Raw genomic sequence first — 72,089 nt, 5'->3', positions numbered from 1 at the left:
GAGGGAACCATCGAGGAAAGCGTCTGGAATCGGCACCAAAGGTCCTGACACATTTCCGTCCACCCTGTCGCCAAAAGAGGACGAAATGTCCGATAAAACTCCAGTGGAGGGCAGTCAGGGCTAGACGACCTGCTCGTAGAAGCCACCAGGATTGCGTTATAGATGTCGTCCTCCGTGACGTTAGCAATCAGATCCATCGTCGCATCCACAGGAACCGAGCCAAAGGAGAGTCTGTAGACCGCCGTAATGTTGGCAGGGCGGTTACGTTCTTGAGAGTGCAGCACAACATAATGTGCATTGAGGTCAGACCCGACATCCCGTTACCAAGACCATGGGTCTTACTGGAACTTACGTAAGTGAATATAACTATTTCAGCTCATATATATATAAATAAACAGAAGAACTATAACGTGTTTTATTAACGAAACAACTTATAAAGTAGCACTAAGTATTCAATTATTCTTCTGCAGTGCAGGACGAGCCGACGTACTGTTGTTAAAAACATGTACATAACTAATAGTATCAGCCACCTGTACATGCCTGTGGTTGACTGAAACCGGTTAAGGCATTAATATAAAACATTTTAAAAGTATGTGTGGGTGTTCGCATCATTAACCACCTCTAATAAACGCTTGGACCGGTATTTTCTACATACTTTTGAATATAAGTGGCACATATTTTTTCACTATATTCTACTAAACATTTGTATGTATAATGGCTACATAATTTTAATAAACATGATACATAAATATAAATATATGTACTATATAACTGGGAAACGTTGTTATCAAATTTGTCAGAAAGTTCGTAACAGATTTACTTCAAATTTTTACAAGATATATTAATATATGTTCTGACTGCCGTAAGATAAATATTTTTAAATATATATAGTACATAAGTATCCTTCCATGAAATGTCACCTTAACGTTGGTCTTAATGGTCCACTGAGCTGCGCTGTTGGCAACAATACTCCTGGTACGATCAGTTGGTGAAATTCCAGAGAAAGTGAAGTTCCCCTAGGTGACTAGCTTCTTGGGAGCAGCCATATGGGTAGTAGCCATATGTTCCCTTAGTTAAGTCTGACATTACTTCCACTTACTTGTGGCAGGCTTCTGTTTTGTTTCACATATGCCTCTCTTGGCCAACTCTTCGATTTTCGACCCCAATAGTATTAGTTAGACTTAGTGGTCCGATGGTGTCTTTTATTTTCGTCTCCACTATCAACCCTCCCATTAGGGGTACTATAGTTGGCAGCTCGTTTAAAGACTGAGAAGAGGCAGTCCATGGATTAAACTTAGCTGTGACCGACTGGTAACTCATTTGGGGTAAAAGCAAGAAACTAGAATTCTACACAGGAAAAAGCTGGATGGGTAATTTGACAAACGACCTTGGTCATAAATTAATCACGAACGACTGGGAATTCTAGATCGAGCAAAGACAGGAACATGGAACGTGAGAAATCTGGTGGATAAAGTAGTGGACCTGAAGAATATTGTAAAATAATGTTAAGGGAGGCAGTGGTCAAAATATAAACAATGAAGACATTAAAGAGGACAATAGAGTATGAGGATTATATAATTATACATAGTCAAAAAAGAAGGGTCTGTAGTGGTACAGCAATTTCAGTTATTAATTAATGCAAGAATATTATATTTATGTAACTATATATATGAGAGAGTGGTCACATGCAAATACAGAATTGCCAGAGACTCTCTTGCTGTTTTCGGTATATATCACCAGAAGAAGAAAAAGAAGAAGGGAGCTAGAAATTTTATGATAATTTTCAAAAGGAATCAGTTAAGGTAAATAACACAGACCACGTTAACAATGTGTGGTGACAAAAATACAGAAGTGGCAAGTCATCCAACAGCAGAGGTAATTGGCGCTGTCGGAAAGCAAATAATTAATTATAGTGGCAGAGACCTAAGACAGTTAACCACATTCAGTCAACCGTGCGTGTGCGATTATTTTTCAAAAGATCTTCATAAATCTACGCGGAGTGCACAAGGTTTTAAATTAATACGAGATTATCTTATTGTGAACTCAAAAATGAGGAGTCAAATACAAGACAAGATGCAAGGGTGGATAAAGAAAAGATATCCGCCTCGGCAGCTACGGGGTCAGCGTGGCAGACTGCTAACAGAAGGCACTCGGGGTCGATTCCCGGGCAGGTGAGAGGTTTCCTCCGATTGCGTACTGGGTGTAGTGTTGTCTTCGGATAAAAAGGACTTCCACCAGGCGACGTTCCTTCCAAACAAGAGAGAGAGGGAGAGAGAGGGTGGAGGGTGGGAGGGCGGAAGAGGAAAAGATATGCGTTCAGCCCACTCTCTGTAAGATTGAAGAATAACTTTAATAGCAAGGTGGAAAAAATTTGCTAAACGGAGACCAGCTTCTACAGAAGAAAAATTCAAGATATAGCTTTTACTGGAGAAGATTATTAAAAACCTGTACCAACTGAGACTAGAAGAAAACTTAGAAAAATTACAATTTTAGATGATGTGGAGGCAGAGTAGAGCAATTTGAAAGATTGTATACAAAGAGCAGCTTCTAAAGCAGTTGCTAAGAAGAAGAATCGAAGAAAGAGAAGAGGGGTAAAAATATGGAATACTGAAATTAGAGATGCTGCAAAGGAAAAACAAAAGGCATTTCAATGACTGCTACAAAAGACAACACAAGAAACAGAACAGGAGTGTAAGGAGAAGCGGAACCATGATAAGCAAATAATAAGGAAATCACTCTTGGAACAAATTAATTACAAATTTCTAACATGATATAAACAGGTCATTCCCACCTTTTCCAATTATACATAATTTAAAATTTGAGATTGCTGTAGCTAATTTGTGGAATATGATAATTTTTTAGAATATTCTGAGTGTGAATAAGTAGGAGCACCCCGTGCTCGAGGCTGGGAATTCATCTCCTTACGTAATTTCGTGAGTGTTCAATAAATTACCATCAGTGTCAAGTGTCACTTCTTCTTGACACTCCTTCTATCGTAACGGGTATTCTCCATCAGGACGTACAGAGCTCTCGGTTTACGTTTTCAACTGATACTCTTGTCGTCCAAAATAACTCATGTCAAACCAGTATAGTTTATGACGGAACTGTAAAGGAACGGACACTGTTACAGATATGAGCGGACGAGTATAAAAATTCAAGTCAGGACGATGCCTCTGTTATTCTCCAAAAATTTGGACAGGACATAGAAATGTATCTGAACTCTACATGGAAAGTGGAAGGAGATGAATTAGGCAACGTGCAGTGCAACACAAGAGTTATTCCCTCCCCAGCAGTGACGTGATGGAGAACAAAGGACTCTGAAGATTAAAACGCTTCTGCATGTTAGTTCCCTACGGCATTTTTGCAAACTGTGCACAAAAACGGCACAAGAGTAACTAGAAAGCTTGCTGACGCATATGCAAGCACACTTCCTAGCGGACAGGCATCAAAATGACACATCAAAGTTAAAACTGTGCTGTACTCCTTTATACGCCAGAAGACCCTAAAATTGTGCAGTACGCTGAGACAAACGTTAGTAATTACGTCTATTTCAGTCTTATAAAAATATTCCAGACGCTAGATCCCACCGGTCATGATGAGCTCGGGATATTAGCCGAGGCCCACTGAAAAGTAACTCCTATGAAAGAATTTAAGGCACTATGCTCCATTTCTCGACATGAACGAGGTCAAACCTCATGACGCAAGATCTACTGCTGCATCTATATTCCGCAAGCCGTCTCACGGTGTGTGATGGAGGGTGTTTTGTGTACCAGTGTCACTCCGCCCCTTTCCTGTTCCATCAGGAACTGTTCACGGTTTTTCGTGAGACATACACAGGAGGAAACGATATGCACTGACGACAAAAATTGCAAGCCCAAAATATGATTAATGTAGAGTAATGAAATTTTGAGATTACTTTTGCGTTAGTAATATATTTAAGGGATAACCATTGCAAGATCACAGGTTTATGTAATCACGAGATAAACCATTGCAATTGTGAAACATTAATAGCCGGTGTAAGCGCCAGAATGTTGAATGGAAGCATGGAAACGTGCATGCATTGTGTTGTATTGTACCGGATTTCAGTTTGGGGGATTTGTTCTATGACTGCTTGCACTTAGTCTGTCACTACAGGGACAGTTACTGCTTTTTGTTGATGACGCTGGAGTTGTCGTCCGATGATGTTCCATATGTGCTCGGCTAGAGACAGATCTAGTGATCGAGTAGGCCAAGGGACATGTCGACACTCTGTGGCGGCTCGGTTACAATAGCTGTGTGTGGGCGAGCACTATCCAAGTGGGATAACGACAACATTGCTCCTGCTGTCACACGAAATCGTACCTCCAGGTTTATCTCCAGTGTGTCTTCCACGCCCAATGGTTTGTTGCAGCTCTCACTTGGCCTCCTAACTACCACACAGCGCTCACCGGCATTCTTGACGAACATTGACGCACTACGTCCAATCTCAATTGTAATTAACGCTCAAGACTGTTACGGTGTGTATTTAAAGCAAACCTGATTATAGCCTGATGGTGGCGCTCTATGCGACTGGCGCGGAATTTGGAAAGACATCGTCTTTCAGATGTAGAAACACGCCTACATTTTGTCGTTAATGTGGCTCCTTCTTGGAGCTGGGAGTTTTTTTTTTTTTTCAGTGTATTTGTTGTTCCGTTATTTGCAGAAATAGAGTGTGCTAATCTTCGTGTCCTCCAACTATTCCACTAAGATTAGCACACTTTATTTGTATATATAACGTCCGCAGCCTAATAGTTTGACAGAAATAAAAGTTGTGATTTCGACACATAGTAGATAAGCTTAAGGAAGATAGCCACTGCTAAATGTGGCGGTTTTTCAAGCAGTATAGCGCCTGTGTTAGGGTCATAGTGACGTGTTCGAACTGCATTTTTTGCATTATGTTTTGCTCGTTAGAAAGCGATTGAAATCTGTCGCGAAGTACACGGACGAAAATGGTGTTACACCACGGAGAACCAGTGCGTATTAAGTACTTTCGTTCCATTTAGTGTTGACGCCGATCCCCGCATCGGTATGAGGACACTTGTATATTCTTCTTTTCGTTTCGGTAAGGAAGAAAACAAAAATGGTTCCAATGGCTCTGAGCACTATGGGACTTAGAACTACTTAAACCTAACTAACCTAGGGACATCACACACATCCATGCCCGAGGCAGGATTCGAACCTGCGACCGCAGCGGTCAGGAAGAAAACAACCTGTGCATGTCGTATAGGAGAATTTCTTAGCATGCCTGAAACATATGAAGTGTCAGCTCATTAAAATTGCCGACTGGTTGGTGATATTGAAGCACAGATTGATTGCAATTAAAGTTCCAGTTACAGAACCCTGTGAAAAAAGAACCAGCGCTGAGAATGACGTCAAATTTGAATGGACATTATCGAAGAAGTTGGATACATTACGAAAACAAAAAACAAAAAATTAACGAAAATTTTCCCACTTTATAGCGTCATAACGTAAATGGGGCCCCGCGGAGTGGCTGCACGGTTTGAGGCGCCGTTTCACGGATTGCACGGCCGGAGGTTCTAGTCCTCCCTCGGGCATCGGTGTGTGTCTTGTTCTTAGCGTAGGTTAGTTTAAGTATAGCGTAAGTCTAGGGACCGATGACCTCAGCAGTTTGAACATTGTTTGTAAATGGGTTCGGATACATACTGCAGATGAATCGCTGTACGGTGGCTTAAGGAATGAGTTAAACATCAAATAACAGATGAATCACAATACGACAGCTATGGGGTGAGCTATTCATTAAACCAACCGTACTGCACATTGCGCATCACAGCACAAGTTTTGCATTGTTAGTTACGTAAGCCCAGACATCACGGCAAGGAAGCAGCACATCGGATACGTAAAAACTGTTTTTAACAGTCCCGAGGCAAAAAAAAGCACAAAAAGCAAAAATTAAATCGGTTTCGAACTGTCGGGAAACTGGAGCAAGACATGTTCAGTATGCCGTCCGCCGCTTTCTGCCAGAAGTTGAAATCGGGAAACAGCATATTCCAAAAAGCGTCGGAGTGTCTCAGGAGTCACGTCCACAATGTGTTACGGAATTTGTGCCTTCAGTTCAGCTACATTTGTAAATGGGGCACTGAACACAGCCTCTCTCAGATAATTCCACAGCCAGAATTACGCGGATTAAGATCAGGTGATCTGGAAGACCACTCTGTAAGGAAATAATGGCTGATAATTCTAGAATTTCCAAAATGCCTCTACAGCAGCTGTCTTACTTGTTGTGCAATGTGCAGAGGAGATCCACCTTCAAAAGATTCCATCCACACATCCATGCTTTTGGAGGTTTGAAATTCCGAGCAGTGGCCAGGGTCATTCGCTACTCAATGATTAGATCATCGTTCACTTCCACTATCGAGGGCGGCACACACAACTTAGCTGTCCGGCGCATGCGCCGATAAACGCTAGCACATTTCAAATGCGCGAGATTCAGCATGAATACCGTGATTGTATCAGGACTCTTTAGTAGTTGTCTATTCGCTGAAGATGGCCGGAAGTCTCTATGTCGAAATATCGTGGCAGAATGTCGACGGAAGTCGGCTACATCCCCGAAAATTTTTTGAAGGGGAAAAATGCCTTTTGGCAGAACACTGATGATAATGATATTGCATTTGTATAACCGGCAACGGGCGACGCAGCCCTATGGGATTCGCGCACAGGATTGCCCCTCTGCGATGTCTATGGCTGGTCTTTATGTTTTACGTCGCGGTTGGAGCAGATTGCCACCTTGGCTCCTCCGGAGACCCAGACTTATTTTTAATTTGACTAATTTTAAGAAAGGTAGCATACCAGATTTCACATTCCAATATCTGTTCTTTAATATTTTAGATGTGCATCACGGTTTCACCGTCTTTTAAACTGATGGCTCCAAACAGGAGAATTTCCTTGGCTGTTCTGTAATGTTCCTTGATCATGTTACCCAGCTTCGCCTCCCTGATGAATATACCGTTTTCGCAACGGAGCTTCACGCGATCCTGAAGGCACTGGAGCAGATGAATCGTGTTCGGGGCAATCGATTTCTTCTCTGCCCCGATTCTCTTAGTGACTTACAATCACTGCAGAATCTGTACCCAACTGAGGAGTTGGTCCAGCTGATATATGACCAACTGTACTTGCTCCAACGGCGGGTTAGGTATCCTTCTGCTGGGTGCCTGGTCATGGAGGAATATGCGGCAATGAACAGACCGATCGGGCTGCCAAGGAGGCCTGCAGAGAACAGGATGTGGTCCTGTGTCCTATTCCCTTGCAGTCTGTAATCACTGCACTCCACAGGAAGTGCATGGAGTTACGGGAGAAAGAATGACTGGCGGTGACGGCCAATAAACTGCTGTTGGTGAAGTCAACAACTTGGCCGTGGCGTTCCTCCTGCCTGTTGCTCAGGCGAGAAGAAGTTACCCTCACACGTCTTCGCATCGGGCACTGTCCTCTCACACATAGCTCCTCCGTTTTGTGATGCTTGTGGTATGCACATCTCTGTACGGACATTTTAACAGACTGCATTTTATACCGTGATGCAAGGGCAGAAGCACAAGTTGATGGGGATCTGCCCTGTGTTTTAGGTAATGATGAGACGTGTATGTCTATCGTTTTAAAGTTTTGTGATGTGTCTGGACTCTGGCCTAAACTTCTAGGCTGGAGGTTATAGTGTATTGCAGAGTGGCTGACTCCTCGTTTTTTCCTTGCGCTCAGGCAACCACTGCCATCTGCTATATTGTGTTAGCTTCCTTTTCCACTTTCTTCCTGTGTGGTCCACGCTTTACTCCTGACGACAAGCTTCGTCCCTCGCTTCAGTGTTGGTAGGCACATATTTTTCAAAGCTTGTTACCTGTGTTTTATGTTCTGTTTTATCTTACTGCTCTGAGTATTTTCTTGACATGCGTCTCACCATGTTACTGAGCGGGCGCTGAGACCTTGCTGTAGTGCGCTCCAAAAACCATCTACTACTACTACTGCATTTGTATTCCGTTCCTGCTTCAGCGACCATGCTTATTAACCTATATTAAAGTAAGTACTAAATAATTAAATTTGACTTACACATTAAGTAGTTTCCCCAGCGAAGTACATGTTGTTGTTGTGGTCTTCAGTCCTGAGACTGGTTTGATGCAGCTCTCCAAGCTACTCTATCCTGTACAAGCTTCTTCATCTCCCAGTACCTACAGCAACCTACATCCTTCTGAATCTGCTTAGTGTATTTATTTATTTATTTATGCATTTATTTTACCTGGCAAGATTAGGGCCTTCAGGCCCTCTCTTACACCTAACCAGGCATACTCAGATTGAACGAGTTACAGTTTCTACATAACATTAAGGACATATAACGTATTATGCAGTATTGATGTTAAAGAAAAAAATAGATATTATAACAGTAGTACAATGATAATTATGACAAAAAAATAATTATAACAATCAAGAATAATAATGATAATAATAATAATAATAAAGACTATGTATATGAAAGTAAACATACTTTTCCAATGTGAATGTCAGTCCCATTGTTAGTTGGGAATTTTCTCGTTATGTTCTTTCAGCTTGTGAGTTATTCTCATCGAGCAGAGACATAAGACGATACAATGGGGTGAAAGAGATATACACTCCTGGAAATTGAAATAAGAACACCGTGAATTCATTGTCCCAGGAAGGGGAAACTTTATTGACACATTCCTGGGGTCAGATACATCACATGATCACACTGACAGAACCACAGGCACATAGACACAGGCAACAGAGCATGCACAATGTCGGCACTAGTACAGTGTATATCCACCTTTCGCAGCAATGCAGGCTGCTCTTCTCCCATGGAGACGATCGTAGAGATGCTGGATGTAGTCCTGTGGAACGGCTTGCCATGCCATTTCCACCTCGCGCCTCAGTTGGACCAGCGTTCGTGCTGGACGTGCAGACCGCGTGAGACGACGCTTCATCCAGTCCCAAACATGCTCAATGGGGGACAGATCCGGAGATCTTGCTGGCCAGGGTAGTTGACTTACACCTTCTAGAGCACGTTGGGTGGCACGGGATACATGCGGACGTGCATTGTCCTGTTGGAACAGCAAGTTCCCTTGCCGGTCTAGGAATGGTAGAACGGTGGGTTTGATGACGGTTTGGATGTACCGTGCACTATTCAGTGTCCCCTCGACGATCACCAGAAGTGTACGGCCAGTGTAGGAGATCGCTCCCCACAACATGATGCCGGGTGTTGGCCCTGTGTGCCTCGGTCGTATGCAGTCCTGATTGTGGCGCCAAACACGCATACGACCATCATTGGCACCAAGGCAGAAGCGACTCTCATCGTCCCTCCATTCACGCCTGTCACGACACCACTGGAGGCGGGCTGCACGATGTTGGGGCGTGAGCGGAAGACGGCCTAACGGTGTGCGGGACCGTAGCCCAGCTTCATGGAGACGGTTGCGAATGGTCCTCGCCGATACCCCAGGAGCAACAGTGTCCCTAATTTGCTGGGAAGTGGCGGTGCGGTCCCCTACGGCACTGCATAGGATCCTACGGTCTTGGCGTGCATCCGTGCGTCGCTGCGGTCCGGTCCCAGGTAGACGGGCACGTGCACCTTCCGCCGACCACTGGCGACAACATCGATGTACTGTGGAGACCTCACGCCCCACGTGTTGAGCAATTCGGCGGTACGTCCACCCGGCCTCCCGCATGCCCACTATACGCCCTCGCTCAAAGTCCGTCAACTGCACATACGGTTCACGTCCACGCTGTCGCGGAATGCTACCAGTGTTAAAGACTGCGATGGAGCTCCGTATGCCACGGCAAACTGGCTGACACTGACGGCGGCGGTGCACAAATGCTGCGCAGCTAGCGCCATTCGACGGCCAACACCGCGGTTCCTGGTGTGTCCGCTGTGCCGTGCGTGTGATCATTGCTTGCACAGCCCTCTCGCAGTGTCCGGAGCAATTATGGTGGGTCTGACACACCGGTGTCAATGTGTTCTTTTTTCCATTTCCAGGAGTGTATAAGAGGTAGACCGGTTAGAGGAAGAGAAATAGAATGGTAAAATTCGAAGCTGTGATGGAGAGGAGAAAGAAAGAGATGGGAGGGGCACAACAATGGTGGCTATACCGTCCCTAATATGTAAGTTTTGAGTTCGCTCTTGAATGTTGAGTAATTCTGGATAAGACGCAGATCACAGGGGAGCGCGTTCCGTAGTCGTTTGGCTGAGATGGAGAATGACACGGAGAAAGATTTTGTGTTATGTAAAGGTACAGCCAAGATGATAGACGTATCCGATCTGGTATTGCGATTGTGGAATGATGATAGGTGTTTAATGTGAGAATATAAGTATTGGGGGCAACAGTGGCTGCGAAATCGATGAAGTAAGCACATCGTGTGGAGATCGCGTGCCTTATGTGGGCGTATCCAACCTAGCTGGGAGTATGAAGGACTGATATGATCATACAACCGAATATTGCACACATATCTAACGCAAGCATTCATCACTAGCTCGAGGCATCTAGAATTTTTACTATTTGTGCCGTGTTAAACTACATCGCAGTAGTAAAGATTAGGCAAGACCAGTGTTTGGACTAATTTTTGTTTAACATGGATTGGAAATATTTTTCTAAATTTTTGAATTGCATGTAGGGAGGAGAGCGATTTCCAGCAAGCTGTGACTGCTTGTTCTTCCCAGTTTAGGTGATCATCCAAGATTATATCAAGGTCTTTTACTGTTTTTTGGTATGGTAGTTGGGTACCATTGAGGAGTTGTATTCATCTCTTGGTCTCCCTCTACGATGTTTACCCTCCACGCTGCTAAATTTTTGATTCCCTGATGCCTCGGAACATGTCCTACCAACCGGTCCCTTCTTCTTATCAAGTTTTGCCACAAACTCCTCTTCTCCCCAATTCTATTCAATACTTCCTCATTAGTTATGTGATCTACCCATCTAATCTTCAGCATTCTTCTGTAGCACCACATTTCGAAAGCTTCTATTCTCTTCTTGTCCAAACTATTTATCGTCCATGTTTCACTTCCATACATAGCTACACTCCATACAAATACTTTCATAAATGACATTCTGACACTTAATTCTATACTCGATGTTAACAAATTTCTCTTCTTCAGAAACGCTTTCCTTGCCATAGCCAGTCTACATTTGATATCCTCTCTACTTCGACCATCATCAGTTAATTGCTCTCCATATAGCAAAACTCCTTTACTACTTTAAGTGTCTCATTTCCTAATCTAATTCCCTCAGCATCACCCGACTTAATTCGTTAACGTTCCATTATCCTAGTTTTGCTTTTGTTGATGTTCATCTTATATCCTCCTTTCAAGACATTGACCATTCCGTTCAACTGATCTTCCAAGTCCTTTGCTGTCTCTGACAGAATTACAATGTCATCGGCGAACCTCAAAGTTTTTATCTCTTCTCCATGGATTTTTATACCTACTCCGAATTTTTCTTTTGTTTCCTTTACTGCTTGCTAAATATACAGATTGAATAACATCGGGGAGAGGCAACAACCCTGTCTTACTCCCTTCCCAACCACTGCTTTCCTTTCAAGTCCCTTGACTCTTATAACTGCGATCTTGTTTCTGTACAAATTGTAAATAGCCTTTCGCTCCTTGTATTTTACCCCTGCCACCTTTAAATTTTGAAAGAGAGCTATCCAGTCAACATTATCAAACGTTTTCTCTAAGTCTACAAATGCTAGAAACGTAGTTTTGCCTTTCCTTATTCTTTCTTCTAAGATAAGTCGTAAGGTCAGTATTGCCTCACGTGTTCCATTGTTTCTACAGAATCCAAACTGATCTTCCCCGAGGTCGGCTTCTATTAGTTTTTCCATTCGTCTGTAAAGAATTCGTGTTAGTATTTTGCAGCTGTGGCTTATTAAACTGATTGTTCGGTTATTTTCACATCTGTCAACACCTGCTTTCTTTGGGATTGGAATTATTATATTCTTCTTGAAGTCTGAGGGTATTTCGCCTGTTTCATACATCTTGCTCACCAGATGATAGAGTTTTATCAGGACTGGATCTCCCAAGGCCGTCATCAGTTCCAATGGAATGTTGTCTACTCCTGGGGGCCTTGTTTCGACTCAGGACTTTCAGTGCTCTGTCAAACTCTTATCTCCCATTCCATCTTCATCTACATCCTCTTCCATTCCATAATATTGTCCTCAAGTACATCGCCCTTGTATAGGCCCTCTATATACTCCTTCCACCTTTCTGCTTTCCCTTCTTTGCTTAGAAGTGGGTTTCCATCTGAGCTCTTGATGTTTATACAAGTGGTTCTCTTATCTCCAAAGGTCTCTTTAATTTTTCTGTAGGCAGTATCTATCTTACCCCTAGTGAGATAAGCCTCTATATCCTTACATTTGTCCTCTAGCCATCCCTGCTTAGCCATTTAGCACTTCCTGTCGATCTCATTTTTGAGACGTCTGTATTCCTTTTTGCCTACTGCATCTCCTTAATGTCCCACCTTTTTGCAGTTTCTTCAGTTTTAATCTACAGGTCATAACCAATAGATTTTGGTCAGAGTCCACATCTGACCCTGGAAATGTCTTACTATTTAAAACCTGGTTCCTAAATCTCTGTCTTACCATTATATAATCTATCGAATACCTTTTAGTACCTCCAGGGTTCTTCCATGTATACAACCTTCTTTCATGGTTCTTAAACAAAGTGTTAGCTATGATTAAGTTGTGCTATGTGCAAAATTCTACCAGGCAGCTTCCTCTTTCATTTCTTACCCCCAATCCATATTCACCTACTATGTTTCCTTCTCTCCCTTTTCGTACTCTCGAATTCCAGTCACCCATGACTATTAAATTTTCGTCTCCCTTAAATACCTGAATAATTTTTTTTTTTATCTCATCATACTTTCTTCAATTTCTTCGTCATCTGCAGAGCTAGTTGGCATATAAACTTCTACTACTGTAGTAGGTGTGGGCTTCATATTTATCTTAGCCACAATAATGCGTTCACTTTGCTGTTTGTAGTAGCTTACCCGCATTCCCATTTTCCTATTCATTATTAAACTTACTTCTGCATTACCCCTATTTGATTTTGTGTTTATAACCCTGTAGTCACCTGACCAGAAGTCTTGTTTCTCCTGCCACCGAACTTCACTAATTCCCTCTATATCTAACTTTAACCTATCCATATCCCTTTTTAAATTTTCTAGCCTACCTGCCCGATTAAGGGATCTGACATTCCACGCTCCGATCCATAGAACGCCAGTTTTCTTTCTCCTGATAACGACATCCTCTTGAGTAGTCCCCGCCCGGAGATCCGAATGGGGGATTATTTTACCTCCGGAATATTTTACCCAAGAGGACGTCATCATAATTTAATCATACAGTAAAGCTGCATGCCCTCGGGAAAAATTACGGCCGTAGTTTCCCCTAGCTTTCAGCCGTTCGCAGTACCAGCACAGCAAGTCCGTTTTGGTTATTGCTACAAGGCCAGATCAGTCTATCATCCAGACTGTTGCCCTTGCAACTACTCAAAAGGCTGAGATACCCCTCCGTTGTGGTTGTACCTACGGTACGGCTATCTGTATCGCTGAGGCAAGCGAGGCTCCCCACCAACGGCAAGTTCTATGGTTCATGGGGGGCGGGGGAGGGGGGGGGGGGCGAACTACTTAGAAGGTTGGTTAAATCTCGAAGTCTAGCTGGACTGCACTGACGAACTTATCATTCCACGAAGAACAAGTCCTATCCTAGGTTTAGGGTAAAGGATTTTCAGTGAGCTTCAGAGTGCCCTAGCTGCGTTACAGGCGTTACCTTGGGTGAGCAGTTTAGTGGAGTTGTCATTTTGGCTGTTTGTGTGATGTGGAATCATTTGTTAACGGACTTACTGCCACTCTCATTGTTGGCTTCATAATGCATGTAGAGTCCTTCTTACCCCAACGTATGAAAAAAGAGAGGTGCCAGAAACTTCTGTGCTACTCGATATGAGCTAACACTCCAATAGGAGGGGAGTTCAATAAGTAAAGCAACAGGTATTTTTCTGAAAGCAGGTCTGTTTTATTCAGGGCTCCAAAATACCATATTACTCCCAATTCTTTTGGCTTCAAAACACCATTTTTCAATGTAATCTCCGTTCACTGCGATACGTATAGCACCTCACCTATCGCATCTTCGTGAAACTGTAGAGGCAAAGCGGGAATATTCCTAAAATTGCTGCGTTTTCTCAAACGAGGTTGGCTGGAAAGAAAGCGTTGTTTTAGTTATTGAACGTCGTCCCTCGTATTACGAGAGACAACAGAACACGAATAATCGCCGGACAGCGTCGTCTTGATAGTAGCTCAGCTAAATAACGCCAAATAGAAATTAGCTGTTCGGGTTACAATTGCTTCGCTAAGTCAGTGATCCCTAAAACCATAGAACAAAGGACTATAAGTTAATAAAGAATAACATCGGTAAAATAACCCATATGAGTATTTGGAAAATTAATATACACATCAAGCAAGTGAAGAAGGCAGAACTATCAAATTTCGTCAAACTGTTATCAACTACCTTTTGGTGTTGAGAAGCAACTGAAAGATTTGAAAACAACTAAGTTGGCAAGTTTGAATGGAACCACAATTCTGTTTTACAGAGATCGCTTTCGGCATTGGATCCTTGATTAGACTGCATTTATCACAAATCACTCGCCCATCCCAAAGTCCCAAACAAGTGCAAAAAAGCACAGGTCACTCCGGTTATAAAATGCGTAAAAGAACGAAACCGCTAAACTGCAGATGACCATTCTAAACACTGGTTTGTTGCAGAAATCATAAGCATATTCCAATTTCCTATCAAACGAGGATGTGCAGGATGGCAGTTACTGTCCAAGTAGCAGGACATGGCGTTTTGCCAAATGGCTATCTTCAACTTGATACGTCGGCGGGCTGATTGCCTCAATGCTCAAGGCGATTTTTTCTGATTCGCATACCGATTCTGGACTGTACGTTATTGAAAGGAAACATTTTAATCGCCCCTTTATATATAGCTGCAGATGCAGAAAGTGTGTCAAATGGTATCCACAGCGTACGCTTCGAAGTTTCCTGAAGAAGGAGTTTTCGAAACAAATTGGAAGTCATCGGTAGTCACAGGAACTTACGAGTAACACGATGTTTCTCGAATACTGAGATTGGTCGTCCTACGCTTTCCCATAGAGTTTATCGAAGCGGCAACAGCAAATAAGCAAGATTCGTTTACAGCGTGGGCGTTCAATTTCGCATACACTGACAGATAAACAGACACTGCTAAATTTCCTGTGAAGCGTAGACAAAATCACGAACGCTCACTTGCTGGGGCGATTCTGTCACACTGCAACACAGACGTGGGTATCTATTGTGACTGCAGTGGGAATAAATGTTGTCACAGACACTCCTATTCTTGGCACGGTAGGTAAGGCACAAACAATGTGTAAACCTTTTATAGAGACATTGAAGATGATGTAAAACTGAAAAAGAAAATGACACACGTTTTGAAGTTACAGTGAATTAGCGGAACTGCAGTTTCTACTCAGGTGATTCACTCGAAAAGGTATCCGACGTGATTGTGGCCAAAAGACCGGAATTGACAGACTTTGAACGCGGAATGTAGATGGATCAAGTTGCATGGGACAATCCACTTTAGAAATCGTTAGAGAATTCAGTATTCACAATGTCAAGAGTGTGCCGAGAATACCAAATTTCAGACATTACCTCTCACCACGGGCAGCGCAGTGACCGACGGCCTTCTCCTATCGAGCGAGACTGGAAGCGTTTGCTCAGAGTTTTCTGTGCTAACAGACAAGCAAGACTGAGTGAAATAACCGCAGAAATCAGCATGGGACGTACAACGAACGTATCCGTTAGGACAATGCAGCGAAATCCGGCGTTACTTGGGTACATCAGCAGACGAACGATGAGAGTGTGTTTGCTAACAGCACGACATCACCTGCAGAGCCTCTCCTGGGGTCGTGACCTTATCGATTGGTCCTAGACGACTGCAAAACAGTGGCCCGGTCAGATGAGTCCGATTTCAGTTGATAAGACGTGATGATAGGGTTTGAATGTGGCGCTGCCACGGACCTAAGTTGTCAACAGAGCACTATGCAAGCTTGTGGTAGCTCCAGAATGGTGTGGTTTGTGTTCAAACGGAATGGACTGGTTCCTCTGGTCCAAATGAACGGATCATTGATTGGAAATGGTTACGTTTGGCTACTTGTAGACCATTTGCAACTAATCATAGGCTGCCTGTTCCCAACGAACGATGGAATTTTTATGGATGACACTGAACAATGTCACTAGGGGACAATTGTTAGAGATTAGTTTGAAGAACATTCTGAACAGTTGGAGCAAATGGTTTGGCTAGCCAGATCGCCCGACATGAAGCCCATTGAATATTTGTGGGACACAACCAAGGAGTTAGTTCGTGGACAAAATCCTGCACCGGCAACACTTCCGCAATTATGAGCGGCTATAGAAGCAATACAATTCATTACGTTTGCAGCGGACTTCCAACGACTTGAGTCCATACCACGTCGAGCAGCGATAAAGGAGGTCCGACACGTTATGAGGAGCAAAGTGTACACATGTCACATGTGGACCACTGGTAAGGATCGGCACAAATAAAATACCCAAAATGCGTTGCGAATGGAATAACACAGAAAACGATCGTTTTCACACAGAGACTCCATTTCGGTATGGATATTCTCTCAATGCATAAGTAAGCCGTAATGCATTTTATAATGTTCGTGATTGATATAATTAGTACCGTCTTCTTTGGTGCAATGGTGCGAAAATTGTCTTTCATACAAGAGGACAGAGATTCATATACCCGTCCAGCCATCCAGCTTTATGTTCTCTGTGGTTGGTTCGTTTGAAAACACCAAAACCAATGCCCTTCCCCCTCTTTCCACAAGTAGAGATAGAACTTTGTATCTAATCACCTCGTAGCCGACTGGACTGTAAAGCTTAACCGTCGTTCCTTCCCGTTTCAAATGATAACTAACGTACAAGGAGACTGCGTATGCCCCTCATCACCGATGTCGTCCAGATTTATGGTATCTGCAGGGCCTGGCCTGAAATGGAAGTAACAGAAATGAGAGCTCCAGATGGTGAAGCGTTCGGAAGATATATCGTTTTGGTGGTTCTCGGGAGAGGCATGAGCCATTTATGTTACCGTATTTCACACTCAACGGTTGGCGCATCGGAGAGATCCATGGGGCGTGTTGTCGAATATGTGGAAATTTTTTAAAATTTCAATTTTTATTTTCATTACACTGTAAAATAACCGAAGTCAGAACAAGATATAATCATCTTGTGGTGCAGTTCTTCTTGTTGCGTCCGTGCTTGCTAAGAAAATGGGATGAGAAAGTGTGCAAGACACCTTTTTTTTTTATGTTTCATCCGTGCAAGTTACAGCACTTTTGTGCTATCGTCACTGGGTTCAATTTTTATTTTTAACTGCACAATTGTTGTTACACATCAACATTTGTGTTGTTTACAACATTATGTGAAAGTTCCATTTATAGCTTAATTGGTGAAAAGTGTATGTAAGCATTAGTTAACATAACTTACATGATGTTATTTTCCATTTATTTTGGTAGCTATTCTGCTACACAATATACAACTTGTCATCTACAAACAGCAAAACGTAATTTTATTTTTCTGTTTGTTATGCACTTACGAATGGAAGCGAGTCTTTATCACGCTTTTTCTGTGTAACTTACAGTTTTGAAGTTGTTACTTCTTAAACTATGGTCGCTTGGCACTGTACTTTTTTCGATTTCACAAAACATACGAGGAGTTTTCGCTGCGTGTTGTTGTGGCTGTGTGGTGTTCATTTGTTTGGTAGCGTGATTTGGCTTCAGTAGTGTATGGTTTGTGTGGTTGGCGTGTGTGTGTTGAGTAATGGGGCAAAGAGGTAGATAGAGAGATAGAGAAAGAGGCAGAGAGAGAGAGATAGAGGCTGAGAGGGAGGGAGGGAGAGGTAGAAAGATTTTTATTTATTTATTTGTTTATTTTTTATTTTTTCCAATGAGTAGTTTTGGTGAGGGTGTTATTTGCATAGTTCTTCTATTGCGGCGAAGAACAAGATAACCCATTCGGACACAGCGCAATGTGCTGTAATAGTGTCTGCAAAACTATTGCCAACAGTGTACATCCGCCTACATGAGATTACTGACTTTTTTGGACCAAGGATTCAAAAAACGAAGAATGACTACAGGGGAAAATAATAAACGTCTTCAGTACCTCGTCAGAATCTGGGAAATTTACAACAGCCTTATATTTAAAAAAAATTGTCTGCTATGCGATGAAGCCCTAAGTGCAGTAGAACAAGTTTCTTCTCTTAACTGACGTGTGAGAAAGACAATGAAATCTAAAAATCTACGGTTCAGAACAATACTATCGTACCAAAACTGGTAGAAAATAAATTTACAGTGCCATTTCATTGTCCAAGTGAATGTTTTGTCTGTGAAACAAAATCGTAACTGGTTTACTTACCGACTCATCTTACAAAGACGTTTTTTGAACACCGTAACTGAAAACTCCATATATTTTCAGTTTAAAAGCATCGCAGCTGCTGTTACGACGCTTTTCGCACTCATTACTTTGGCAGATTGCGTCAGCTTTCATCGTAACTGCTTTTACAATTTAATTTCACGGAACAAACAAACGATTGAGGAGTGAAAGTAGAGGAGAAACCTTAGAAAAAAAGCTTATCAAAGGGAAAAGTATACGTTAATTCCAGAGGAAAAGGAGTGCAAGGAAAGCTGATGGGCCCAAGGTGTAGAATAACTACAACGTGCAAGAGTAAAAGTAAAGTATCATTAGAAAAAAGACAGAAACAGTTTGCGATATTTTATAATTAGAAAGTGCAGACAGGAGACATGATAACCTGAGCAACCTGATTAGAAAAACTCCCAGACAAAAATCTGTAACAGGTCAGAAGATAGTATTACGTCCACACTTACTTGAAAATAACAGTATACATTTATTCGTGAATATCAAATAGTAAAGGTATTGAAATTTATGTTTTTGCTTCAATTTGATATAACCAATCACTGGGTAAAAGCAATTTCTGGTAAAAGTAGTCCAGAAGGTGTAGTGAGTGTGAGCAATCATCAACGAGCATCAGATGATATTGTGGAAGAGACAAGAAATCTTATAGATCCATTTGTTAAAGTAGTATCACACTACATAAGAAAGGATAGTCTACAGAAGTACCTAGGTAACACCCTCAACAATCGAAACATGTATAGAATTTACATTTAGAAGTACCAAAAGGAGAGGAAGGAATATGAAATCAGTTTGGATGTATAGGTTTTCAATACAGAATACAATCTTAGAATTTCAAGCCTATAAAGGATGCATGTGATGAGTGTGAACTCTACAAGAATGCTGACCCAGAAAATAAGAGTGCTTTAGAATAAAATACACCTGGGAAACAAAAACTCTAGTAGAAATGATCAAATAGAAAAAGGTGCTGACAAGTTGAAGGCGCAATCTGATAGTACATTTCTGTTTGCCTGCTTTAATTTATAGCAAATACTCATCGCTGCGCACTGTGAAGTATCCTTTCTGTACTGCATAAGAAACGTGAGCACCTACAATTTGGTTACCTACAAGAGAATATGGTTCATGTGGCACAAGGGATCTGGACGTAGAGGCAAAGTGAGAATGGCTGTTTCTTTCTTTGCTGACAATTGCGTTGGTCAGAACCGAAAAATATTTTCCTTCATGTATCTTTACAGGGTGAATACTCTACAAATTGATTACAATTTCTTACACATTTCTTGAGAAAGGCACACCCAGAATGAAGGAGACAGCATGCAGAGTTATTGAGAGAATATGAAAGGGGGAGAACATTTATGTAGGACAGCAGTGGTGCACTCTATCAGCCACAGCCAAGCAAAACGGAAAGAGGAATGATACACATGAGATGTTACATAAGAATTTTTTTGATTTCAAAGTGGCTTTATCGAAGGTCTGAAACTGAACTAAAGCTGAAACTGGAGAAAGGGTAATATGGTCTGACATCAGAGTAATAATGGTGAGGAAGAACTATGGATGACGTCATTTAAATATGAATGTGACTCAAACTGCAATACCTTTGATTTAATGCACAAGTTTCGAGGCCACAGGCCAAGTGTAGAACTACTGTACAAGACCTGCCATGTGCATATCCGTCCTCAACGCCAATTTCAGAGGAAAAATTTTCCGGTCTTTTGCTACCCTGGCACAACACTATTTCAACAGTTTATCGTGAGTTCTGTCAAAATCTGAGGCACGGGGAAGCTCGTAATATTGAATAGGAAGATGAATGAAAGGTTAAAACTAATATCAATATTAATTTCAACAAACAGTCTTTTTGTCTGGAAACTATATTCATGTTGTTGTGTTGTGCTTACATTTATTCATATTCACGAGCTAGAAAGTTCGGTAAATAAGAAATGTCATAGAGGCACTACTACTGCCAACAGAATTTATGAAATAAAGATATTCACATTTTCAGGCACAAGCTGATATAGCACATTTTCAGGGAAATATAACCATAAGCCACATTAATGTCGGACATCAATGCCTTTATTAATAAATCCTTCTCTAACGTAAGTTCTAGAACATTTTTTGCTATAAGGTACATAATAACAGTGAAACAACAGGACATTTTAATCAGCACTCACAAGTGTACGTTTCCAGGATGTTTTAGGGGGGAACTTCCAATTTCTCATAATGTAATGTTTAAGGAATGTTTGTTACGATAATATTGCTCTGAACCGCAGAATTATACGACGGGATTTTTAAAGATGAGGAAGAAATTCCATCGTACCGTAGTAAAATGATTTCCCCTCAAATACTGTTGTGTCTTTTCTACCTCCAGAAACATAATTTGATGTAAAAGGTTCAAAAGTGGTCTCATCGAGAGGGAAGGAAATCACATCCCGAGAACAGTGCATCAAAGTACATTCCATTGCAAATCACTAGCTATCCTCGCCAATATTTGCCGACATGAGGGTGTTAAGAGCAGTTTGCTGCTGAACTGTATGTTTTTCTATAGAAATTGTAAAACTGTTGTGGTTGGCGAGAGAGCCAACACCGTTTTATTAAAGAAGGCCGAAATGCATGCGTTTAGCTCACACAGGCTGGCGTGAGGTCTGGAACATGACAAGGGAATTAGAATTGAGAAAAACGGACATAGCTGGTGGAATACTTAACTTTAATCCATTAATAACGAACGTCGCTCTTTATGATACATGATTCACAATATCAATAGTACGGATACTGGCGCCTTGCTAGATCGTAGCAAATGACGTAGCTGAAGGCTATGCCAACTATCGTCTCGGCAAATGAGAGCGTAGAAGTCAGTGAACCATCGCTAGCGAAGTCGGCTGTACCACTGGGGCGAGTGCTAGGAAGTCTCTCTAGACCTGCCGTGTGGCGGCGCACGGTCTGCAATCACTGATAGTGGCGACACGCGGGTCCGACGTATACTACCGGACCGCAGCCGATTTAAAGGCTACCACCTAGCAAGTGTGGTGTCTGGCGGTGACACCACAAAACAACGACGTAATTGTAAAAATTCAGCGTCTGTAACGTGTGAAAGATGCCGAGAATGCCCTTCCTGCCTTGTTTTAACGATGGGTATGATCCTGGCTAGAGTAGATCGTCATCTGTAAAATACACGAAGGTGACAAAAGTCATGGGATACCGATACGCACATTTACAGACAGCGGAAGACACGAATACAAAAGATATCAAAGGGCATTGTATTGGTGGAACTGTTATTTGTACTCAGGTGATTCATGTGAAAATGTTTCCTACGTGATTCTGGGAGCTCGACAGGAATTAACAGACTTTGAACGAGGAATAGTAGTTGGAGGTAGGCGCATAGGACATTCCGTTTCGGAAATATTTAGGGAATTAAATTTCCCGACATCTACAGCGTCAAGAGTGTGTCGAGAGAATAACAAATTTCCGGAATTACGTCACATCACGGACAACGCAGTGGCCGACGGCCTTCACTTAGCGACCGAAAGCAGCAGCGTTTTCATGGAATTGTCAGCGCCAAAAGACAAGCATCACTGCGTGAAATAACCACAAAAATCAGTGTGGGATATTCGACGAACGTATGTGTTTGTACAGTGCGGCGAATTTGGCCTCAGTGGGCTATGGCATCAGACGACCGACGGGAGTGCGTTTGCGAACGGCACGACATCGCCCACAATGCATATCTTGCACCCGTGGCCATATGGGTTGGATCCTAGACGCCTGGAAAACCGTGGTTTGGTCAGATGAGTCCCGATTTCAGTCGGTAAGAGGTGATGCTAGGGTTCGAGTGTGGCGCAGACCCCACGAAACCACGGATCCAAGATGTCAACAAGGCACTGTGCAAGCTGCTGGTGGCTCCATAATGGGGTAGGCTGTGTTTAGATGGAATGGACTGTGTTCTCTGGTGCAGATGATCGAATTATTGATTGGGAATTATTATGTTCGGCTACCTGGAGACAATTTGCAGCCATTCATGGACTTTATGTTCCTAAACAATGATGGAATTTTTATGGATGACGATACGCAATGTCACCGGGGCACAACTGTTTCAGATTGGTTTGAAGAACATTCCGGAAAATTCTATCGTATTAGTTGTGAATCCAGACAGCCAGACAGGAATACCATCGCCGTCCATTGTGGACGAGCGGTTCTAAGTGCTTCAGTATGGAACCGTGTGACCGCTACGGTCGTAGGTTCGAATCCTGCCGCAGACATGGATGTGTGCGATGTTCTTAGGTTAGTTAAGTTTAAGTGGTTCTAAGTTCTAGGGGACTGATGACCTCAGATGTTAAGTCCCATAGTGCTCAGAGCCACTTGAACCATTTGAACCAGGAATACCATCGAACATTTATGGGACATAGTCGAGCGGTCAGTTCGCGCACAATATCCTGGACCGACAACATTTTGGCAATTATGGACTGCTATAGAAGCGACATGGGTCAATATTTCTGCAGGGGAGTTTCAGCGACTTTTGGAGTCCATGCTCCGTCAAACTGCTCCCCTAAGCCGGGAAAGAAGGGGTTCGACAGGATATTATGGGGGTATCTCAAGATTTCTGTCACAGTGTAATACAGATATATAATTTTATAAACGTAGCTCTCGTGTGTTCATTACCTGGAAATTCATTTACAATCCAAGCTTGTCTTTGACTTTTATTTTCGTTACTTTTATGCACACATTAATGAATACAGTGTATTTAACCTTATTTCGATTTAAATTGCACTGTACGAAACGCAAAAGTTGTAAATGAGAAAGGTTCCGCATAGAGCCTCAACCCCGCGACCATCGGTTTAGTGTTACGTACACTTGCCGCTGTGTTATCCGCTTCTTGGAGTATACGCTAACCTAAATGACTCCTGCCTCTACTACCCTCTCCAAAAATGCCTTTTTCTCTCGACGCTTGGCCATCTGTAGCTCCCACTTCTGCCTCTTTCATTTCTGGCCATGCCCTGCATACACCATAAATTTTAACGAAATCGACGATGACCAGTGGGTGTGGTCCCATTGTCAGAAAGTTTTTGGGAAGCTGTAAGATCACAAACATCCAATCTCGTTTAGCATGTGTGGTAATGTAATTACCACTTGCTGATTGTCGATCACAGCGAACTCTGTTCACCGAGAAATTAACTAAAATAGAACATGGCGCAACTGCTATCTCAGTCGCCAGAAACGTTTCACTTTCTCATGCCATGCATCCTGGTTCTATATGACATTACACACGACACTGTCCATTACTACAGTATTGTAGGCTTCCATCGGACGTCCACGGGGTAGATCGTGATTCGTCATTCCAGACCACTCGTTTCTAGTAATCCACAGTCCAGTGACGCGTCCCCCTACACAACCAAAACGTCGCTTAGTATCGACTAGAGAAATAGCTGGCTTATGAGAAGCTATTCGTCCATTGTACCCCATTTTTAACTCACTACAACAAGCTGTACATGGATAAAAATGGAGGACTTGGTCGTTCAGTTACTACAGTAGAGATGGAACGCAACATCTTAAAAGAAGGAGTCCTAAAAACTATAGCTAAACTGAAAACTAACAAAGCACGTGGAGCTGGCCTTATTACTGCTGAAATAATCAAACCATTGAGATTTTGGTTCGGAAATCACGCATGAAATATGGAACAGCATACTGAAGAACGGAACATGGATTGCCAGTGATGATTCCGTTTCATAAGCAAGGAAACACACAGCGTTGTAAGAATTGCAGAACTAAATAATTAATTTCACGTGCCAGCAAGATTCTTCTAAATGTCATCCACGAACTCCTGGGAACTTGTTAGATAAAGAAATACCATCAGAGCAAGTTGGGTTTGTGCATAATAAAGGAACACGAGAGCAGATTCCCATTGTCAGGCCAGCCGGGGTGGCCGAGCGGTTCTAGGCGCTACAGTCGGGAACCGCGCGACCGCTACGGTTGCAGGTTCGAATCCAGCCTCGGGCATGGGTGTGTCTGATGTCCTTAGGTTAGTTAGTTTTTAGTAGTTCTAAGTTCTAGGGAACTGATGACCTCAGAAGTTAAGTCACATAGTGCTCAGAGCCATTTGAACCATTTGAACCCATTGTCAGACAGGTAATTAAAATTTTAGGGAAGTCAGTACCTCACTAGTTCTGTGTTTCTTGGGATGTAACAAGGCTTTCGACTGCGTTCCATGGCAAGAACTATGGAGCGTACTGGCAGAAACAGGCGTTCTTGATCATCTTATTACCCTTATCAGGAATCTCTAACCTGATTGTAAGGCAATAATCAGACTGGGCGAAACTATTTCAAGTGTTTTTGAACCATATAAAGGAGATAGACAGGGAAGCAGTCTACCACCGGTTCTATTTAACATCTATGGAGAATATATTATGAGAAAAGTAGTTTAAGATCTGCAGATACAAGCACACTGGGCACAGGATCACAAGTGGAAATGAAAGAACTACTAGACAGAGTTAAGAGAGAAACCGAGAAACTTGGAGTGTCGGTTGATAAGAAAAAGACCAAGGTCATGATAAGTGACACAGTCATTACCAGCTACCAATGTGCTATCAGAATAAGAAGAAGTTGATCATTTTTCTACCTGATCTCTGGGGTTCAGAAAGAGGGCTGCTCTACGCCGGAAATACGACGTAGAATTGTTCTAGGTAGAGATACTGCATCGGAGGTGACAGTGATTTGGGAAGATGGATTCCTGACTGGTATATTAAACTGAGAGTGCTGAAACCTTTGGTGTTTCCAATTTACCTTTATGGTGCTGAGATATGGACAAGAACAGAAGGGACCGCGAAAGAAATATGCTTTTGAGATGTGAACACGTGGAATGTTGCTGAGAATATTATGATGGACAAACAGACCAACAAATCAATCCTTCAAGAACTCAGGGATTAGGAAATGTTATGCAGTATTTGTTTCCAACAAATTCGACGGCAGGAGGATAACCCGGAAAAGGTGATCATCCGAGGCAAAGTCGAAGGGAAAAGATTGCAGGGAAGACTACCTAGACGATAAATAGATCAGATAAAATAAAAGACACACCAAGCATGGTGCCAGCTACTCCGAGATGCAGGGAACCGGGAAACATGGAGACAGACAAGAAATCAAATGGTTCAAATGGCTCTGAGCACTATGGGACTTAACATCTGTGGTCATCAGTCCCCTAGAACTTAGAACTACTTAAACGTAACTAACCTAAGGACATCACACACATCCATGCCCGAGGCAGGATTCGAACCTGCGACCGTAGCAGTCGCGCGGTTCCGGACTGAGCGCCTAGAACCTCTAGACCACCGCGGCCGGCACAGACAAGAAGATTGTGTGATGGGTCACCAAGTTTCAACTAAGAAACACGGAGTGTTGATGATGATTTTATGGGGGTGTCAGGGAGAAAAAATTTCTAAATGTTTCTAAAGTTTGTTGCAAGTTGCTAAGTCCTCTCATTCTCAAAGACTGTAGGTAATTTACGGGCTGTATGTTATTTGCCGGCAGGCAAACAGTATATAGTACTTTTAAGTCTAATACGTTACTTGCAGTATTGAAGCGTTAATTGTAAGAGTATACGTTTTAATGATCAGATTATGACAGTATTTTATATTTTTAAAATCGGTATATATTACCAAAACTACAAAAACCGAGATGGAATAATGACATCTCCTCTATATGGCGAGTAGCAATCAGTCCTTTCCATTATGTACTACAAATCAAGTTTTTGTTGCCCTTGGAAGTCCTTAGGTGGCCTACCTGCAGCTGGTATCGTGTAACCAGGCGACCGTTTTAGTCACTTAGTAATGTAGACTTCAGACTAGCCTTTTTTCTGTTTTTATATTCTGCATTGTGAGCTTTATTTGTCGGGAAGAGTGTCGAATTAAACCGGTAAACCACTAACATACTTGGACTGTGATTAATATTTTTATCCTAATCTTAGAATTGTAATAGCTATGAGAACCGAATTCTTCTGCTCCTAGAGTACGCAAAAAGCTTTCTTCGTGAGTACCCTAGGTAAATGCTCCAGAACCAGCAAATATTACAACTTAAGGTTTTAAAACATCCAGTAGGACTTCAGTCAACAACAAAAGAGGTAACTTGGAGCTGATACACGAAGTTTTAACATTAGATAGTGTCGATGCAGCTCTGCTGCAAAATTCAGAATGACCGGAGAAAGACAAGCGATTCCAACCGAATTCCTGAAGATGTTGCGACAGTTAATCCATAGGTGGGAGACCTGTGTTTCTTTACCATAGCATAACACTGGTAACAGAGAAGAAAATTTTTGTTGCACAATTTATCTTGCCGTCAAAAGTAACGGCGCACCTGTTCGCCAACTACACTGTACGAAGATCTAACTAACGTCATGGGTTTCCTGAGAAGCGTTACTAGAAGAATTGTCGAATGTCTCTGTGCACATCATCATCGGAACAAGAGAACGATACTGCCGAATATCTTTCTTTTATATGGATCAACGGTGGGCCTGCCGGAGTGGCCGTGCGGTTCTAGGCGCTACAGTCTGGAACCGAGCGACCACTACGGTCGCAGTTTCGAATCCTGCCTCGGGTATGTATTTGTGTGATGTCCTTAAGTTAGTTAGGTTTAATTAGTTCCAAGTTCTAGACGACTGATGACCTCAGAAGTTAAGTCGCATAGTGCTCAGAGCCATTTGAACCATTTAATCAACTCTGCAAATTCTTATTAAGTACATTTGTCCTTCATGTCACAAGGTGCATTGTCGGTTTCTGTGAAATCCATCCAACCACCACAACCAGTGAAACTTCCTGGCAGATTACAACTGTGTGAAGGACCGAGACTCGAACTGGGAACTTCTGCCTTTCGCTTCAGAAGATGTCACTGAAATGAGAATTGAATTGTTGTGTGTGATAGAAAATTTGCTACGCACACGGCCTGGGGCAAACACGAGATGATGCGTCCCGAAGGTAGAAGGAAGAATTTGGGTTACTATGCGATGATAACAATATTCCCATTGTAAGTACGAGCAGTGTTCAGTAAGTGATGAAACGTATCTTTTTCTGAAAGCAGCTTGGTTTTGTTCGGGATTCCAGCAAAATACTGGAAGAAACTCAACGACAGTTCCCTGCTTGGAACGCACCTCCGTTACGGACACCATTTTGAAGGAAACGTATAGCGCCGCCACCTATCGGAACTTCACTAAGCCATGCGGGTCGACGCGGGAATATTCCACAATGTCACACAGTAAATTCCACATTTTTAAAACCGATACTGGTGAGTATGTGCTCCATTACTTATTGAACACCCGACGCGCAACGCATTTCAGCACTGTAAAAATGCTCACTAGTAACAAATATATAATTTGACTATCGTTAAATTTGAGATTCATTTTAAAATCCATTTATAAAATGAATTCCTGAGCAGTGTACCATAAATTTTGAGCCGTCGTGGACGAAAAAATTTGTTACGTACGATTTCAAAGGAAGAAACCTCCTAGTGTGCCGTCCACAGTATTCAGCTGTGAAGAAAAATTTATATGAACTCTCTGTGACTGTGGGAGCATCCCTGACAACGGTAGAGAGTGCACAAATCTACCGTCTGATTCTTCCAATGCGGAACCATCTACTTTTAGCTAGGAGTAAAATTAAAATAAAAACAGATTATCAAGACAAAAAGTTTTCGATAAGGGCACCATGACTGCCCGTCACGCACTTTTGGGAGAAGGTGGCAGGGCCCCATCTTTCCTTTGCATCTTGTTATGCTACACTAAATTAGAACAAAATTGAGGGCGATTTACGACCACTTATTATCTGTTCTGACGAATGTTGCTCCGAATTACTTGGACAACAGTGGCAGTTACGCAACGCTGATTCCGTTTTCCGTTTTTTATTTCACGTCTAGCTTCCAATCACAGCTGACGTGCTTCTGGAGATTCAGAGGAACGCCTCGATGTAATCCAATTAGCGTTAAAATGTAATGGTCGTTGACGGGCCACTGGAGCTCCAGAAAAACGCCAGGTTTTTTTTCTGTTAGCGTTAGCTTCTAACAGCGTCTGACGCTTCTCAGGAGTCTCTGAAATACTCTGGCAGGCGGCGGGAAATACTCTGGCAGGCGACTGTCCAGCGTCCAACTGTAATCGGTGTTGTCGCAGCTGCTGCTGCTGCTGTTGTTGTTCATAGCCTTTGTTCTGCAAACAGCTTAAAAGCCCTTGGCCTTGCAGATCTTTGCAAAGTATTACTGTTGCTTCTCTTAGAGAGGATATTTGTTGGTTACTGGAACTGTGTAACAGTCACAGCTAAACTGTTGAATTTGTAGTGTATCAGTGATTAAAAGATGAATAGACTGAAACCAGACAAAATGATGACACTTGATGAGAAAAACAGAAAATATTTGTGTAATCAAGCAGGTTACTGTCGATAGTCCGACTTGCAAATAGCCAGTACGATTCATTTTTCATTTGTTTCTGTAATGTTATTTCAGTTTTTCCCAAAATGGGCGACGCTGCTATGGATAGAACCGATCTTCAGTCGGAAGAGTAATTATTTTACAATTACTGGTAAAAATCACAACAGTCTTGAACTTCAGAATGAAATTTTAACTCTGCAGAGGAGTGTGCGCTGATTTGAAACTTCCTGGCAGATTAAAAGTGTGAGCCGGACCGAGACTCGAACTCGGGACCTTTGCCTTTCGCGGGCAAATGCCTTCTTTCTTTTTTGTGTGGTTTTACAGTGTTTTGTGAACGCGATTTCTCATACAAGTAGGATAATAAGGGAGAATATGAAGGAAATAGTTTCAGTTTTAGGAGAAAATATAGAGAACGAAGCAGGGGAAGGCGGGACAAGACGGGAAGGTGAGGTAAGACGGGGAAGCTACAGTTACACTATTGCCATATGTGGATAGCTACGTCAACATCATCAATACACAGGTCGCAGTGTGTTGACATTGCTGAACATTAGTTTCGCGGCGGTTTCTGTGAGCTTTGCAAGGTACGTACAATTGTTATACTGATTTGTAATGTTTTACGCCTTTCGAGGTCCTAAAACGTGTTTCGTGAACATTTGTCCAGACGATGTATATTGCACTGAATAGTACGTCTTATTAACACTAAACTGCTGTGTCAGTAGTCAATGTTCACTACATAGTGTTAATGTAGGCGTAACATAACCTGACAGCATAGTAGGGGGCAAGATGGGGAGCTTGCCCGTCTTGCCCCTACTATGTGTCCAACCATTGCCTTCTTATCGTCTCGCTCCGGGTTTTGAACACTTGCATTATACGTTGAATACAATTGTAAATAGAATGGTATTCGTTATTCCAATGTTTCCTAATCAACTACAAAGTATGCCTTAGGCTATATGGCAAATAAAAATACACATAACGTGCAAAGTCAGTATTCTTGCTATGGTTTAACGACTGACTATTGGAAATGTGGTATTTACTATATAATATAGATTACCAGGAATGATCTGACTCAATAGTACTATAGCGCTGCTCTTGGAGGGCGAAAATAAAAAGAATTTTTTTTTTAATTTCGAAAAAATGAATATTTTGGTGGGCCACTCGGCAACAGAATCAGGGATTGATTACACTATTATAATAACATACGTTGAGCGTTAAATACCTGAATAAGAGAAACATTATCGTTTCTGTGCATTTTTATATTCGCGACGTAGTCATACCCGGAACAACACTAAGGGACCAGAAGATTTATGGACTTTAAAAGAAATGCCACACTACACAATTAAAAAAGTTGGTTCAGAAATAATAGGAAAAACGATAATGTTCCTTCTGTCTGCCTCATGCTGCGTTCGGCCCATCAGCGTGATCGTAATTTCTGGTGATGAAGTAACACGAAATAATTATCCTTCAGGTAAATAAGGAGATGGAAATCATCAAGGTTAATTTACTAAAATAAACACACTTATCTTTAACACGCGTTTTTTATACTACGTACCATTTCCTATTAAATTACAATAGATGACCATTGTGGTTAAATACTTTATACATAACAGTCAAAATGTCCTCTTGATGCTGCCTGTTCGAAATCAGTTACAAGAAAATACATGTTTTCTGATTGGAAAAAATAACAATTAGCATATTCACTCAATATTTCCACATAAAATATAAAATACAGTTGCGGAACGCTGCAAGTCCGCGCCCGCCTTTCATAGAACACCAACAGTAAATGGTGAGGCGTCAAAAGCTTCATTTGTCTTGAAACAACAGAATTCTTTTTTATATCATTAATCGATACATGTACATAGAGATTTACAGGCACCGCGCAAGAACGGCAAAGATAAAGAATAATAGAGTCTGTCGCTGCTATTCGATGGGTCATTTCTTTTACTTTACAATTGTTCAATAACTTTAGGGCATCAGGCATTTACTATTGAGCGTATATTAATGTTTGTGAGGCGCAAATTACTAATATTACAGTACGTTCCATGTGTTTTATTTCAGATGATTCGCAAGTATCGGCGACAAACGTCTAGGCAAGATTGTAAATGCTGTTATAGAAGGTCATACGGATTCTTTCATGGCTGCTAGACAGTTAAACGTGCCACAGAAATCTGTTTCAGCGTCGGGGTGCCTACGACACTTGCGCAGGTGATGATGACGAGGCTGTCCACGCTTGTGTACTATGTGAATGTAAGAGGCCTAAATAAAACGTAATACCTGATTCTACAATTCGCAGTACCATGTTTCGAAACCTTATCGTCACATGCTTTCGTTATTCCAGTTATTATTTAAGCTTTAGATATGAATTCCCCATCTTACCCCGCATATGGGGCAAGACGGGGAATTGGTAGTTTATGTTTCAAATCGAGATATTTCCAACTAAATGTATTATGTTTGCCGGTTTCTTTGCATGCTATTGTAATTCAATGGTTAAGTAAACAAATGGTAATCAAACCTACTTGAATTTGTTTATTTTTGTCCCTTTTGTAAGGGTTTAACGTTAGCTTCCCCATCTTGCCCCGCCTTCCCCTACTAACGCTCGCTCCTGTTTCGGTATTTCACGAATCCACGAAACGCAGCACCAACGCCATCTGCCCACGGTCCACTAAATTCAGTGGTATATGTTTGTGATACTGCAGCAGGGGTGGCACATGGAAACGACAACGTGGAGGCAACATGGACTAATTTCACTACTAATCTAGTCAGATACGTATCTTTATATTTTTTACGTTGAATAATTTTGTCTGTGATATACTATGTAAAACAGCAAATACACGATCGCTCTTCTCTATCGTTCTCTCTCTCTCTCCCTCTCTCTCTCTCTCTCTCTCTCTCTCTCTCTCTCTCTCTCTCTCTCTCTCTCTTTGTCATTGTTCTTTACTTGTTAACACTCGCTTGTGATTTAAAATTTACACGTGGTACAGGTAACTGACGTGAGGTTTTCTGAATAATTACATATTCTTGTAATTTAATGCAAGACTGTATTTTGAAAAGTGGAAAGATATTTTTGTAATTTGTTGCAGAAGTGATGTAGTTGCAAGGAGAATGTAAACTAAGCGTCAGTGAACGAAAAATATATGTAATGTATCGTAATTTTTTGTTTTTTTTCTCTGTTCAGTTAAGAAAGTATCGCTATCTTACACGCCAGCGTTGCACATTGCGCATCGACTCAGTAGCGACCTAAGTTTAATCTTGAAATCGAATCTTTTGTTCAGGATTCCTTTAGTTTCCATATTAGGCACGAGAATTCTGGTGACAGTTCAAAAGAACTGAATTCCGAACATCATTACGAGAGTCTTAGTCATATTGTACACGCGTGGCTAAGAGAGATCTATTCCGATTCTCGAAGAGTAGTTCGTGATTGGTTACTGTAAGTAAATTCACAGACACCGTGATAACGCTGATAATTTTCGTTGTAGTGGTGAGAAGTGTACTATCTCTGTGATCGGCAGTTGGCGGAGCGCACGGCCGCCTTTCTGATGTCAGTCGAATGCCCTGTTCTTCGTGTACTGTTGCTTTCGAGTAAATATTGCTCGAAGTGCAAGTGATTGAGAGCAAATTTTTAAGTGAAAGATAATTCAAGAAAAAATTGTTACTTTCAAAAATATTCCGATTTGTTTTTATGAATTATCCTAACTACTACCAGGGCATTTCATAGTCCGCTACGGGAACTGTACTAAAAATTCACTACCTTTGCCATTGTACAGTGTATAACGGATATAAGTGCAGATATTTTACATGTGGTGCGTTAATACGTACACTAATCAGCGTGTTGGTTGCAACCTTGCCACAAACACGGCATAAACTTTACGACATGATGTTTTCTGATGGTCGTAACTGCACTACAAGGATTAATGGCTTCAGAATGTGAAGCCTGGGATCTGAACCTACACCACCATATGGTTGGTTGCATTAAGTCAATTACACCACTGGGCACCTCTCCCTGTAAGTGACCTATGCCTGTCAGTATAGACTAGCCATTTTTTTTTTGTCCACATCTCCACACTTCAACACCTAACCTGCTGTCCAGGAGAGAATAAGCTCACTACTGGCCATTAAAATTGCTACACCAAGAAGAAATGCAGATGATAAACGGTTATTCATTGGACAAATGTATTTTACTGGAACTGACATGTGATTACATTTTCACGCGGTTTGGGTGGTAGATCCTGAGAAATCAGTACCCATAGCAACCACCTCTGGCCGTAATAGCGGCTTTGATAGCCTAGGCATTGAGTCAAACAGAGCTTGGATGGCGTGTAGAGGTACAGCTGCCCATGCAGCTTCAACACGATACCACAGTCCATCAAGAGTAGTGACTGGCGCCTTGTGATGAGCCAGTTGCTCGGCCACCATTGACCAGACGTTTTCAGTTGGTGAGAGATCTGGAGCATGTGCTGGCCAGGGCAGTAGGCGAACATTTTCTGTATCCAGGAAGGGCCTACAGGATCTGAAACATGCGGTCGTGGATCGAATGAAGAGTAGAGCCACGGGTCGTAACACGCTTGAAATGTAACGTCCACTGTTCAAAGTGCCGTCGATGCTAACAAGAGGGGCCCGAGACGTGTAACCAATGGTACCCCATACCATCACGCAGGGTAATACGCCAGTATGGCGATGACGAATACACGCTTCCAGTGTGCGTTCATCGTGATGTCGCCAAACACGGATGTGACCATCATGATGCTGTAAACAGACATCCGAAAAAATGACGTTATGTCATTCGTGCACCCACGTTCGTCGTTGAGTTCACCATCGCATTCGCTCCTGTCTGTGATGCAGCGTCAAGGATAACCGCAGACATTGTCTCTGAGTTGATAGTCCATGCTGCTGTAAACGTCGTAGAACTGTTCGTGCAGATGGTTGTTGTCTTGCAAACGTCCCCAGGTGGAGACTCAGGGATCGAGACGTGGCTGCATGATCCGTTACAGCCATGCGGATAAGATGCCTGTCATCTCGACTGCTAGTGATACGACGCCGTTCGGATCGAGCACGGCTTTCCGTATTACCCTCTTGAACCCACCGATTCCATATTCTGCTAACAGTCATTGGATCTCGACCAACGCGAGCAGCAATTTCGCGATACGATAACCTGCAATCGCGATAGGCTACAATCCGACCTTTATCAAAGTCGTAAACGTGATGGTACGCATTTCTCCTCCTTACATGAGGCATCACAACAAAGTTTCACCAGGCAATGCCGGTCAACTGCTGTTTGTGTATCGGTTGTAAACTGTCCTCATGTCAGCACGTTGTAGGTGTCGCCACCGGCGCCAGCCTTGTGTGAATGCTCTGAAAAGCTAATCACTTGCACATCACAGCACTTCTTCCTGTCGGTTAAATGTCGCGTCGGTAGCACGTCATCGACGTAGTGTGCCTATTTTAATGGCCAGTAGTGTATTAATGGCTTGTTCTTACGACACATATTTGAAGCTACTAACCAACATGAAAGCATACGACTTGTAATAGCTAAAAATATTAGTCTGCAAAGTATGTAAATACTACTGCAATGTTGTTCATTGCACCGCTCTGTCGCAAATTGAAGTACCTGCTCTTAAATCTGTTTTTTACTGTTACATTCAAAATCTGATATCTTGGAGACTGACCAAGTTTTTGTCTTTATTATTTTGGGTTGCGCAGATTACACAGGTGACGAAGTTCTGATTACACGTGTGATACTAGTCAGGCACATCAGTTGAAAACTGCCAGAAGTCCCAAGGTGCTCGCCATGAGCTGGTATTTTTACCTTCCGGTGGTACTCCCTAGTCACTGCATACGACAGGCAAATTGCTGAAGTCAACAGTTTGTCAGGAAGAAGTAAAATAAAACACAGTTATTAAAATGATGAGAAATATAAAAATATAAAAGATTGAGAGAGTCATGCATTAGACCTATTAGATGGACATGTGTGCTCCAGGACTGATCATGTGCTAGGGACTTTCCCATCAGAAGTCGACGAGACCGTGATATCAAACCTCACAAAAGGAAATATGGACCACATTGATGAATAAATTCAGAAACCCAATCTGCCGCTTTGTCGTCGCCATCTGACGTCAGAGGCAACCACTCACTTCCAATGCTCACAACAAAAAAAAAAAGGAGTTGAGGTATAGCAATAGGACATTTCCCACCTACAAATGAGCGTTAGAACGTCAACTGGTCTTCATCTGAGGCGATAGTTTCTCTCTGAGAACAGGAGAGGGAAAACTGCCATGCCCATTGCTGTATATAGTAATGAATGATTGGAGTCAATGGATTCCAGAAATAGTATTGCTTTATGGCTTGACAGGCCCCACATATTAGGAAACTGAGCGTTTACTTGCCAACAGAACAGAGGGCTCAGGGAACAGCTGGTAGTTCTACAGGAAATGCGCACCATCGGTTCTACAGGAAGACTGTTCGGCAGGGAACGTCTTTTGTGGGCTCCAGCATGCCTTAATGATGTCGGCATAGGGAATTTACGAATCGGATAATTTGTCAACGACTGGGAGGAATAAATGACGAAGGGTGGTAAATCCTCTATTTCCTTTGTATGTCTTGGAAGAGGATGCAGAATGTGAGGATCGTTCTCTGAACTGACCCGGTGAGAGGCTTCAACAGAGGAAGGCAGAGGAATCTGTACGAGCTGCTGTTGGGGCTACAGTCCTGTGTAGGGACTCTTTTCTCCTACCAGGAGCAAACATGTGGTAGTTCAAGTATTTAGATGGCATGAACTAGTGCTGTATAAGAGAATAGCAAGTGGTCGGATGCCCCCATATTTGCAGGGATACTGTCTTCGGAGCTTTCTGTTATGCCAGTTGCAAGACATTTCTCCATGGTGTACTGGATGTAGCAGTCGTAAAGCTACCGATTCAACAGATAGAGCCTCATAATCTCTTCTAGAGAGAACAAGAGATTTGTAAAGACAAAAATGGGTGGAGCGCCCCACCTTAAGAGCAATTTCTGACGCACTGAGGAAGTTTTGGTTTCAACAAACCGTTTCTCTTGGTGTGATAAATAGGGGACAACCACGTCAAAAACGCGTCGCGTAAAAGACTCAAGGAGTGAGATGACGGTGCAGAGCGGTTTGTTGTCAATGTAGCTCTAGATATGTATGAACAACTCTGTGTAAGCAATGCGAAGAGAACACATGTTCCGATAGCGCAAAATTGGGAACTAAAGGCGCATACTCTACATTTCACTTATCACAAGTAGTTCTGAAGCTGGTGGTTCCTGATACATGTAACTGAACAGCTGAGATAAAAATAGAAGTCTTCACCGTAAAGAGATGGCAAGGCCACAGACTTCACAGCATCCTCAAGATCGCGGTCATAAGAAAATGTGAAAATAAATACTGACACTTTGCAGAACCTCATTATCATATGTGTGAGCATTAATCTGAGTTATGCTTGTTTGAATATAAAGCAAACTGTGAAATACTGAGTACCAGATCAGTGGCAGTCACGGACCTCCCACCCCATCTCCCCTCCCTACCACGATTCACACATTATGACGGAAATTCAGTTAACTGTCGTAGACATTTACCGGAGTAAATCGTTCGTTTAGCAGACCCCAGTGAATCATATTTTCACTAATAGAGTGACCCTCCCTAAATTTACAGCAGGAGATAAGCGAAAGACTCCTCTGCTCGTGCGACCAGCCACTGGTTATAGCAACTTACACAGCTCATTCTTGAGGCTAATCAGTCTAAAAACATTCATTTCAAGCGGATTTTTAGCCAGTTTCAAGACTTTAACAATCATACATTCCACGTACAGGACTGGGAACTCACCATTGCACCAACTACGATTGAAGGTTTTTGGGGATGAGACAATGACGCTTTGCAGATAGCATTTACAGTATATCATTGTGGACATAACTGTCTCCTGATACTGTGTTGTCACGCAGAATCAGAATACTGAGAATATTAAAGGATTATTATATGATTCCAGACGTTGTACAAAAGATAGGTACTCCACTCCACTCGTCTTTCTGTAAACGAAAGCTGGTATAGTTGTTGTTGGACGCATATCTCTGAGCGAAATGCGTGGCAAAGTGTTCCCCGATAACCATAGGGTTAACGCAAACGGTGTCATCCAATAATATGTCATGTACACTAGTACCTTTTTGGCTGCTGCAGATGAAACGTAAATCGGCCCATACACATTCTAGTCATTAATGTTTCAACACCACAAAGGACAGAAAATAACTTTCTGTTAATATACTGTACATTAAGAATAATACAAGAGTAAATTTGTTGCTGATGTTGAAGTAGGCGGGGAGTGAAACTTAGTACGCAGGAGTGGCACCTCTGACAGTAATAACAGCTGTAACCCAGCTGACCGTTGAGTTGTACTGAGCTCAGATGAGAGATAAAGGCATGTCATTCTGTACTGCTTCAGCACTTTGCTTAACCCTCTCCATCCAAACTTTTATTTACTTGTGGGAAAAATATTTTTTCACGTATTCCCCTACATAATGATTGGAGTAATATATATTTACAAGAAATTTTGTTATTTTTTTGTTTTTGGAGGGAAATTTGGGATGACTCTATATGGCATCATTGGGCAGGATTTGTTTCCTTCAGTCAGGTGGTTGGGATGTCACAGTGCTTGGTAATGGAACTTGAATGAATATTTTAATTACACAATTTGCTGCAGTTTTTTTAGAAAAATTAGTACATACAATAATGCACCTTGCATTTCAGGACAATTTTATGTTTTTTTTTTTTTTTTTTTTTCAGCATGATGTGGACTCTGACCACAATCTATTGGTGATGACCTGTAGAATAAAACTAAAGAAACTGCTAAAAGTGGGAATTTAAGGAGATGGGACCTGGATAAACTAAAAGAACCAGAGGTTGTACAGAGTTTCAGGGAAAGCATATAGGAGCAATTGACTGGAATGGGGGAAAGAAATACAGTAGAAGAAGAATGGGTAGCTTTGAGGGATGAAGTAGTGAAGGCAGCAGAGGATAAAGTAGGTAAAAAGAAGAGGGCTAGTAGAAATCCTTGGGTAACAGAATAAATATTGAATTTAATTGATGAATGTAGAAAATATAAAAATGCAGTAAATGAAGCAGGCAAAAAGGAATACAGACGTCTCAAAAATGAGATCGACAAGAAGTGCAAAATGGCTAAGCAGGGGTGGCTAGAGGAGAAATATAAGGATGTAGAGGCTTGTCTCACTAGGGGTAAGGTAGATACTGCCTACAGGAAAATTAAAGAGACCTTTGGAGATAAGAGAACCACTTACATGAACATCAAGAGCTCAGATGGAAACCCAGTTCTAAGCAAAGAAGAGAAAGCAGAAAGGTGGGAGGAGTATATAGAGGGTCTATACAAGGGCGATGTACTTGAGGACAATATTATAGAAATGGAAGAGGATGTAGATGAAGATGAAATGGTAGATACGAAACTGCGTGAAGAGTTTGACAGAGCACTGAAAGACCTGAGTCGAAACAAGGCCCCCGGAGTAGACAACATTCCATTGGAACTACTGACGCCCTTGGAAGAGCCAGTCCTGACAAAACTCTACCATCTGGTGAGCAAGATGTATGAGACAGGCGAAATACCCTCAGACTTCAAGAAGAATGTAATAATTCCAATCCCAAAGAAAGCAAGTGTTGACAGATGTGAAAATTACCGAACAATCAGTTTAATAAGCCACAGCTGCAAAATACTAACGCAAATTCTTTACAGACGAATGGAAAAACTAGTAGAAGCCGACCTCGGGGAAGATCAGTTTGGATTCCGTAGAAATGTTGGAACACGTGAGGCAATACTGTCCCTACGATTTACCTTAGAAGCTAGATTAAGGAAGGGCAAACCGACGTTTCTAGCATTTGTAGACTTAGAGAAAGCTTTTAACAATGTTGATTAGAATATTCTCTTTCAAATTCTGAAGGTAGCAGGGGTAAAATACAGGGAGCGAAATGCTATTTACAATTTGTACAGAAACCAGGTGGCAGTTATAAGAGTCGAGGGATATGAAAGGGAAGCAGTGGTCGGGAAGGGAGTGAGACAGGGTTGTAGCCTCTCCCCGATGTTATTCAATCTGTATATTGAGCAAGCAGTGAAGGAAACAAAAGAAAAATTCGGAGCAGGTATTAAAATCCATGGAGAAGAAATAAAAATGTTCAGGTTCGCCGATGACATCGTAATTCTGTCAGAGACAGCAAAGGACTTGGAAGAGCAGTTGAACGGTATGGATAGTGTCTTGAAAGGAGGATATAAGATGAACATCAACAAAAGCAAAACGAGAATAATGGAATGTAGTCGAATTAAGACGGGTGATGCTGAGGGAATTAGATAAGGAAATGAGACACTTAAAGTAGTAAAGGAGTTTTGCTATTTGGGGAGCAAAATAACTGATGATGGTCGAAGTAGATAGGATACAAAATGTAGACTGGCAATGGCAAGGAAACCGTTTCTGAAGAAGAGAAATTTGTTAACACCGAGTATAGATGTAATGTGTCAGGAAGTCATTTCTGAAAGTATTTGTATGGAGTGTAGCCATGTATGGAAGTGAAACAATGACGATAAGTAGTTTGGACAAGAAGATAATATAAGCTTTCGAAATGTGGTGCTACAGAAGAATGCTGAAGATTAGATGGGTAGATCACATAACAAATGAGGAAGTATCGAATAGGATTGGGGAGAAGAGAAGTTTGTGTCACAAATTGACCAGAAGAAGGGATCGGTTGGTAGGACATGTTGTGAGGCATCAAGGGATCAGCAATTTAGTATTGGAGGGCAGCGTGGAGGGTAAAAGTCGTAGAGGGAGACCAAGACATGACTACACTAAGCAGATTCAGAAGGATGTAGGTTGCAGAAGGTACTGGGAGATGAAGAAGCTTGCAGAAGATAGAGTAGCATGAAGAGCTGCATCAAACCAGTCTAAGACTGAAGACCACAACAACAACAACAACAACATGATTGTTTCTTTACATGAAAATTTAGCAAACAGTTCCTGTCTTTGGTAAAGCATAGAGGTTTATTACATTTGATGCATTTCGTTCGAGAATATGCTGTAATGCACAACTTACATCTCTGTTTGTTTTCTACATGCTCTGGCCAGTGTCCAGTGTTGTCATACCTTAGATCATCAACTGGGCTGGGAACCAATGGGGCTCAATTCATTATAACTGTAGGCGATGGACTGTCATCTGATGGCCGTCCTTGTTTTCTTACCATAATGTCTCCTACTTTTAGTAGTCCATTAGTTACATCAGACCGAAAAATCCACAGAGACATGTGTTTGGTAAATCCTCTTTGTCTGCAATGTGGGCGGTATAGGAGCCACGCATTCACAACACACATGTCAAGGAGGTGGAATACAATCCTTAGATAAAATCTTTTCACACCAATATTACTCCTATATAAAGCAACCTGCATGTCGTGCAGATCAACTCCTCCCATCGAACGGTTATATTCTCTAACAATGTCTGTCCTTGGAACATCAATATATGTTCGTTCTCCCACTGACCAACGTTTCACTGGTTCTACTGGACTTACTCCTTTGTATGATGATGCAAGAACGACAGACTTGTGTTCATACCACTTCAGGGCTACGATGTTCCTTCTGTTTCAGTTTGATAATCGTATGATCCTCATCCCTGATTTTTCAGCTCATTGTCTGCTTTTAGATTGCAGCCTTGCCGAAGTTTTGTTGGTCTAACAGTTCCAACAGCCAAAATGCCATAGTTTTTCAGGGCAGAAATAAGATTGTAAGAGGTGAACCAATTGTCTGTAAATACTTTAAAATTTTTATATTTTGGCATTCCTTCCACAAGCCTTATCACAAAATCACCACTTATGCCAAGACCAGTATCATTATGTACAGTTCATTTCCCGTGGTACATTTCGAAATCGTACACAATTCCACTAGAACCAGCACAGGCAAAAACGTTTATACCCCACTTGTGTGGTTTGCTTTTTACATACTGTTTCAGGGATGAATGACCGTTGAAAGGAATTATTAATTCATCCACTGAATGATATTCCTCAGGTTCAATAACTGAAAAACGTTGTTTGATTTTGTCAACAAATGGTCTCATCTTGAACAGCTTGTCATAATCAGGGCTCTCTCTTTGTTTCATTTTAGTGTTGTCATTCACATGTAAATAATTTCTTAGCTTATCAAACCTATTTCTAGGCACTGATTCAGCTATTGGAGAAAATCTTGTAGCCTCTGCCCAGTACATTCTGTAACTAGGCATTTTCACAACACCTGCTAGAATGTTTATCACTATATATTTTATGCTTCATGAACATTTGTATGTAAACATGCACCTGTTTTATGTGTGCAGTATGGATTGGATTGCTCGACTAGGTTCTGCATAATGTCATCATTACACATTGCTCTGAAATACTGCAAAGGTGTCAGTTCATCTCCTGGAGGGTCAGAAAAAACTGCATTACATGATGTGTCCACTTCTTCAATGTCCTTCATTCTCCACCGAAGATCCCGGCCTGTATCACTCTGAATTTTCTGAGCTGAATGCCTTAGTGCAAGGTATGGCTCAGCAAGTAATCTTGAACCTAAGGGGACATCAACTTCATCATTGGCTTGAGGTTCCAGAATTTCAACCACATCAAGGTCCATTCCTTGAAGAAACTGTATATCCAGTGTAGTAGGGTCCTGCTGCCTAGCATTTTCAATCTCTTCCTCCACATCAAACGTATCAAGGTCCAAATCAGATAAATCACCTTCGAGAAGCAGCAATATTTCTCCTTCTGATAATGATTTATGATTGCGAATCATCTGGTAAACAAACCAGAAATTTTTTACTAAAGCAGCAAAAAAGTGGTAAATTATATTAATAAAAAGTTTAACATATTAATATTAGTTAGTATAATAAAGCTTCAAAAGAAACTTGAAAATATTAGAGTTACACATTATGGTATACTTTAGTCGAAGTTATTGCATGTACTACATTTGGTAACATAACAAATGCCCAATGATGCCAAATGGAATCACACATGTTTGTGACTTCCAAGCAGAAAATTACCATAAGTAGCATTATTTTCAAAGTGTTTACTAGTTAATTTACACTTTCAACAATAATTTATTAGTGCAACTTTTATATTAGTTTGCTTCCTTTACCTTGATATAATATTTTTGAAGTCCAGCTGGGTGCACTGTACCGTAGACACCATGCAACAATACTTTTTTCAAGGCATTGTAGCCTGGTGGTCTCTGTTTTAGCCAATTCACGGTAGCCAACCTAAGAACAAGAAACTTTAGAAAGCCCTGCACACTTGTTTATAATCTTTGGACAAATATTTTGGCCTTGGGAAAAAGTTAAATATGATGATGCTATATGGCATCACTGGGCTGGAAAGAGTTAAGTCCAACAGTTGTAGTGCCTGGTGAGTGTTGGCGTATCACTCTCTCAGAAACCCGTGACCGCAAGCTTGAAATGGTTGAGAGATCTAGAAAACATACTGCACAGAGTAACGACTGAGCACTGTATCGGCATAAGTGACTTTGTTATCATCTTAGATGTATATCTCATTCTGATCAACTATTCAAGTTGCGAGTGGTCCACTTGTACGTGGAGCCCCATTTTGTAATATAATTCACGTAAAATGACCTGAAACGGTTGTCATATATAGAAGAGAGTGTATCTTTAACACCACTGAAACAAAGATATTGCCTGAGTGGCAGAATATAAGTAGGACCGCGCGGAGGGCAGTTGCAGTTGCCGTAGCACTATGTCCTAAGGATGTAAGACTAAAAGCTAGTGGCTAGCTGTGATAATTTAGATGTTGCTCTATGGACGCAGCATAACACAGTTTTTTATGAAATGAAGTCATGAATGATATTGTTTGCGCTCAGACAGAGCCAACAAATGCTATTTCGTAGTTATTTCTATAAAAGTATAAAGTGTGTATTATTAATTTGTGAGGCTATAAGATTATCAAGAATTGAAGTGATACTGATCGTTAACAAATACTGACCATTGTCCATGGCTATTATAGAAGAGTAATGAATTTGTACCATAACTGAAAATGAAAGCAACTGGAACAAATTTGTAAGGTAATGAAATTTTGTATATTTAGTTTTAAGTATGCAGCAACGCAATATATGGATTTGTCTGAACTTTACAAGACTGACCCTTGAACATAGGAACCAAGTATTTTCCATTAGAATTAATGTATAGGTTGATTAGGTATATGCGACTGGTAATATGTTATATGTTTTGTAATCCTATATAGAGAAGTTAAAGCTTGGAATCTGTTTTGTCAAACGATGTCAGACTTTGTAGAACAGTTGACAAGTTCACTGATTTTGAAGTTAATGTAAAATATTTCATATCAGATTTTGTGAAGGTGAATATTTTGAATATAATTTTCAAACTGAATCATTCTGTCCTAGCATATCCCCTTACCAGTACCTCATCCTCTTCCATGACGTTAAATCCAATGCATGCTTTTGTAAAGAAATCTTTTTCAATCAGGATCAGAAAAATATTAATGTGCCAGAATCAGAAAAGTAGTAATGTTTGTAACAGTTTCAATGTGGACAGCACTGCACAACGCTGAGCCAATATCCAATACTTTCACTGAACATTTGTAAGGCAGTCTACTGATATTATTTGTATGGAGGCGTTTTACGACAAGCAGTGTACTTCACTGTCCAAGACTGAATATTTCCTATACCTACTGTGGAGCGCACAGAACACCAAAAATACATCCGTTACGAGTCTAGAGCTAAGACAAATTTATTTCATTGTTTGGATTTGTTTCACTGTTTAAACTCGTGTCGGATAATTTGGTGTTCTTTGTTGACGTACTAATTTGTTATTTTTGTTTGTCAGAGTTCAGTTTTAATGTGTCTGCTTGTTCACTAATATACTGGTGTCCAAAATTAAAGCAACAAACTGCTATTTCCCCGCCCTGTGTCTAATTCACGATATAATCGTACAAACTGGCAGCCAGATGTCCGTACGCTAGTGCTCTGCACGGAAGACGGGAATCCAGTCTATGGACAACCATGCCAACGATGAGGGCACCTGTTAAACCGGCTGTTTTATTGGGTTGTCGCACATCGACAATCGCTGTTTACATAGTCTCAGTTGGTGCAGTATGGCACAGAGAAGACGTCTGTAGACTCCCTTTGGTCGAGGGCCGTAGGAAGAATGGGAGCAGGACAGTCGCAAACTGATGTGGCCCGATAATTTAATGTGAATCGCTCTGTTGTTTCTCGGATGTTGCTACAGTTTACAAGGGACCGAAGATCAGGGCAGGACCGACCACTTGTGACATCAGAAAAAGATGACCGTTATGTGGCTGTAAGGGCACGACGGTACCGCTTTAGTACTGCAAGGCAACTGGCATCCGACATCGCAGCATCCACTGGATATATTTATCAAGGCAAACGGCGTACAGAAGGCCTTGGAGGGTGGTCTTTATTGTCGGTGAGCTGCTGTATTAGTACCACTGACACACCTTCACGGAAGGGAACGTCTAGAGAGGAGCCGTCAACATGCCACCTGGACAGTCGAACAGTGGGCCAATGTTCCTTTCACAGATGAGTCCCGATTTGATCTGCAGAGTGATTCACATCTGAACGATTTCCGGACCCAAACATTGTGGAAAGAGACCGATATCGAAGAGGCTCCCTAATGGTGTGAGTAGGAATTATGTTGACCGGTGGAACATTTTTTGCATTAAATTGTGTGGAATTGTTGCGAGGTGCTGTGTGCCTAGACTTCGTATAAATGGACGATACTGCTCAACCTCACATAAAATGCGGTTGATGTTTTCTCGGAAACGGGTAATATTACTCGCATAGTGTAGCCTGCTCGATCTCCCAATTTGAATCCCATACAGCGAGTTTGGGATGCACTAGGGAGACGGGTTGCATCACGTCAGCATCCACTAGCCACTGCCCATGACTTGCGAGCAGATCTGCAGGAAGAATGGGCGTTATTGGCTCAACGAGAGATTGATGACACAATTCACAGCATGCCTCGTCACTGCTAGGGCTGCATTGCTGCCAGGTAATCACATCCCACACTGAGCACATTAACGAGTTGTCGGAAGGTGTGTGTGCAAATCCGTTAAGTTGGAAAACAGAAAAACGTTTTTACTTTACTAGCATCTGGTTATACTGTTTCGTGGCAAAAAAAAAAAACTCAACCTTGCAAAACTTCCGTTTGTTGCTTTAATTTTGGACACCAGTGTAGTTTCAACAGTGATACCAAAATGGCCAGGACGTTCTGTGAGTTACGATATTATTGCGTTCGGCACAGTGGTATTCATTTCTCCGAGAAGCTTTTCTTTGTCGTTGTGTTGTGTACTTTTTAAATTATTTTGCTCAGCTTTAAGGCTGCATATCTTGGTCTGTAGCTGCACAGCAATAGGTTGCAAGTTATTTCTAATATCTTGTCGAATTTCTACAGAAAGGATTGGTTGAGTTTTCTCAAGCTTCTTGATATCTTTACTAATTTCTTCTTGAGATTTATTCATATTTAGTAGCAACTCTAACAAAGTTTGAATTGTTGATTTCCGGATCATGTTCACAGGATTTTTAACGACTGAGTTTGTTTCGTCAGTAATTCATGTTGGCTCGTCCACTGTTTGATCAAAAGAAATGGAAGAAAAACCCGAACTTTAAACTTCATTAAATGCAAAATTTGAAATAAAGAAGATGAATCCAATTAAATACCAAAGGAAACTAGCTGTATGCTCAATGAAAACGTAAATAAAAATCAGTAACGAGACACATATGAACGATACGTGATACCAAGTGTACAGTTAGAGTAAGAATATCCACAAAAATAAATCACTGCTCTAGTAGGAAGAAACTAACTGTTTGGAATTACCAACACCGTTCATTGGGAATTAATGTACTGACTAGTACAAAACCTGACAATGACGACTGCACGCAGTTCGCTCAAGAATGCAACCTGAGGTCTGCCCAGAAATAAAATTAACTTACCTCCTGCTGAGCATGCTATTTTACTGTATGGAGTACTGATGTTATAGAAAGTAAATACAAATCAGCAGATGAAACTGCCCAAAATAAACAGTCTACTCCGAATTTGAGTCAGAAACAATCTGCATCGTCGTGTGGCGTAAGGTGCAATGCACACACGATGTAAATTAAAAACTTTACTATGAATTATAGAGCTGGGTTTTACTTTAAGGAAAATCGTTTTTGAGAAAACAAACTCTGATTATTGAGAAAAAGACAGCACGTGATATGAAGACTCTAACAGTTACAAAATTGTCTCGGTACAAAAAATGACAAACAAACCTTTAAAATTCTTCCACGATCTTCATCATCATAAACAACAAGAAAATATTAGTATATAATTTTTTTCTCCTGATAGTAAAATATTCGATATAGTTTCTCCCAGAGTCACTTAAAGCTGATCTCATTCTCAGTAAAACTAAACTGCACTCTATTATGCGTCATATAAGAATGTCTCAGCGCAGCACAACTGCTGACAAACAAATCAACCACAGTTAAAACTAACCACAGTGCCAAGTATCTTTTTGAGTACTCCTACAGTATAGTAAAGGTGCATTATTTACAATAACGCGAAACATATGAGACTTTAGATGCCTCCAGTCACTGACTTTGGTGACCTTGCGGTGGCACAAGGTTCTGAACTCGTTAGGAGACAGTATTACTAAGCGCCAGCAATACTGTCGCTTGGTTTTGAGGAAAATAGCCCCGGAACGTCTTCCGTTTCTCGCCATCTTCTGTGTTTTATGAATTAATTGATTTGTGGTCAATAAAATACCTCTAGTATTAGTCCTCGACTAAGTCAAGTTCTTAGTGGTATCAGTTTGCTGCAAAAAATAAATTTAAGCTCATAAATAGACAGATTAATGTCATGAACTTTTTAAGTAATTGATTTACAGGCCCTTGTCTGTTGTTGTGGTCGAGACTGGTTTCATGCAGCTCTCCATGCTACTCTATCCTGTGCAAGGTTCTTCATCTCCCAGTACCTACTGTAACCTACATCCTTCTGAATCTGCTTAGTGTATTCATCTCTTGGTCTCCCTCTACGATTTTTACACTCCACGCTGCCCTCCAATACTAAATTGCTGATCCCTCGATGTCTCAGAACATGTCCTACCAACCGATCCCTTCTTCTAGTCAAGTTGTGCCACAAACTCCTCTTCTCCCCAATTCTATTCAATACCTCCTCATTAGTTATGTGATCAACCCATATAATCTTCAGCATTCTTCTGTAGAACCACATTTAGAAAGCATCTATTCTCTTCTTGTCTAAGCTATTTATCGTCCACGTTTCACTTCCATACATGGCCATTGCCAGTCTACATTTTATATCCTCTCTACTTCGATCATCATCAGTTATTTTGCTCCCTAAATAGCAAAACTCCTTGACTACTTTAAGTCTCTCATTTCCTAATCTATTTCCCTCAGCATCAACCGACTTAATTCGACTACATTCCATTTTCCTCGTTTTATTTTTGTTCATGTTCATCTTATATCCTCGTTTCAAGACACTGCCCATTCTGTTCAACTGCTCATCCAAGTCCTTTACTGTCTCTGACAGAATTACAATGTCATCGGCGAACCTCAAAGTTTTTATTCCTTCTCAGCCATTAGAGACATGACTATAATTTTATTCTACTCTTTTCCTTTGAAGGGGACTGAAAGCTGCTGAGATTTCTCCACGTGCTTTGGATGTCTCGGGAAAGTCTCCTGGTTAAGGCATCAGTAAGTGAGTGCGTGAGTTCAAACTCAGCCAGTCTGGTGTTGAAGACCCGTGTAAAGGACGTCCCAAAAACTGGGCTGCAGAGCACAAATAGTTCGTTTATCTGAGTGATCAATAACAACGTTTTCGGTTGGTGTCTGAACAGCGTATCGACGGAGGCCTACGTGTGGATCTCACCCTCTACTGCACCTCACCCCCCTCTTCCGCCACAGCCCGTCTTTCCCTCCAAAGAGTCAACGCATTCCCTCGCACTGCGCAACACACTTCCCTCCTCCCTCGAGTTGCCGTCATTTCTGGTTGGTCTGTCAGGAGCGACGGCGTCTCCTTCCACCCGGCGAGCGCCAAATATTTCGCAGTTTTTCGCGGAATGCCTTTCCCTTCGCAGAGACAAAAGAGGGAAAAATAAAGACAACGGCGGATACCGGAGCTGCGATGAGTTTTCCAAAGAGTCCCAACTGTCTGCAAAGAGCTCCAACTTTGTTCAGGGAAGAATGATACAATATCTGCTTCCCTCAGCAGCAGATCTAGCCGAGGTAGTACGTTCATTTTCCTTTTTTTTTTTTTTTTTCTATATGGGGACACTGGATAAGTCTATCTTTTTAATTGCCTGTTGTGATATTCGCTATTTTTGGCTTCATTAAAACAGCAAATAGTTAATACTTTCGCCGGCCGGAGTGGCCGTGCTGTTCTGGGCGCTGCAGTCTGGAACCGAGCGACCACTACGGTCGCAGGTTCGTATCCTGCCTCGGGCTTGGATATGTGTGATATCCTTAGGTTAGTAGGTTTAATTAGTTCTAAGTTCTAGGCGACTGAAGACCTCAGAAGTTAAGTCGCATAGTGCTCAGAGCCATTTGAACCAGTTAATATTTTCAGGCAGAAGGCAAATACTTGTTTGTAAAGAATGACTAATGTATAATAAGGCGTCGCATAGCGACGGTGGAAATTCCTAAATAATCTAATTCGTCTTCGGGCGGCAACATAAACAGAAGAATACGGATAGATACGCGATTCTTCACTTTTTTGTTCGCTGGAGAACAAATGAAGCCTTGAGCGCTAAAACACTTGTATCGTTTTTCTTAAGTAAGATGGACGCAGATTTGTTGCGGTCTGATCTAAATATTTACTAAATGTATAAAAACGTGACCCGTCTAAGTTTGAGTGAAGTGTAAAAAGAAGAGCTGTTATAAGTTATCGTGACGACGCACGAGCTACTCAAAGAGGACAATGGTTATAAAAAGAGGCGCAATGGACATGAAACGGACATAAAAATCTACCGTCATTGTAGTACTAAGCATAAGGTACGATATATGTGTTAGTTATAATAAATATTTTTCTGGAAATATTGAATCATTTAGCAGTGCTCATTCCCATCATCTCCTCAGTATTATTTTCATTTTAACTATGGATTTTGCTAAGATTACAGACACCAAGATCAGCAGTCCAATGCGCGTGTTACATTGACAAAAAGAAATCTGTTTTATCGTCTTTTTGCATCAGCTAATACTGAATTTCCCTTTTGTGTGAAGTTGCAGTTGTTATTGCCCCATTAAGATTTTTCTGGTCCCTTACGAAATTGTTTTGTCATAACAATAACTTCACGACCGGGTATGATCGTATCTACGATTATGAGGTAATTAGAAAGACGATAATGCAATTTCTTAATCAGTAGCACGCTATCTGTGACTGCTTCAAACCACGCGAAACTGCAAGTAAAGACTATTCACATTTCATAATGCAATACTTTACGACAATGGTCAATCCATGATTCTTAAGCAAATTGTGATTGATAAAACAGTAAACAAAATCTCAAATTCCAATTTTTCCATTGAATAACATCACTTTTATTTTGTTACAACGCACTCTATATCTTTTTAATACGGCGCTGTGAAGCATTCCATTGTTCTAGAACGTAGTAGTTGCTATTCAAAATGCTCGGAAAACAATCACAGTGCCGTATGCACCCACAAACATTTTTCCATGAAGGCATTGACCATCTTGTCTCATGGTGGGATAAATGTACAAGTCTCAATCGTTTTGACGAATACTTTTGACATACGAGGTGCGACAATAAATTAATAATAATGATGTGAAAAAAATGATGCTTACCGTTTGAAACGTCCCCTTAGAACAATTATTACAAAACTGTGCTTAAACTGAAACAATATTTTTGGCGCAACGCAATCTGACTTCCTAAAATCCCTACGAAAGAATGGCCCTGACTAACATTAACCTATACGTTTCACAAATCACTTACCTCACAAAAATCTTCGTTACTCAAGCTACTGCAATACAGCGAGCGCCACTACTGCCAGCTAAATAAAAGATTCAAACTACTGAAGGCACTAACTACTGTTAGGCATAGTTAGCAAATGAAAGATTTTAATAGAGAATAAACAATGTATTTAACTCACTAGTCATAATATATATAGCAGTTCATGACACCAATTCTTACAATTTTCAAAACTCCGCCATCTCTCTCCCCACGTCCACCACTGCTGGCGGCTCACCTCCAACTGCGCAACGCTACGCGCTGTTAGCATCCAGCTGCCGCTGCTCAACACTACAATGGCAGACAACAATGCAAACTAAACACAGACTGCGCACAGCACAGCCAGTGATTTTTCATACCGAGCGCTAAGCGGCGTTACCAATAAGAAAACCTAAACAGCCTACTTACATAGCCCCCATGCTCCCCACAAAAAAATTTACAAATTGTTTTGGGCAGTGGCCAATACAGATTTGAAATTTTTTTCATAATTACAATAACAAAGAAATGAAATGCACACACTTATCGATACAATGTTGGTCGAAAGCTAAAATTTTCTCACAGTCCATAAAGACAGTCGTGATCGTTCATCACAGTAAAATTGCAGTGTTTTTCTCAGAGTCTGAGCAATAAAAGAAATTACACTTGGAAGTAGTGGATTTCTAAGCAGTCTTGAAGAAGTAGTGTTGTCCTTCCAACGGAAAGACTGTGCTGACTCTTGACATGCAGACAGGTAATGGGCCACAACAGAGCAAACCCACAGCAGAGTCATTCGAAGTTGAAGACTATTGGTACTTAGGTCATCACAGAGCAGACCCACTGAAGTCCTGGTAGAGATTATGGTATTGGTGGGTCATCAAAGGTGTAGACCCACTGTAGTCCTTGTAGAGATGGCCAGCAGCCATCTGTTTGACTGTGCAGGCGCACAATCACCATTGAAGAGTCTTGCGGATAACATAGCAAGTCCATAACCCACTACTTGTCCACTCACAAAATTTTTGGAATTGTCCTCAGAACCAGCAATGCTGTTAACCAGTCCCTTGCTGAATTATTAACACACGTGCAAACACTATCAATCCCTACTTCTCACATATTGTCCATATACTATGACCAACAGAAACGTGTGCAGTGAAATGTAATTTAGAAGTTACTTAATTTGATGAACTGGTGTCAATTACAATTTTATAACATAAGAATACAATAACAAAGGTACAAAAAATATCATTAAAGAACATAATAATACAGATAACATTTGCAGTAATACAGGCTTTACAAAAGAATCGAAATAATATATACATCAGTGTTACAGGAATTATGATAGAAGCACATACATAAAATATCAGAATAACTCTTGAAACATCAACTTCACACATGAGCATTAAAACAAAACACAATAAATAATGTCTGAACATATTTACAAAGAAAATAACATAGTATTTGAAAAATTCTACAACATAAATCTTATTAGCTGAACACATAAAGACAGGAAAAAGACAAATACACAAGGGTACATAAACACATAGAGGGATAATACGAAAGGAAAGGACAGGGTTTGTTTTACTGCAGTATTTTGCATAGAGATCTCCCTTAGTTCATCATTATTCCCAAAAAGTCCTATCTAAACCTGCTTTCTGTATTCTGTTCACATACTCTTTCTTTTTTTTGGCCAAACCATTTTCTTAAAGCTTCTCAATGCTTTTCTTCCAATTCATCATAGTTAGTTTCTTATATAGTCTACCCCCTCTTAAGCTAACTTAAATCTACTGAGCTCAGATGCTAAACTAAGGGACGAGGCAATGCAGCAGCACAAAACAATTAACACAAACAGCAATGATAAAAAAAATGGAAATTGGCAAAAAAAGGCAGCAATATTACACCTAATATAAGGCAATGCTCAGCAAACAAGAAAAATAAATCAGTAATAAAATTGGCTTAACCTAGTAATACAAAGTGACATTCAGTAGCACTATGAATGGCAAACAGCCGCAGCAAATGCTACAACTTATACCTAAACATGACAAAGCTCAAGCAGAAAAAATGTTACAATAAAGACAACAATGCAGATAAGGGCAAGTTATAATCACATCTTAATGACTATGTAATTAAAGTGGTGCACCACAAAAATTTATTGTAAAAAAATATTACCATGTACTTGAAAACACAATTCTGTATGCAATTTCTGTGAAGGGAAATGTCTTTTTGTGCTACTTGGTTTTTTTTAAGTACATCATAAAGTTATTATTTACTGGATCTGTAGGCATAAAATATTTATATTAGTACATCCATAAAATTTATTTTAACCAATGCTTCAGTGCAGTTAGAAACTAGATATTAAACAAAATGAGTAAATAAATGCATAAAGCAAGCCACATGGCATTTCTCTCAATTAGCAGGACAATAGCCATGAAATGTTTCTCGTCGTTTCATTAGGTATTTTAGTAAATATCATAAATTAAGAGCTCCACAGTATAATCATATGTTTTCAAGTTTGAGCGTGTCGTATTTGCGATGCTTTCTACAAAGGAATGAATGTCAATAGCGAGGATAATGGCTTCCCTTTTTTTTTTTTTTTTTTTTTTTTTACCGGTGCCTCTGAAAGGCACACACTAATGGCTTGTTTCCTGGTGGCTCCCGCCCAGCTGGGCGCCGACGACGCACTACGTCCAGGTGGTCACTTAACTTTCTTACCGAAATATTTACGACACCAGTTTCCGCTTCAGTGGCAGTCGCATATAAAAAATTTCACAGGTCAACAATTTGCGTTACACATCTGTAGAAACAAAATCCTATTGATATAACAGTGTCCAAAAAATTTTTGTCGGCATTGTAATACATTCACGCATTTACATACATTTCATAACTCTTAAAGTACGATTCTTGGTTTTCAACAACCTTTTTCACAAACCAGAGTCCCTAACCTCTACTCATTATTTCTTACCTTATTCGTCGACACTTCTTCAATATTCCATCATAGCAGATACGTAGCATAACCAAATAACTCATATAGCATCAGCTTAAGCATACTTCAGCAGCATAATTCACATCGTCGTCGTAATAATAACATCATAACACCACAGTCAAATTCTCAAAATCTCCGTAGCTTCCTCCAATAATTTCAAAACCTAAAAAAAAAAATTCTCTGCTCATGTCAAAAGTGTCATCTGCCTCAAACGTACTTTAAAAAATCGTGATCCCATACCAAATATGTCATTCAAAGCTCTCATAGTATCACAATGTTTCCGAAAAAATATGAACAGTTCACAAAATACAACTTCGTAAGTGTGAAGTTATCCAATGGTGTAATTACGTAAACATCTGTCACTGATGTAGTAAAGTAAATGTTTGTCTCTCTCAGTTAAATGATCAGATAGCTGTGTAATTTATGTGTTAGAGAAATATGGTACCGATGTGTAAAGTTGTATAAACAAATACCATATTAGCTAGGGCTCCATGTGCTTGCCAAACACATGGTACACAAAGTAAGCGTGTACCCCCCTGAGGAATAATGTAATTATATCCTCAGGTGTTACAGATGACAGCAATGGAATGAAATGTATCACGGAAAACTTTCTTTGTAATTCAAATATGTTGAAAAATAAATAGTTTAATGCGTGTCCTGTAGCGCTAAATGTGTGTCTTGCTGTAAGACAATCTCTGTGGAAGTGTCGTAGTTATTGTCCTCCAAAAGCTAAGTTCTGCAGAAGTCAATGTACTTACCTCATGATAAAAAAAAGTCAAATGCTTTGCGTATAGATATCGTAGTTACTACGCTTATTGCCATGATGAAGTAAGTACTGTACTGTAACGTACTGTTGTGCTACAGAAAAGGCTGTCTCATTGTAGCTATACCACATAGCTACTACTAAAACATGTTTTACTTTCCAGAATAATACAGAAAAACTGTGCAGATATAAAACAGATACACCGCAAAAGCAACATTGTAAATTGTCACTCATTAGTAGCGTCGTGATAAATTGTGTAGCTATTAGAGAAACCAAATGCTAAGTCGTCTTTAATCTCACGGAATGTACTTCAAATAAAGAATGTATTTTCAAGTAAACCAAAATGTTGCATTAAAATCTCATTAGCCGTACTGGTAAATGTTCTAAGTATGTAAGCCTTATAGTCGTTACGTAATCGTGCAACTAACAAGCAAGAATGTACAAATAACAACACTGTGTCGTCTGTTCACTATAACAATGCATTCTTAATTTCTGTTTAAAAATGTTCGCTAGGTTCTAGACTGGATAGTTAACTTCAAAACATTGTTGCATGTTAACAGTTTCTCAGTGTGACAAAACATACTAGAAATGTGAAGTGAAATGTTTTATGCCAAAGACAAACTTAAAAAGCAGATTATCTCTTCATAAACGGTTTTACATGTAAAATGTGGTGTAAGCCTTTACTCTTCCTAGTACGCAGACTGTCAACTGAAAAGCAATTATCATGTGGTTACGTCGGTAAGGAACACTGGAATTTTGCTCAAGGTTAGCTTATGTTATTTTTCTCTGTGCCAGCCGGCGCACGCGGCTGCCTGCGGTGCGAGTCACTGTCTGTTTCTTTGTTGGCGCGCGTCGTTATTGGGATTAGGAGACCTAACTTCTACAAATTCACCTTGCCGAGAGGCCCCTGCTGTGTTTGAATCCCGCCAGTTCTGATGCAATTTAGGTCTGTCGTTACGATCATATCGTCTGTCGTCATGTCGATAATTTCTGTAATTAATTTCTTGTCGGTCACGTGATGGAGAATTTCTCCATGAATCGTAACTGCGCGCTGGACAGTTGCGTCTGATGTTATTCCGTCTCCCATGATGATAATAGTTCTGGTTGCCATATTGTCTGTTTCTATGATTGTCTCTGTCATAACTACGGAAATGCGATCTTTCTCTGTAATTATTATTACTCCGCCAGTGGTTGTCATATGGGTGGTGTCTGTTTTGGTCACGATTTGCGTTGTAAGAATAGCCTTGTCGTGTATTATTTCTGTCATCGCGGAATTGTGACAGGTGTGACCTGTAATTGTTGTGTTCCTGTTTTCGCGTTCCGCGATTGTCAGTGTCAATTTCCAGTTCTTGCAACAGTCCCTGAAAAGCTTCAATGTCGTCTTTGCATCGTCCTGCTAAAATAGTCAGTCGTAAATGTTCAGGTAATTTGATTAAGCAAATGCGGATGAGTTCTGAGGGGCTGTATGGGTTTGAAAGATACTGATTCTTATGTAACATGTCTTCAAAATATTTGACAAGACTGGAAAATTCAGATTGTTCGAAATGTTTCATCATTATGATGCTATGTTTTACTCGGTCTTGTGTGGCTTGGGACCAATATGCTGAGAGGAAGGCATGGTAAAATTCTCCTTCACTGTGGCAATCGTGAATGACCGATCGCATTCTTACAGCTGGTTCATTCTCTAAGTAGCCACACATAAATTCTAATCTGTGTTCTAATGACCAGTTGGGAGGAAAACAATGAGAGAATTGATGGAGCCATGCTGGTGGATGAATGTCGTTGCCAGAATTCTTAAATGTTTTGAATTTACGTGTAGTAATGAACAGCTTATAGTCAAAATCATCGTGTCGGCGGGTAGCATATCGGTCATTGTTACGTCGTATCGGCGGTTCCATCTCAAAATTCGGTGCACCTTGCCAATTACTTTCATGATTTCCGAAATGCCCTGTGTTATTATTTTGTGGTTGTTCTGTATTGCTATGTCCCTCTTCCCATACTGGGGCGCGAGTGTCCTCTGAAATATGTAATTCTTGTATTACTTGAGCCAACTGATCTTGTACTTCCCACATTTCTCTTTTGTACTGTGTGTTGATTTGATTTTGATTCTGTTTGAATTTCCTAATTTGTTCATACTCTTCAGTGTCAGTGAAGGCTACAGGTTTTGTGTCATTCAGATCATCATCTACCTTCGTAGATAAGTTAGTGAACTGATCTGAAAGTTCGGCTACTTTATCCGACAGTGAAATTATTTCCTCTGTGTGTCTTTCTGAACCAGGTTTCAGAGTATCTACTGTGTCCTTTAAGTTCGCTTGAGTTTTTGCAAGTTGTGTAACCGAATCGGTAGATGCAACTGAGTCAATTTTAGCTTGCAAGGTCTCATGATTTTCATGAACAATAGTTTGCAGTTCTTTTATGGCTGCTTCGTGATTCTGTAATGCATTTTCATGCCGCGAAAAAATAGGCTGGAAATGCTCACAAATTTGTGTTTTTACGTCATTACAGACTTTTTGACATTTCGATTCGATGTTATGTAACTCATTAGTTAAATCTTCACGTGTTTGTTCAAGTGTGATGTCTAACTTTTGAAGCTTTTGTTGCATTGTGTCTAACGTTTGAAGCTTTTGCTGTGTTTGTCTCTGATATTGTTCCATTGTGTCTAACTTTTGAAGATTTTGTCCCATTTGTTTCTGATTTTGTTCAAGCGTTGTGTCTAACTTTTGTAGCCTTTGTCCCATTTGTTGCATTAACTGTAATAACAGTGCACTTGTGTCTGAAACATGTTCCTCAGTGCTTTTCGGCAGTGCATTTGAACCGGCAATATTCGCATTTTGAAAAGCAGAAAATGTGTCTTGACTTATTTGAGAAAACGGTGAGGACGCAAAATCTGCATCTCCAGTATTTGCAAGATTCTGTCCTGTCATTTCGGAATCCTGAGGCGAGCTGTTGCCGACCGATCTATCGATAATGCTTCCCTGTTCACTAATTGTTTCATTGCCTACACCATTATTTGCAGCCCGCTCCATTTCCCTATGCGCTATTACCAAATTACTACTTTGAACGTTAGTGAATTCATTACATGGTGACGCTAACACACTGCATTCGTCTTCACTGTCATTTCTCAGTTTACTTTGGAGCCTAGTGTTACGTTTTCCACACGCCATTATTGTCACAATTTTTCACACGACAACATAGAAAAACACAATTTGAAGAACAAAAATAAGAGAACACATTAACATAGCACTGAAAATAATATCTATTTAATTGCAAGCGCAGCTGCGAAATACTTGGTGCAAATCTACATGTATGCCACAACTGTTTTACTGTACAACAATGAAAGACTGCAACTACAAAGGAAATTCTCTCTATGATTACGCGCTAGCAATAAACAAAGGCTACACTAACTACACAAACTACAAGAAAAAAATCAGAAGATTCCAGTGAGGTATCCGTGGCTAAGGGTCGACATATGAAACGTCCCCTTAGAAAAATTATTACAAGACTGTGCTTAAACTGTAACACAATATTTTTGTCGCAACGCAATCTGACTTCCAAAAATCCCTTCGAAAGAATGGCCCTGACTAACATTAACCTACACGTTTCACAAATCACTTACCTCACAAAAATCTTCGTTACTCAAGCTACTGCAATACAGCGAGCGCCACTACTGCCAGCTAAATAAAAGATTCAAACTACTGAAGGCACTAACTACTGTTAGGCATAGTTAGCAAATGAAAGATTTTAATAGAGAACAAACAATGTATTTAACTCACTAGTCATAATATATATAGCAGTTCATGACACCAATTCTTACAAATTTCAAAACTCCGCCATCTCTCTCCCCACGTCCACCACTGCTGGCGGCTCACCTCCAACTGCGCAACGCTACTCGCTGTTAGCATCCAGCTGCCGCTGCTCAACACTACAATGGCAGACAACAATGCAAACTAAACACAGACTGCGCACAGCACAGCCAGTGATTTTTCATACCGAGCGCTAAGCGGCGTTACCAATAAGAAAACCTAAACAGCCTACTTACACGTTTTAGTCAAGTTCAGTGTTGTCTCCTTCGAAGTAGTTCTCTTCTGATTGCACACACTTTTTCCAGCGCTTCTGCCACTGATGGTAACATTTCTGGAACTCATCTTCTGTAATATCCTCCAAGACCCTCGTCAAAGCTTTTTGGACATGTTGCGTTGTTTGATAATGGTATCCCTTGACCGCCGTTTTGACTCTTGGAAATGGGAAAAGGTCCCACGGAGCGATATCTGGTGAATAAGATGACTCTGGTAGTACTGAAATTTGTTTTGATGTTAAAAATTGCTGTACTGACAGAGAAGTATTGGATGGCGCATTATCGTGATGTAGAATCCAATTATCAGCAATGTTGGCACAGAGACGAAGAACTCTTTTTACGAAGTCTTCTAAAATTTCTTTGTAGTAATATTGGTTAACTGTTTGTGCAGGAGGCACCCACTCTTTATGAAAAATTTCCTTGGAATCAAATAAGCACACAAACACGCATTTCACTTTTGACTTTGACATGCGAGCTTTTTTGGGCTGGGTGATGCCTTTGAGCACCATTGTGAACTTTGGCGTTTTGCCTCTGGATAGTACTGAAAAAAAAAATTCATCACCGGTGATAACAGTGCTCAGCAATTCTGGATTGATTTCCGTTTGCTCTAATTGATCGGCTGCCACATTTTTCCGTTATGGTCTGAGACTTTTGGGGACCATTTTTGCACAAATCTTTCTCATACCAAGATCTTCAGTTAATACTAGACGAACCGTTTCTCGATTGATGTTCAGTTCTTCTGCACTCATTTCCACGGTCACGCACCCTGTCCAAGCTGACATCCATCCGTGAGGTTGATGGTCGGCCACTGCGGTCTTCATCTTCAATATTGGTTCCGTCTTTACTAAACATTTTATGCCAACGAAAAACTTGAGCTCTTGACATAACCTTTTCTCCAAAAGCCTTCTGAAGCTTACCGTAAGTAGTCGTCGCGATTTCATCCACTTTAACGCAAAAAGAAATGGCATACCGTTGCGCAATATTATGCGGTTCCATTTTCGTGAAGAGAGACATAAAGACATGTTAACGTATTACAGCACTTCACGCGACTGAGTAGGTGTATCAATGTGCCACTTGGGCTAGAAGCAGCTTATAGACCAAGGTCAAAGGTATTGTGCCTACGCAAGCCTGTAGCTTACCACATTTTGCAAAGAAAATCAGTCTCATTACTTCATTGTCGCATCTCGTAATAAACGGTTTAAGCTACTTACTTTTTCCATCTTTGTCTGTCTCATTTGGCTGCCCTTTATAATTAATACCTTTCACTGACACGTGCGAAAGTACATGGTTACTAGCAAAATCGTTCCCATAATCACAGGCCTACAAACGTTCCTTCGCAATACAGTTGCCGAATTGTATTTACGAACCCCCATAGATTAGCTAAATAGAACAAATTTAACTGAAATAAAAGCTTTTCCTACCTAACTGGGTCCAAATGTAATTCACGACTTAAGAAGAAATATGATACTGTTTCAGTGTCTGATTAAGCCAGCACGGGGCCCGTAGCAATTGCTAAGAAGAAGCCCTTGGTTTGTTATCGGCCTCGAAGTTTAGGATATCAAATAAAGCAGCACTTTACAAAAAATAAATTCTACATTTAATTTGGGCTAATTTAGAGATAACAGTAGTCAAATCAATTTGTCTAGGCAAATCAAATTCTACGTTCATTATGATGTTGTCGTTTAAACGTTCTTATTAGACCGTGTTACTTAAATAAGGTTTAATGCGCTTTAATTTGAAGAAGGAAAAAACGTTTTCACTGCAGTTGATGACCATCAAAGACAAATAAATGCGTAAGACTGTGTGTACAATTGGAAAACACGATTCTAATTAATTTTCCATTAAAAAATTATAAAATTGGAGTTCCATAAGCTCGTGCTTTTAGCCGCCAATTGCAGGAGCTACAACTGTTTCGAGCAGCACTAGTTTGTCACCCGTGCTTTCTTCCAAATCATCAGCGTAACCAAAGACGATAATATGAGTTCCTTTCAAGATTTCTTCTACTGTAAAGACTTCAGTTTTCGAAGTATTCAAAATACATTATTCACGTGATGATACGCTTCCATGGGTTTAGATAATTATCAACTGTGACAATAAACACGTGTATTTCGAAATGTTATCCAGATGTCTTTTTTTCAGCAACATCGTAGAGTGTAGTAGAGCAGCTGAAATGATCACGTATTGCATGTAGAACCAAGGATCTTGGACGAACGGAGACAATTCTCACAGAAGATCTAGCCACTATGACCATCTACTTTTGCAAGTGCCGACTTAAGCTCAATGCAAGTAACACTGAAGTATATACATTCAACCTGACTAACAAGCAAGCTAATGCGGACCTGAGAGTGAAACGTAATGGAAACTCTCGTTGCTACAACAAGTACCCTTAGTACCTTGGTGTCACCCTTGACCGCACCCTTTCATATAGAAAACATCTTGAAAATACTACCACCAAAAACTCGTATCAACATTATTCAAAAATTGTGTGGAATGACAAGGGGAGCTTCACTTGATACCTTGCGCACATCATCCATTGCGCTGGTCTTCTCAGCAACCGAGTATTGTGCCCCAGTGTGGTTAAACAGCGGCCACAAGAACTTGATAGAAGTCCAGTTGAACCACACTATGCAGTTAATAACTAGGGCGATCCGATCAACACCGATTTATTGGCTTCCTCTGAGGGCAACATATATCCGCCCCCAATCCGCAGAAGCGAGGCATTGCTAAGGAATACTGCAAGCCACAGGAGAACCTGTAATTACCCATACCAAGTTTACGACGAAATAGGATTCGTTCAAGAAGCTCAAGAATTTGAGTGATTGGTATACTGCTGGCACAGAACTTCGTCGTGAAACTGTGAGTCAAATTGAACAGAGCTTACACTGGGCAAGGCCGATGCGCAAACTCTCTTTACAAATTGGGGTGCTACAGAGTCTCCGGTTTGTGACTGTGGAGCTCCGAATCCTACAATCAAGCAGGGGAGCTGGAGCGATCTCATGAAAGCTGATGATGCGGCTCCTATATGGATTAGGAACATTGACATTTAGTTAGTTTTATACGTCGCTGTGTTTTTCATATTCTTGTTATATGTAGTATTACTAATGTCAAACACCTGTATTTTAAATCTGCGTGTGAGCCATACGAATAAGTACATAAATAAGCCGGCCGGGGTGGCCGAGCGGTTCTAGGCGCTACAGTCTGGAACCGCTACGGTCGCAGGTTCGAATCCTGTCTCGGGCATGGATGTTTGTGATCTCCTTAGGTTAGTTACGTTTAAGTAGTTCTAAGTTCTAGGGGACTGATGACCTCAGATGTTAAGTCCCATAGGGCTCAGAGCCATTTGAACCATTTACATAAATAAATAAATTTCTGACAATGCCGTGGTCTTCTTCGTTCTTTCTATACTATAACAACTATCTACTATCTTTCCATCTCTTTCCCACTGTCACTACCGTCTTCTTTCTCAACATAAAAAGCCACGAATATGTTTGCACACCGAAATTTTTGGGAAAAATTTTAAAGGTGGTGAGGAAGATAAAATGTAACAGCTGGTCCCACATTTTTCAGTCAGAAACTTTTAAATAATCAGGAACACATATAGATTAGATGTCTGCAGCGTAAAAATGTTGAAACCGGACATCTTGCAGTACTAAAAATATCCACATTGCGATCATGGCGCATTAAGTACGTTCGTTATTAACCATACCGATCGCCCCATTGCACAGCCTGTGTACGTTACAAAAGGAACATATTCACGTAGGTTTTGTTCCCATAGGAGCGTTTTACCGCTGATTCGCTTCTTTTCCCTGCTGTAGCAAGCCGTGTCACTCAGTCGAAATTAAATGTATTGCTCAGTAAAATTTTGGTACTTTACTTGTGTTAAACTGAAAGAATGCAAAACTAATTTTACACCTCAGACTGGATTTTGCACGCACAAATCATTTTTATGTGCTGTAGTACCTCAACATAGGGTTCCCAGAACCCTTCTGATGATTACGAAGACGCTTTACAGCATATTTCTCCTGCTGCGTCATTTTGTAAATTACGTTTTCGCTTCCCTCACGCCACATTTTACGTTCGTTTTCTTTTCTATTTTTTTACGCGTATAGGTACCCTAGCTTTAGATCACTGTATCTTGGAAGTGAATAAAGATGTCAAGAAAATTTTCAATGTTATTCGACATCGGGATCTCAGGATTCTATCGTAAATCTCTGTATCTTGGAAATGATTAAAGATATCAATAAAATCTTAAAGGTTCTTCCACATCGGGCTCTCAGGAGTATATCGTAAATATTTAAGCTATTTACTTTGCACAGCCATCTTAGAAAACTGGTAAAAAATTCTTTTTTCTAAGTAACTGTCCTTTAAGACCCATGGTAGACTACACCAATTTCAGATGGAATCAAAAGATTTGCTCCATTCACCTAAGCAGTAGGATGTGTGTAATATTCACACTTTGACCCAGCTGATAGGATAGGGACACGAAGAAGATCCTTATGTTGGGTACATAAATAGCCCCTATCTCAAAGGCTATCCAGTAGCACCTAAGGTATGACCCACTGTAGAGTCCTCTTTTTATGAGTGGCGGCGTGTGGAGACATTAAGCAGGGCACTCTCCCACGTGATTTCCGATTTCTAAATCACACACTAGCCCAAAATTCACTCCTATTCAAGCAAGTGCGCTTAAACCTAGTTCCTACGTTTTGAGCTACTACTTTTGAAATAAAAATTCTTCCGTCGAACAGAATTTTGAACTCCTTTATGTGCCACTGAGAGCTAAGGCAATGAGCAATTAAGCTAGTATTTTCTTCTGATGTTGTAAGTATGGACATAACCATATTTCTCAGACTGTGGTGTAGCACTTATGGCGAATTTCATTGGTGAATTTATACAGGGTGTCCCAAAAAACACCGACAAGCTTTAGGGACTGGTTCCTTACACCGAAACAAGAAAAAAAAATTAGAGTAAACGTAGGCTCTGAATTGCATACCTTAAGAACTGTGGGCACTTGTTCATCTGCGACACTATAATATACCTCAGCTACTTCAAGCTCTTTGTTTTCCATATTTTGGTAGGAGGTAATATGGACCGAAACAAGAAAAAAACGTACGGTAAATGTTGGGTCTAAAACACATACCTTAGAAGCTATGAGAACTTTTTTATTATCTCTAGTGCGAACTACATTTTTTCTCCTAAACAAAGGTTCATATATCTTACGGTAAGCATTTTGAAGCATGTTCACTACCAGTTTTTCGTTGTCTTGGCGTATCGAAAATGTGCCTAAAGCATCTCAGTGTTTTTTTGGAACAATCTGCATATAACGAAGGTACAGTTAAAATAATTAATAGTTTGAAAACTTCCTCACAATGGGTTTAGCGCAACGAACAGCGTACCAATGTAATTTAATGTAACGGAATGAGTAGAACACATAGTGTTGCAAGTATGTTTCTCTGGTCATTGTCGAGAGGCATAGAAAGAGCGGTCACGGTTGAGCAGGACAGCTCTGCTTAGTAAAGGGGAATAACAGTCGAAAGAAGGCACTTTCCAAGCTGTAATGGAGAATAACGGGCGCAGCGATGGCCGGGGGGATGTACCGTCTCGGGGCGCTTTCCATCAGTTGTCGGGTTTCCTGGACGGCGCTCGTGCTAGACGTGTTCCCGTTGGCTTACTCCATGATGACTCACCACAAGCAACGTCCCAGGGAGGCTACGGAGATCAAAACAGCGCTGGGTTATCATCTGGGCAGTTATTCTTCCATCATTTTCTTCAGCGTGAGCACACAGCCTCAATAAATAAACGCCATTTTTCAACACTACCAATTTGTGTTAACATGGGAACACTTACCGACATCATTGAAGGTTTTTGGTTACGGGTGGAGGGGAAGGGGGGAGGGGGGAACCTATCGAAAGTAAATGCAGGAGTACATTTTCACCCACACACGAACCGCAAACTGCCTTACCTTGTGTGATGGAAAGTACTTGAGGTGCCACCATCATATTTTCTCTCTCCTCTCGGACTTCGTAAATAAACCTCTCCGTTGCGCACAACGTCTATCATGTAGCATTGGCCACCGTAGCTTGCTGAGCATCTTGTGACGTTCTCGTGTTTACTAAACGGTACCCGACAAAACTAGTTGCTCTTTCGTCGGCTCTTCTCTCTCTCTCTCTCTCTTTTGCTAATACAAACTATCATCAGTAGTAAAGAATCAGTCTCATAAGTGTTTTTGTAATCAATTTATTTTGTGGAAGAATTTTTTTTTCTTGCGGTCGTCGGTTGATGAACACAGGAACAGCACCGTGTAAACCAGAGATCTACGGGTACAGGTGATTTCATATTGGCTCCTGTTATGACTGCACACGAGATTGTATTGCTCCCAATTTACGTTAGTCGAATGGCCTAAAGGTGGTGTAATGGAACACCGAAACTGGTTGCGTAAATAAATTAAATTTAAAAGAGACGGCTGCAGGTTTTTAAGTTTCGTTTCATAATAGCCGAAGGCCCTGTAACCATTTACTACAGGGATGGTCATTCTCCCTATTCCTGTCTCTCCTGTACAGGGTCCTCAGATCTATCATTGACACAACAGTCTCTGGTACATATCTCTAGATAGCTCTCGTAACACACCCATTTGCCGCAGCTTTTAATCGTGTGACAGCGGCCAGTTCAATTTCGAGCTACATACAAACTAACTAGTTCCGTCTCCGAGAACAGCATTTGTAGTGAGGCTGCATTCAAGCTGGTGCTTTATTTTACAGAACATCAAATAATTTTACATTAGGTTTGCTAGCCTAGGAATACAAATACAGATTTTGTGAAGCTTATCTGGAATCCTTTTCTCCTAGGTTATGATCACCAACAAACTCACATCATAAGCTCGAAAATACGAAGAATATAAATAGGGAAAATAAACAAGCCTGTTGAAATGAAAAAGTTAATGCAACACCAAAGGATTCTGATAACTTACGCTGAGTAAATATAGCTCACATGTGTAGATTTATTACGAAATATGCACAACACACGTAATTTTCGTAACTGGTCCCTATCGAAAAATCAAAAATCTCACAAATATATGTTTGTTCAGGTAGATACATTTCAATTGATTCTATAGCACGAAATATATATTTCGCAGCACTCAGCGTTGGAAAATATCACGACAAACGCACAAGTTTTGTTATAATCAAGACGAAATGTACAATTAAATTTTACGAAAAGTTTTCCTCAGGAACTGTCGCCTTACTGTTGGCGCGGAGTTTTTGTGCACACTGCTATAACCAGAGAGCTATAGATAGCTATGCTGGCCTGCGTTTAAGCTCCTTGCAGGGCCACCCAAGCCAGACATTTCTCTTGTCTCTTGTCTTGAACAGGAGACAGACGAAGAACAGCCCTAGCGTAGGGGCTCAGGGGCGGAGGGGGGGGGGGGGGGGGGCTCCTTGGCGTAGGTAAGCCAACTCTCTTAGAGGAGACAACCTCGATGAATATCAGAAAAAAGGACACCATACAAAACTTGGAGAGATGGACCCATAGATGTAGTGAAAGCAACCTTCTAAGGGAGACAGCCTCAAAAGAGAAACAAATGTGCTGGGATACCTGAAGTGACAGCCCGCCACCTAGCTACCGTGTTTACAGAACGGTATCCTGCAACCGGGAATTAGTACTATTACTCAGAATCTCCTGAAAAATAAACAATCGGACGGATAAACTTAAGACAACAATAATAAACGGCTTGGAATAGACAGTGTATTTTAAATGGCCACTTTAAATGACTGCAGTCTAAAAGATAAAGACGTAGCACCGGAAATTAAAGTAAATGAACAAAATTTTGACATGGCCATCATAACGGAAACGAAAAATAAATCAAGAGGTTCCAAGACAATAAACAAATATGAGACGCTCTACAGTCGAGTCCTTCAAAAGGAATGAGAGAGTGCTGGAGTTGCTGTCGTGTGCAAGGAGACTGTAACAACGAAATTCACTCTTGGCCCTTTGACCTTGGACCTTCGTCAGTGAACGGATAATAATTGTGGTTAGAGTAAAGATACTACTAGTTTGGAGTATATGCCCTAGAAGAGGAACGGGATACGGACCCTGAAGACTTATATTGCAAAAAAACCAAAATGATTATCTGATACTAGTAGCAGATTTAAATGCAAGTGTGGGTAACACCCCCGTGACCGATGTTACTGGTGCTGAAGGGAAAAATTTAATAAATAACTATGAATATAGATTGAAGTCATTAGCTTTAAATAATGAGCTAAGAACGACAAAGACATATTTCAGGCATAAACATACCTGTACAGTTAGAAGCTCTGGTACAATTACACACAAAGTAATTAAATATGAAGAGATTTGATCTTTAGTGCAGGACGCCAGGGTCTTCAGAGGTCCAGACGTCTCTTCAGATTATTTCTTGCTGGTCTCAAAAATAAAACTACTTAAAAGATGGATATTATCTTCCAAACAGAAACAACAGAATGCTAAAGTAAGATTTAAAGTACATTCACTTCAAGGAGGAAGTATCCAGTAACTATACCAGAAAATTCTTGAAGAATACCTAAGCCTAATCATAAAAATGGATAAAAACCAATTAGGAATAGAATAATGCAAAGGAAACTCTCATTAAAGCAGCAACAGAAGAACTCGCCACAAGAAAGAAAAGTTTTCTCTTTCTTTTTCGTAAGGGGCCTGTGCTAATGGAATTATGAAATTCGTAGCCTAATTGAAGATGAGAAACGTGCCGATTTAAAAATATTGAATCCCCTAGACGATCAAGATCTGAGACTAGATTACAAAAGGAAATCGGCTCTAATCATGAGGAAAGTCAGACAAGTTAAAAATCTTAGTTGGGAAAAATATATTACAGGTACTGAACATTATTTAAAAGGAAGACACGACAATGCATGCAAAATAATAAAACATTTAAACGAAGAAGGTAAGGACAATTTGCCAATAAGTGCAATATCTGAATCTAATTAGTTACAATCCTATAAAACACTATAGGGGATGTGCAAGACACACCAGTGACTCTGCATTGTACTGTCTTTTGATCAAGATTTAGTGAAAAACCGACACAGTAATCTTTTATGTGCCTGCTAAACTGCAAATACTGTAGAAAAAGACATAAATCGTGTGAAGCCAGTGATAAAAGGTGATGAGTTAGGCTGATGAACAATTACATATGACTGTGTGATCTCTGATTCTGAATACAAAGGACATTAACACTATTCTTTCCTTCTTTAGTCCGGCGAGCAAAGACAGACTCTTAAGATTACCGCTGGCTTAGACGGACGTTTTTGTAACAGTTCTTATTAAAATACAGGTCTGTTGAAATAACAGTAACTGTATGAATTATTTACTTAAGCGCTTTCAGAATATAGTAGTATATTTGTTAATAGTAAAAAAACTACCTTTATTTGTAATATAGTAGCCTCAGCAGAGATATTTAAGATAGATTTACGTAGTTTCAGTCCACTGTTGTTGGCCGCCATTGCTATCAGCCTAACTAATTTTGTCAATTACGGCTCTTCAAGTCTAATTACTTATGAAAAAGTTCATTCAATCGTTGTACAGTTGAAGGTAAACGTTTAATAACAAAATTTCTTGGTTCTTTTCAAAAGCAGCGGTGGTACCGAACGTCTGCTGCCGAGTACGTTCAGTTTCCCGCACTCACCATCACAGCGATCACGGAATATTAATTAAAAATACAGGCTGGTTGAAAAAGGAATTTTAGCAACATACAAAGAAATCGATGTGCAGTGAAATCCCTGATAACTTTATTAATTCATGCTCTACTGCAATTTATTGCTCTGATGGGTATAGAAGTACAAATTTACGCAAACCTTTTGCGCTTTTTCTCATAAATAGTTAAAAATATTGACATAGTGGCAGAGTGTTGTTGGCGTCATAATTATGTTTCAGTATTAATGTGTTTTTTCTGGAAATAATGTCAGTTTTTAATGCAATGATTAACGATAGTAATCGACGTTTGAAGCATATTGAAAGATCTTTCAAACCACAACGCAATATAGGCTCCTACGCAAACACGATACAACACGTCATAGCCTGAACAGATAGAAAAGTAAACTTAGTACCGTTGGGAGAGGGTGTGACAAAATCAATACAGAACTAATAATGCAGCAAAAATTGCAAAAATAAAAATACTCAATTTTATGAATAAGTGCTGGCGAAGTGGTTATATTCATGAAGAGTGAAATGTAGCCTAGATGCTTTCAACTTATATGAAAAAAACAGACCTGAATGTCGGAATTACAGAGGTACTAGCCTCCTGAATTCATGTTATAAATTGTGTATTAGAATTTTACCAAAATCAGTATCGCCAATCACTGAAACTATACTATCTGATGCCCAGAATATTTTTCGAAAAGGCAGTTCATGTTCGCACTGTATGTTCACCATGACACAAGCTAATAGAAAAACATCGTGAATTCAGTTTACCAACTTTTCTTACCTTCATTGGCTACGAAAAGCCTTTTGATAAAGTAAAGCGAAGCTGCGGTGAATTTATGAAACAGAGGGATTCCATCTCATAACAGTTGTACAGGGTTTATACATGAATAACAAAATACAAATAAAAATAGCAGGTGGCGGACATAATATGGCTGAAATAAACCAAGAAGTTGGAGAAAGGTGTACCCTCCCATTTTTAATATGTGTACCGATGACGTAACCAAAATTTTGGTGCAACCAATAAAGCATTTTAAAATAACGATAAGCATATTTAGTACACTACATTTGGTGACGACCAAGTAATTATTAATCACAATCAAAATTACTCACAAGTTACTGTATTTAATTTAACTAAAGTAGCCAGAGAATGCAATTTGAACGTCTCCATCACAAGACAAAATCAATGGCATTTTAGGACGCCATCCCATGCGAGTTGAAATAGAAACTGACAAGCTGATCATAGAGCAAATTAATACATTTAAATATTTAGGGTTCAGTATTACATAAAGAGCAAACAATGAAATACAAAATAATTTAGACTTACTTAGTTATTTCTGTGGAACGTTTCGCAGAACACTGGGAAAGAAAGCCTGTAAAACAAGCTATTGAATATGGCCATACCAGCACTGCTCTATAAAGGCGAAAACTGGTCTCTTAAGAAGAGAGATAAAAAGACAATAGAAGTGTGTGAAACGAATTTCTTATCTACGTGGCTGGATATACATTGATGGATAAAAAGAGAAATGATGACATCTGAGCTGCACTGAATATACAAAACATAACTGACATAATAAAACAATATTAAAATGGAAAGAACCTATACGTCGTATGCCAGAAGCAAAATTGACTAAAACCATAAGACAATATAAACCAAGAGGGAAAAGATTTTTAGGAAGACAAATGAAAAGATGGCTCGACCAATTTTGAAGGAGACTGAACGGACCAAACGGTCCAATAAACCGAAGATGTAACCAGAACTTGATTATAGACAGTAAAGTATTTTAAAATTAACGAAAAGGATGTTCAGTACACTAATTTTTGCTTTTGGATGTGTAGTTTTGGTATCCAGGTATTTGAAGAGAATTTATGTCACACGCTTGGCTTTACTCCGACAAACATGAATAATGAAAGCTGGCTTATTTTCAAAAATATACACTCTAAGAGAAAAAGATAACGAAGCGCCACGAATGAATTGTCCTAAGGGGACGGAAGTCGGTCAATATGCCGTACCTCCATAGACAAAGAAATGATTTGAGTTTCATAATAATTGGATGATTTATTCAAGAGAAGGAGTGGCACAAATTGGGCAAGTCACTCTCTTGACAGTCCACCTCGGGCCCTTATGCAAGCAGTTATTAGGCTTGTCATTGATTGGCAGATTTGATGGATAGCCTCCTTAGGTTTATGGTGCAAAATTTTGCCCAACTGGCACATTAGGTGGCCCAAATTCCTAGCTGGTTGGAGAGCACTTCTCAGAATGCTCCAAGCGTTCTCAATTTGGGAAAGATTCAGCGACCTTGCTGGAACAAGTTGCGTATGGCAAGCTCCCTGACAAGCAGTAGAAAGATTCGTCGTGTGTGGGCAGGAATTATCTTTCTGAAATATAAACCCAGAATGGCTTGCTATGAAGGGCAACTAAAGGGATCTCAAGAATACAGTCGTGCTGGAAGGGTGCCGACGATGACAATCAAAGTTGTCCTGCTGTGAAATAAAATGCCACCCCAGACCATCACTCCTCGTTATCGGGCAGTACGGTACAAGACATTCAGGTTCAACCGATTTTCTGGCGTCTCCAGACCCGTCTTCGATAGCCATAGGGGCTCAGTTCGAAGCGGGTCTCATCACTGAAGACAATTCTACTCCAGTCAACTGGAATGCAAGTCGAACGTGCCCTATACCACTGCAAACGGGGTTTTTGGTGTACAGGAGTAAATAATAATCTTTACAAGGAGCAGTGAGCTCAGCCCTCTTTCTGTGAGCCACCTCTTAATTGTACTTGTAGTCCCAGAAGCACCAGTCGCACGCCAGATCGATGATGAGGGTACATCCGGGCCTCTGGGACGATTATTCGGTCCTCACGTTGTGTCGTCTCTGCTTCCTTCTTAACGTTGGGTTCGGCGATGGCTCATCAATTCCTGCCATCATCGCCGAATAGTGACATCGCTCGTATTCAAACATTTAACGACTCGCCGATTACTTCGTCCGACTTCTTTGAGGCCCACTACACATTCTGTCTCAAACACTCTCATCTGGGTATACTGATCACTCGCCTGTAGCAAGGCTTAGTTACTGTCCAACTCAGGATAATTAAAGAAATTCGCAAAGGTTTTATGCCCTGTTATCGACCTATCCCCTGTTTTCCATCCTTGCCAGCTGTCCGCTGAAACTACGCTGCAGCATCTTTCGAGGCACGTTTCGGTTCTCTGTGCAGCATAACTATGGATGTATCCGTGTGTTGAGGATCCGAGAAGAATGTTGTTATGCCGCATTCGTCATCTTCATATGGATCTAGCTCGTCGTGCGATGTTCTGGGTGCCGTAAGGTACGCAACACCATCACCTCTGGTTCGTATAGGCCTAGTCGCTTATTTGGTTAGCAGCCTCTATATTTCTGACGTGTACCGTACCTACGAGGTATCTGTGATCTTATCTTACAACACGATAATAGAAGAATGTTCTCATTGTCCTGACCTACCACGAGCTTTCGACTGTTGCCCTTAGATCAGGCGGTCCTTCAGGCGGATATCGCACTGCAGATCAATCAGCTGTAATTGAAACACTTGAGAGACGTCCTCCGCCCGAAGGGAAAAAGGGCGAGCAAATATATCTAAGGCCGGTTGAAGCTCACTTATCTCGAAAATTTTGTTTTCAAACTCTTCTTGTAATTCGCAAATGTTTTGCACATAATGGGAACAACTCACGTCTTCTTTAACGCTATCTAATACAGGGAAGTGTCCATTTCTCTCCTCGGGCAACTGCTTTTCCCACAAAAAAGTTTTTTTTTTTTTTTATAAATGCTTGAAACGTCTGTACTAAATCAACAACAGAGGGATTTTAGCCTTAGAGTGAAATATTCAAAGTATTATATTGACCAGTTAGATCGCTCAAAAAAGCCAAATTCGCCACGCACTTAGGATCACGAAGTAATTCCTCTGGACGTCCTTTCATTTCCAAAAAAAGAATTAATTTCGTCCTTCAAGGAGAAAAACCGATGAAGCACCTTCCCTCTGTTCAGCCATCTTACTTCGGCCTGGTAGGAGATGTCCGGATATTCCGCTTCGATATCAGCGAGAAATTCTTTGTGAGCTAAAATAATTAACCGCTCGAACATCTCCGTGTCCACAACATTTTTACGTTGGCAATTTTTTGCGCAGTGGCTCCATCCGTTGTTACACTAGTCAGGCGTTCTCACTTTAAACCAATTGACCCGAACACCTTTTCCACGGCTAGAAAAATATACAAACCCCTGACTGTGTCTTTTAATGGCATAAGGCCGAGAAACTCTTCAGTGACACGTAGATAGTCGTCGACACCCCGAATGAATGTGACGAGCTGAGATATGTCCGCAACGTCCGCGGACTCATCAACAGCGACAGAAAATGACACGAAGTTTGCCGCTCTCTACATTAATTGCTGCTCCATATCCGAGGCCATATGTTCGACTCACCGAACAACAGTCTGAGGCGAAAGAGCTGTTTTATCAAATTTGTCAGTGAGGTCTGCTGGACAAATACAAGCCGCCGAGTCGACCAGGCAATCCTTGATGAGATTCCCAGCAGCAAAGGGTTTCCCTGCGTTCGCAATTTTCAGCGAGTATTTGTAACTTGCGCTCAAACTTTGCCTACCTGTTTCCTGCTTCTACCATGGCGAAAAAACAATTAATTACAATCCTGTTTTTAAAACACTTTTATAATTTTAACAATTAATTGTTTAATTCAGTGAAACCC

Source organism: Schistocerca gregaria, chromosome 3 (assembly GCF_023897955.1).
Source record: "Schistocerca gregaria isolate iqSchGreg1 chromosome 3, iqSchGreg1.2, whole genome shotgun sequence".
Lineage (NCBI taxonomy): Eukaryota > Metazoa > Arthropoda > Insecta > Orthoptera > Acrididae > Schistocerca > Schistocerca gregaria.
This window is presented reverse-complemented; position numbering follows the sequence as displayed.